Genomic DNA, 70,776 nt, shown 5'->3' on the forward strand with positions numbered 1-70,776 from the left:
ACTACACATATCTTAACAACCCAAACACCTTCAGGGCCAGTGCGCAGTCAAACACAGCGCATTAATGTGACTGACCGTTAAAGAGCTCTGTCAAAGACTGCTGCAACTGCATGGCTCCACGATGAACTCTTGTAATGGCTCCTGTGCCTGGCTGCTCAAACGTAGCAGACAGCTGCTCCACCTCCACTCTGGCAGCAACTTTTCCCTCTTTGCCTCACAGATATTACAAAGCAAGCAGCTATAACCATTGGGATATTTTTCTGACTGCAATCCAGTCTTGTGAGTAACCATCGCCAGCGACCCTTCAATCTACCAAAAGCACATTCAACTGTCATTCTGCACCTGCTGGGTTGGTTGTTGAATCTTTCTTTGGTGCTGTCGAGGTGGCCAGTGTGTGGCTTCATGAGCTAGGAGTCCCAGGATCACTATTGGCATTTCAGTGTCACCAGTGGTAATCCACCGGTCAGGACACAATGTCTCTGCTTGCAGCTTTTGGAACAGTCTTGTGTTCTTAAAGACATGAGCATAATGCACTTTCCCTAACCAGCCCATGCTCATGTCAGTGAAGTGTTCCCAGTCATCCACCAATGCTTGCGTAACCCTAGAAAAGCAGCCCTTTCTGTTGATATAGTCTGTAGCAAGGTGTGCTGGTGTCACCCCACTACATTCGGGAACCCCATTGCTGAAAATCCAGGCACTAAGTCCTGCACGTTGCCAACAGTCACAATTCGGCATAGCAGGAGACAATTAATGGCCCTACGTACTTGCATGGCCCCCACTGTGGATTTTCCAACTTCAGAATGATTCCCATGGACCGGTAGCAATTTAGCGTTGCCAGCTTGCAGAGAGCAATCGCCACTAGCCACTACTCATCCTGGTATCCCTCCACTGAAGGGCTGAACTCAGCACACAGATCCAGGAATGTCACCTTTTGCATCCAAAAGTTATATATCCACTGCTCATCGCCCAAAACCTGCATCGCGATGTGATCTTACCAGTCAGCGCTGGTTTCTTCAGCCCACAAGTCTCTCATCACCGTCTGCAGCTGCTGCATGAATGCCACCAATAACTGTGAATTGTTTTTCACAATGTCCCTCTCCATGAAGAAATCAACATGTCCTCCATTGTTGTGGTACTTCCTGTGGGTCTGCAAATAGCAGAAGATCGTGCATGCTGTATTAACAATGTTCATGAAAACAGTGCAGAACTCTGTGAGCTCCAGGCTTCAGTCTCATAGACTCATAGACTCATAGACTTTAAGGTCAGAAGGGACCATTATGATCATCTGGTCTGACCCCCTGCATGCTGCAGGCCATAAAACCGTCCCTACCCCTTCCCTGGACTCTGCTGTTGAAGTCCCCAATCCTGTTTTTAGTGACTTCAATCGGCAGAGACCCTCCTGCTAGTGATCCCTGCCCCATGCTGCGGAGGAAGGCGAAAAACCTCCAGAGGCTCAGCCAATCTGCCCTGGAGGAAAATTCCTTCCCGACCCCAAATGTGGCGATCAGTAAGACCCCGAGCATATAGGCAAGAGTCTCCAGCCCGACCCCGTTAGCCATTATACTATTCACCCACCATTGCTTGGCTTTCCTTGACTACTATGTTTTACCATTAAACCATTCCCTCCATAAACTTATCTAACTTTATCTTAAAACCAGACAGGTCCGTCGCCCCCACCGTTTCCCTCGGTAGGCCGTTCCAATATTTCACCCCTCTGACGGTCAGAAACCTTCGTCTAATTTCAAGTCTGAACTTCCCCACGGCCAGTTTGTATCCATTCGTTCTGGTATCCACGTTAGTACTAAGCTGGAATAATTCTTCTCCCTCCCTTGTATTAATCCCTCTAATATATTTAAAGATAGCAATCATATCCCCTCTCAGCCTTCGCTTTGTCAGACTAAACAACCCAAGCTCCTCTAGTCTCCTTTCGTACGACAGCTTTTCCATTCCTCTGATCATCCTAGTGGCCCTTCTCTGCACCCGTTCCAGTTTGAGTTCATCTTTTTTAAACATGGGAGACCAGAACTGCACACAGTACTCCAAATGAGGTCTCACCAGCGCCTTGTACAACGGAAGCAGGACCTCCTTATCCCTGCTAGATATACCTCGCCTAATGCATCCCAAGACAGCATTGGCTTTTTTCACCGCCACGTCACATTGTCGACTCATAGTCATCTACAAGAACCCCTAGGTCCTTCTCCTCTTCCGTAACTTCTAACCAATGCGTCCCCATCTTGTAACTAAAATTGTTATTAGTCATCCCCAAATGCATCACCTTACACTTTTCACTATTAAATTTCATCCTATTTCTGATACTCCAATTCACAAGCTCATTCAAGTCTCCCTGCAGGATATCCCTGTCCTCCTCCGAATTTACAACGCCTCCCACCTTCGTATCATCCGCAAATTTTATCAGCCCACTCCTGCAATCGGTTCCGAGGTCAGTTATAAATAGATTAAATAAAATGGGTCCCAAAACCGAACCTTGAGGCACTCCACTAGTAACCTCCCTCCAACCTGACAGTTCACCCTTTAATACAACCCGCTGCATTCTCCCCAGTAACCAATTCCTTATCCACTTCTGGATTTTCATATCGATCCCCATGTTTTTCAGTTTAACCAATAATTCCTCATGGGGTACAGTATCAAACGCTTTACTGAAATCCAGGTATATTAGGTCCACCGCATTTCCCTTATCTAATAAATCCGTTACTTTCTCAAAGAAGGAGATCAGATTCGTTTGGCACGATCTGCCCTTCGTAAAACCATGTTGTAATTTATCGCAATTGCCACTACCCTCCAGGTCCTCCACTAGTTTCTCTTTCAGAATTTTCTCCAGCACCTTGCACACTACAGATGTTAGACTAACAGGCCTGTAGTTACCAGGATCACTTTTTTTCCCTTTCTTGAAAATAGGAACCACATTAGCTATTCTCCAGTCTAACGGGACCACCCCCGAGTTTACAGATTCATTAAATATTATCGCTAACGGGCCTGCTATTTCCCGCGCCAATTCCTTCAATATTCTCGGATGTAGATCGTCCGGTCCTCCCGACTTAGCCCCATTAAGGCGTTCAAGTTTTGTTTCTACCTCGGATACGGTAATCCCCCATCCCGAGTGCCCCTCTACAGTGGTGCTAGTATCCCTAATACCTTCATTGGCCTCATTAAACACCGATGCAAAATATTCATTAAGATATTGCGCCATGCCTAGATTGTCTTTAATCTCCTCTCCGGCAATAGACTTCAGCGGTCCCACTTCTTCTTTCTTTGCTTTCTTCCTATTTATGTGGCTGTAAAACCTCTTACTATTGCTTTTAATTCCCCTCGCTAGGTCCAACTCTACACGGCCTTTGGCCTTTCTCACTCTGAGATAGCAGACAGCGAAAAGTGCCTAGTGGGTTTGCCCTGCGTGAAAATTATGGGATATGGATGGCATTATGGGATGGAGAAAATTCAACAATGGGAACTTGACCCCCTGACTCCTAGAGATCCCTGTGTGTCTCATTTCTACCTCACAACATATTGTGAACATTTCCCAAAAGGCATTGCACCAGTTGGTGGCACGTCACACTTGTGGTACACCTCACTTTGCACTGATGCAAGCACTCCAGGTAAGTAAGCGCCATGCCAGTGCAAGCAGCTAAGAATACATGTGCATGAGCAATATAATCTTTGGCAGCTGTACGCTGACATAACTTGAATCAACCAATGTTTGTAGTGTAGACGTGGCTAGAGATGGAAGAACCCTTCTGTCAGTATAGGCCAAGGGTAGGCAACCTCTGGCACTCGTGCCGAAGGCGGCACGCGAGCTGATTTTCAGTGGCACTCACACTGCCGGGTCCTGGCCACCGGTCCGGGGGGCTCTGCATTTTAATTTAATTTTAAATGAAGCTTCTTAAACATTTTAAAAACCTTATTTACTTTACATACAACAATAGTTTAGTTATATGTTATAGACTTATAGAAAGAGACCTTCTAAAAACGTTAAAATGTATTACCGGCACGCGAAATCTTAAATCAGAGTGAATAAATGAAGACTCGGCACACCACTTCTGAAAGATTGCCGACCCCTGGTGTAGGCTGTACCTATGCTATCAGGTTATGCTGGCATACCTACACTGACATTGCTATGCTGGTATAGTCCCCTAAGACAAAAAACAAGAGATGATACAGACAGATGGGTGAGCACAAAGTTTGTACCTCTCCTCCCCCTTTTCCTTTGCACTGTATGAACATGGCATGAAAGATTTTGAGGGTTTTTTTTAAAAGGTTCGGTCTGCTCTTTTTTTAAATTAGAAATCCAGGTTCTGTCTCACCTGGGAGGCTCTGTGGGTCTGCATACACTCCAGCTGGGAGGTGTGATTCCCAGCCCGGGTAGACAGATGCGCTAGTTAGCATGCTAAAAATTGCAGTTTGGACGTTGTGGCCTCGGTGCTGACTCCATGGGTGCTCTGGGATAGGAGCACCCATGGGGAAAAATGATGGGTGCTGAGCACCCACTAGCAGCCCCCCTATCAGCACCTCCCTCTCCCATCAGTGCCTCCTGCCCGCCAGCGGGCCTTGCCAATCAGCACCTCCTCCTCCCTCCCCCGCACCTCCCACCTACTGCAATCAGCTGTTTTGCGGCATGTAGGAGGCTGGGGGAGGGAGCGAGGATGCGGCATGCGCTTGAGGGCGGAACAGGGTGGGAAAAGGGGGGCGGGGGAATGGCCTTCAGGGAAGGGGTGGAGTGGGGGCAGGGCCTGGGGCAGAGCTGGGGCAGACCCTGCAGCTATTAAATCGCTTGTCTGTGTGCACACTTGGATCCTTATGTCGGCGGTGCATATTCTTGCCGGGAGCGCTTGTCTCAGTTGCATTGTCCATGTGGGGCATTGTGGGATGGCTCCTAAAATCCAGTAACGGTCGATATAAGTAACGCAGCGTCGACAGTGACGCTGCGTCAACCTCGTCATGTCGACCATGACTCTGCGCCGCTTAGGGAGACGGTGTTATTAAGTCAGCACAGAGAGACACTTATGCCAGCAGGATTCAAATTTAAGTGAAGACACTTCCGCAGCTCGGTGGACGCAGCGTAGACATACCCTGTGAGTATTCCAGGAGTGAAAGTGGAGCAATTTAGAGAGGAAGGAATTTTTAGTCAGCCTGTTTGAAACTTTGTCTTTTGTTTGTCTGACTCATATTTAGCTTTAGTAAGGGGAGAAAGGAAGCCTTTGATAACCATTCATCTTCCTCCCTCCTTCAGTTAAGGTGAGAGAACTAACAAGGAGCAGCCTGTGAGTCATCCACCGATCCTTCTGCCATAGCCGGGATAGCCAGTTCTTTCCAAGTTACAAGAACAAGCAGAGGAAACCACACCTCTTTCAGGCCCTCTTTGCACAATCCTAATGAAGCAAGAAAGATCACAAGCCCTAGTACAGCGGCTCTCAAAGGGTGGGTTGGGACCCCAAAGTGGGTCATGACCAATATTTCCTCTAATTTTTCCCATGCCTATGCGGAATGGATTTTGCTATGTGCACCAATATGGAGGTGATATGTGGCGGGGGTGGGGCCCAGAGGTTCGGAGTCTGGGAGGGGGCTCAGGGCTGGGGCAGAGGGTTGGGGGGTGAGGGCTCCGGCTGGGGATGCGGGCTCTGGGGTGGGGCCAGGGATGAGGGGTTTGGGGTGTGGGCTCCAGGGTGGGGTCGGGGATGAGGGGTTTGGGGTGTGGGCTCTGGGGTGGGGCCGGGTCTGGGACCAGGGCTGGGGGAGAGGCGCCTCTCCCAGTCACAGCAGCTGTGGGACTGGAGGAGTCCTCCTCTCTCCCCACCATAGCCCTGGAGCTGGGAGGGAGAGGCATCTCTCTCTGTCTCAGCCCCGGGGCTGGGGGAGTTAAGTTCGTGGCCTTGGAAGTTTGATCATCTGCTTCCAGGCCCTCTCAGAGGTCCAGAGAGGCCCAGGCCACTTCCAGCTTTTGAGATCCCCTAGCCATAATAAAAATAAAAAATGACGACACATAAAAACAAAATAAGGGACCAAAATAAGGCACTAAAATGTAACAATTCTCTACGTCTCAACACACACTTGATCCAGCACCAGCCACTAGTAGTGGTTTGTTTATATAATCAGCTGATCTGAGAGGACACGTTCATCAAGATCTAATCTTGTGCCATCAGAACCGATATATTTTTATTAATATTTATGAACATTTTTAACTCTTTAATATGACAAAATCTGTGTCTTTTACCAAAACACCTCTCTTATTTGCTTAAATTTGCAGCTCTAAGCTGAAAGAGTGAGTCACATTTTGGTCCGATAGGGATGCGCATAAAAACAAGTTGCAACACTTACCAAATGCCAAAAAATTAACAAGTGTCTAAATCTGAGACTCTTGTTGAGCTTGAGGCCCAGGCCAAATGGTCCTCCTGCCCCCCCTCTCATTGGCCCTGTCTGCTTCCTAATCCGTGTGGGGTAGTGGCGGGGTGGTCTTTAGAGGCTGCCGAGCCTCACAAAGAAGTGGGGGGATTGGAAAAGACTGAGAGGCAGTTGCAAATAAGAGGCAACAGCGGGGAGAGAAAGGTAGATAGGAGTTGTGAGACCCTGTTATAGCTGGAGGGAACTATCACGTTTTATTTCTTAGAGGGCTCCATGAAACCTAAGGCCAGCCCTATCTAGAGAATTTCTATAGCGTCCATCACTGAAGCTTGTGAGCCTTGCCCCAAAATGCTTCTCATGCAGGGAGGGGTCTTCCTTATTGACTTGACCCGTGCAGTTTGGTTCAGCATAGTGCTAGGTTTCGAGCAGAGGTGGGCCTGACTCAGTCAAATTCCCAGATCCAGCCTTCCAGCACCAGATCTAGGTTTCCAGGCTAAACCTCTCTCTATAGTCTCAGATCCAAACATGGAATGAACCAAAACACCTTCTCAGGTGGGGAAGTTCAGATTTGCATTTATAAAGCCCCCGGGTCAGGACTGTTTGTATCTGGGGTTTTAGTTCAGGCCCCAGCTCTAATTTTTTTTTTTTAAAGCAAAATAATATTGAGCTCATTTGCATTCCTCATTCAGTCACTCACAACTGGTCCTGTTCTAATGCAGCGCACGGATCCCTCTATACTGTTCCCCCAGTGCTACAAATGAGGCGTAGATTCCTGAGGTTCTTTATCGGAGTCACTCTGACAATCAACCATTGGCTTGAGTGGAGCTTCTGGGCATCAGAGGAGGATTGGGAGCTGGTCGCTCATTCAGAACTGCCCGCTACAGTTGCTGGTGATCATTTTGTGGGTAGCGACCTACGGGCTGGGACCCTCTGGTTTAGTACAACAGACAGAGCTGTGTATAAAGAGTGACATTCCCACTCGCCTCTACCTTCATTGTTACGTGCATAGGGAAAGAAACAAGTCCTCTACCCAAGGAGTGGGGAAAGACACACAATGAAAAGCAGAGGACTTAGTTTGTCTATCACGTCCCCTTCCCCAAAGATCCACTATCTATCTTGCTGACAGGAAATACCAACTGGCCACTGCTACCTCTCCCCACTTTCTCCATAAAGACAGGTTTCAGAGTAGCAGCCGTGCTAGTCTGTATCCACAAAAAGAACAAGAGTACTTGTGGCACCTTAGAGACTAACAAATTTATTAGAGCATATGCATGCGAAGAAGTGGGCTGTAGTCCACGAAAGCTTATGCTCTAATAAATTTGTTAGTCTCTAAGGTGCCACAAGTACTCCTGTTCTTTCTCCATAAAGCCATCCAATTGCCCTGTATTATTGTGATCCTGCAGGCCTCAGAATACACTTGAAATTTTGCCAGACTACAGTCTGAATTTGGCCCAAGTAAGACCTGTAGGTTTATTGGTGTGGGGGGTGGGGGATGAGGAGAGGTTGGGGGGGGATTGTTTTGTTTTTATCTATGCAGAGCAAGCCCCTCTGAAGTAAAGCTGGTAAATAAAACATCCAAGAATCTTCTCCAGCAAGGGTTGTGAGCAGGCAGTTTCATTTAGACCAGTGGTTCTCAAACTTTTGTACTGGTGACCCCTTTCACATAGCAAGCCTCTGAGTGCGACCTCCCTTATAAATTAAAAAACACTTTTTAATATATTTAACACCACGATAAATGCTGGAGGCAAGCAGGGTTTGGGGTGGAGGCTGACAGCTCGCGACCCCCCCATGTAATCACCTCGCAACCCCTCAGGGGTCCCAACCCCCAGTTGGAGAACTGTGCTGCGTGTTTACCACCTGTTTTCTGAGCATCTAGATCAGCTACAGGTTTATTGCAAAGGACGGAGTCCAGATGAGTTTCCTTCTTGAGGAATAGTTTATTCCTTCCTCCCCCAAGCAGCCTGCTTATCACATGCGCGGCGTGTGTCTAGCCAGCTATGCACAACATATTTTAAATGCATAAATACTTGTTTGTCAAGATTCCTTCTTGCCTCTGCTCCATGAGAAAGGCCAGCCCGTTCCATTACGTCTGCCTGGAACACACCTCACTTCGGGTTTGCTGTAAATAGTATTGTACTTGGATTGCCAATATGCTATTTTCTCCACTCCAAGGGCCACATACGTGTCCAATGCTATTTAACAGTTAAGACCTCCAGTTTTCAGTTTCTGGTTTTATTCATTTCTGGTGTCTGTTTCTGGCCGCCTGGTCACTTCCTTGGCAAATCGGCTTTTTAATTTGTTGTGAAAACATAGATTTCAGCAGAAATGGTTTGTTTCAGCAGCAGAGAAATAAGTTCAGGCCCCATTTAAAACAAAAAACTCGTAAGAGCTCTTTTTAAACAGTGTTCTTATCTGGGTTTTCATACTGCAAAAAATCACGCACCACTTCCTGGCACCACTCACCAAGAAGTGAGCCAAAGAGGACATGGATATGAGGTGACACAGGTTGCCTTTTACAGTGGCCTGCATCTGAATTCTGCTTAAAGGCCCTTTGCCGTTTTCTGTGGGTTTTTTTTCAGTACTTATTGTTTAAAAGTAGATTCTTGAAAAGTTTCAATCTGGGTTGGTTAACCAATTGTTTTCAGTTTGAAGCAAAACCCAGCATCTCTAACAACACAGTATGTAGTGTTTACTTAACACTTTCTAACCATTACCTTAGCACTCCTTACTAGGCATGAGATCAGAACTTGGCTACACTTGCGAGTTAGAGCGCATTAAAGCAGCCCAGTGCGCTCTAACTCACGACGCGTCCACACTGGCAAGGCACGGAGAGCGCTCTGACTCTGCGTCTAGAGCCCTCCTGGTACTCCACCTCGGCAAGTGGAATAACGTTTGATGCGCCCCCGCTGGAGCACCGCGGCGCCAGTGCGGACGCCCTGGTCTGTTAGTGCGCTCTGATCAGCCTCCAGAAGTGTCCCACAATGCCTATTCTAGCCCCTCTGGTCATCAGTTTGAACTCTACTGCCCTGCCCTCATGTGACCAACTGTCAGATCCGCCCTTTAAATTCTCTGGGAATTTTGAAAATCCCCTTCCTGTTTGCTCAGCCAGGCGTGGAGTGCTCTCAGCGAATCTTTCCAGGTGACCATGCCTCTATGCGCCAGGCGATCCCCAGTATGGAGCAATGGCGAGGTGTTGGACCTCATCAGTGTTTGTGGGGAGGAAGCTGTCCAGTCCCGGCTGCGCTCCAGCCATAGGAATTACGATACCTTCGGGCAGATATCAAGGGACATGATGGAAAGAGGCCATGTCCGGGACGCACTGCAGTGCAGGGTTAAAGTGAAGGAGCTGTGGAATGCCTACGGCAAAGCCCGCGAGGCAAACAGCCGCTCCAGTGTTGCCCCCACGACATGCTGTTTCTACAAAGAGCTGGATGCAATACTTGGGGGCGACCCCACCTCCACTCCGAGTACCACCATGGACACTTCAGAGCCCAGTTCAACAAGGTAGGAGGAAGAGGAGCAAAGCGCGAGCGATGGTGCTGAGAAGGAGGAAGACACCTGGAATCCCTAGATGCATGCAGCCAGGAGCTGTTCTCAAGCCAGGAGGAAGGCAGCCAGTCGCAGCGGCCGGTACTTGGGGAAGGACAAACACCAGAGGAGGTTCCCGGTAAGCAGCTTTTATTTTGGGAAGGAAGTTATTCAGTGCGGGCTCTTGGGGCGAGGGAGGTTAGGGCTGCATGCATGCCTAGATGCGGAATAGGGCATTGATGTGCTCTCTCACATCGCGGTAATCGGCCTCGGTGATCTCTTCAAAGGTCTCAGCCAGAACTTGGGCAATGTACTTGCGCAGGTTTCTTGGGAGAGCCACTGTGGTCCTTGTCCCGGTCAGGCTAACATGTCCGCACCACTGTGCCGTGAGGGGTGGGGGACCATTGCTGCACACAGGCAAGCTGCATATGGGCCAGGGCGGAAGCCGCATTGCTTCCCAGGTCACCCTCAGCAGCGAGATATCGTCCAGGATGAACTCCTGTGGAAAATGTGGAGACAGTGTTCAGTATAGGGGCCCCTTGCAGCCGTTGGCTCTCCCTAAGGCACAGAAACCCAGAGGACAGTGCAGCCGTGAAACAATCAGTCCCCCTTGACCCTGTGATTACTCACCATTTTGGGGCTCCCATGGGTTATGTGCGCTCGCTTTGGGACGGGCAAATTATGCTATTGTGTAGACTGTCCTTGCCCTCCTTAAGTACGGGGGAATCATTGCTCTGTCTGGTGTGAACAATGATGCTTCTGTTAAGTGTTGCATTTTGCCTTTACAGATGCAACCTTGAGATCTCAGCCGTCCGTGTTATCACCGGCCGAAAGACTGGAAAGACTCAGGAAGAGGCCACGTAGAAGCAAAGAAGACATGCTGCATGAAGTAATGCTGCAGTCACTTAACAAGAATCTAAAAGCTCAGGAGTGGAGAGAGAGTGAACCTTTCCGGGCCAGTCTGCGTTAATGTCAATGAAACGCCCACGGTGATCCACAAGCACCTGGAGAACCATAGAGAAATAGCCCTTCCGATTAACGTACTTGGAGGTTAGCTGGGCTGGTGCCAGAATTGGAATATGCATCCCATCTATCGCCCCTCTGCAGTTAGGGAAACCCATTTGTGCAAAGCCAGCCACAATGTCATGCACGTTACCCAGAGTCACGGTTCTTCTGAGCAGGATGCGATTAATGGCCCTGCAAACTTGCATCAACATGATTCCAACCAGGGCCGGCTCCAGGCACCAGCCAAGCAAGCTCATGCTTGGGTCGGCAGATTCTAAGGGGCGGCATTCCGTCCAATCCTAGGGCAGCACGGCTGCCCTATTTTGTTGTTGTTGTTTTTTGCTTTGCCTCTGGGTCTGGCCACCCTGCGCCCTGGGGTTTTTTTTTTGTTTGTTTTTTTGGCTTTGCCTCCGGGTCCGGCCGCCCTGCACCCAGGGGTTTTGGGTTTTTTTGCTTTGCCTCCGGGTCTGGCCGCCCTGGGCCCAGGGGTTTGGGGTTTTTTTGCTTTGCCTCCGGGTCCGGCTGCCCTGTGCCCAGGTTTTTTTGTTTGTTTTTTTGGCTTTGCCTCCGGGTCCGGCCGCCCTGCACCTTTTTTTTTTTTTTGCTTGGGGCGGCAAAAAAGTCAGAGCCAGCCCTGATTCCAATGGTCGACTTTCCCACTCCAAACTGGTTAGCGACCGATCGGTAGCTATCTGGAGTTGCCAGCTTCCCGATTGCAATAGCCACCCGCTTCTCCACCGTCAGAGCATCTCTCAGTCTCGTGTCCTTGCGCCGCAGGGTGGGGGCGAGGTCCTCACAGTCCCATGAAAGTGGCTTTTCTCATCTGAAAGTTCTGCAGACATGCTCGTCATCCCAGATTTGCATGACGATGTGATCCCACCACTCAGTGCTTGTTTCCCAAGCCCCAAAGCGGCGTTCCACGGTGGTGAGCATGTCCATGAATGCCACAAGCAATCTTGTGTCATACGCGTTACTCGAGTCGATGTCATCGTCGGAGTCCTCACTGTCAGTTTGGATCGTAAGGAGTAACTTGACTACCAAACGTGACATGCTGGTGAGACTCATCAGCATATTCCTCAGCAGTTCGGACTCCATTCCCGCAGACCGAAAGGGAAGACAGAGTGCGCAGCACAAAAAACATTGAAAGATGGCACCACATGTGGATGGAAGCAGAGGGATTCCTGGGATGCGAACTGATGCATCACGGGGTGTTGGGACAGGACCCAGAATGCCCCCCCCCTTCCCACAAGCCACAGTGCCAGAATGGGAAGAGATGCTCTGTGGGATAGCTGCCCATAATGCACCGCTCCCAATGCCGCTGCAAGTGCTGCAAATGTGGCCACGCCAGTGCACTTGCAGCTATCAGTGTGGACTGACTGCAGCACTTTCCCTACTGCGCTCTCCGAAGGCTGGTTTAATTCAAAGTGATCTACATCTGCAAGTGTAGCCAAGCCTTAAGAGGTGACTCAAATTCCTTCCATAACACAAGCCCCATCTACTGATGAGGCCACAATGAAATGCTGCCCATATTAGATTATTCAAATGTTAATACGCTTGTCCACTTCTTTCTTGTGAGCTTTGATCAGCAGTGAAAAGTTAACAAAGTTAACATTAAATTGCCATCATTAAGCTTCAGTGTTAATATCAAATTGAGGTAAATGAGAGCAATTCACGCTCCTCTCTGAGCTCATTCAGGCTGCCTGCAGACTCAGGCCGACAATGCCACACCAGTGTCTATTATGAAAGGCTAGAGCAGTGGTTCTCAACCTATTTATCATTGTGGGCCACATATGCATTATGTGGGCCACGTCCACACAATATATATACTACCTGTATGGCCCTGAGGATGTCACATGGGCCAAAGCTGTGTGTTGGTTTGGTCACAGGTGGCCTGTGGGCCATAGGTTGAGAACCACTGGGCTAGAGATTTTTTTTTTTAATGAAAGTTTCGACTGTGGCCCATAAGATGGAAGCCTCCAGCGAGAAATGCTTGTGCTTGAAGGACTCAATCCAAAGCTGCTCAGCACCTTGGAGGATCAAGTCCCCAGCTGCCATGAAGCAACCCAACCCGTCCACTGATTTTCAAATACCTCCATGAGCCAGGTACCGTAAGTAGGTAATATCCTCATTTTACTGCGGAGGCCCCCATTGGGTCGGACTAATGGTCCATCTCGCCCAGTTCCCTGTCTTTGGACCATTGGTCTGACCCATTTTGACGGATAATACTGATGTTTATTTTTAAGTTTTTCTTTTAAAAAAAGATTTTTATTTATTTAAATTTTCATAATTGTGGGAAATTATGGAAGGGCCAGAAAATGGAGGGGGTGGGGTTTTGACAATAACTATTTAATGACAGTAGATGTTGATGTCCCAAAAGTTAAAGTTTTATAACTGTTAAACCATAAACTGTGAATTTCACAGGTCAAAAATATACCAAGTAGAATCATAGAATATCAGGACTGGAAGGGACCTCAGGAGATCATCTAGTCCAACTTGCTGCTCAAAGCAGGACCAATCCCCAGATGGCCCCCCCTCAAGGATTGAACTCATAACCCTGAGTTTAGGAGGCCAATGCTCAAACCACTGAGCTATCCCTCCCTTAAATCAAACTCTAAGTTCTCAAACATAATTTTTCTTACTTTGCCTGTTTGTAAATTTTGATTATTATGGATAGAAATATTTGTGTTGGTCTGTGTGTGTACAGTGAAATCAATGTTTCCCGACATTTACCAGTAAAAATCTAGTCCTTCCGAGCCTACATATAGGGATACAAATTTTAAAGTAACTAAGCATCTGCTTGTAACTGTTACTGACCTAATCAGACTCAACCCAACACAGTGTTCATCTCTTCGTTTTACTCTGACTTCCTAATTTCATTTTTTAAAAACAGTTGCCACCTACAGTAGTGTCAGCAATTTGCATCCTCCAAATATATATATTTTTAAATAATACAGCGTTTCAGTGGGTAGCGTCCTGCCACCAAATCCATAACAGACAATCATACACATGGGCATAAAGCAAAAATTCCAAACATACTGTGCAACCCTACCCTCTGCAGATCCTTGAAGCACTGAAACTATTAGAATCTATTAATTTTGAGCTGGCAAGAGCAAACCAGGGGTTTCAGAGAAACAATAGAGTCTGCGCTGATGCTTTTTTCATATACATGGTAGAGTATGTGAGAGCTGCCACATGTCCATAGTAGAGCTGGTGGGGAATTTTCCGTTAGAATGATTGTCCGACAGAAGAAATCACTTTCTGCAAAGTTAAAATGTTTCCACGGGAGAATTGCCATTTTGGTGGAAAATTTGGATTTGTCCATTGGAAAATGGTTCCCAACTCTGCAGTTCCCCCACCTCTTGGTGGCCTACCAGCCAGCCTGCTGAGCAGTCAGGACTTCCAGGCCCACAGGGCAAGTTGCCAGGCTGCAGGAGCCGTCCGGCTTCCTGGCTCTGTGGCAGCCCTGCCAGGTGGGCAGCTGGGGAGTCAGCGACCCTGAGATGTATGTTTCATTTTGGAAACATTGCAATATTCCTGCTTCTGGGAATGTTTTAGTGTTTCCAAAACAAAAGATTGCAGGACTTCAATTCTGTGAAAAATGTTGAGGTTTTGGCTTCTCATCCTGACTCAGGATGAAAATGTTTCCAAAACTCAGTTTTTAGTCCTTTCTTTCCCAGCCAGCTCTACTCCACTGTCTGTCCACTCCATGTTTGTATCCTGCCATCATCACCACAGCAAGCGGCGCACCTTGCAAACTGTGCAACACGCACACAGGATCCCTGTTTCTCTTTGTCCATTCCCCAAAGGGAGGGGGTGTTTTGTTTTGAGTGGTCATTGGGGGAAGCTCGGAGGAAGCAATAGGTTTCACGTTTCTTTCTGAAAGGCTCCTCTTTTTCCTAGGGCCCTTGGGGGAAAGTTTCATCTTTTATCCTGCTGTGGATGGAAGGTGGAAACAGGTGCACCCCGACTTGCAATCTGAATTCAGACATAACACACAAACCAAGGGAATAAAAGCACAAAAGGTAAGGTGAGGTGAGGTGAGGTGATGGGTGTGTGTGTGTGGAAGAGCTAGGACAAAGTCTGCAAAAATATGGTAGTGCAGCCATGTGGAAAAACCCTGCACTGGTCCCTTCCCCCTACTTTAGTCAATTTCTTTCTTTCTTTCTTTGTGTCTTTCACTTGCTGTTCTAACTCCCTTACTCCTCCCTTGAATTTTCCAGTAATTTGGGGGTGGGGATCAGTCAGGGAAGAGGAAGAGTGTTATGGGTGGGGGATGGATTGTAACACAAGGACGACACAAAATAGCTGATAATAGTCTCTTTCTTTCACAAGCTCGGACCCAGACCCGGATCCGAATTACAAAAAGTTAATTAAGAACATGGTCACATGACAGGGATTAGGACCCACTCAGTCCAAGTGGCTGTTACATCTGAAAAGGAGCTTTGTTATTAAGGTGGCAGTGATTTGAGTGCCTATTACCTAGTGAGAAAGTTAGAGTTTAAAAAACTATCCTCCAAACATTAGCTACCCAGGAAAGGCAGAGTCCAGGTTGCACGTCTCAAACAGGGCACCGAGACTGCCTGAACCATAGCTCCATAGGGACACCAACCAACCACGGGCCTGATTTGCCACTGCCAGCCACGCAGTGTAGACATTCATACCAGTGCAAATTGAATAGCAAACAGGGAGATCTTCAAAGGTATTTAGCCATGTAACTCCCATTGGTTTCAGCGGAAATTAGGGCCTGGGGCTGTCTCTAACTCTGGGCCCGCAGCACCTTCCATGCTGGGACCCTGACTGCCGCTGGGGCTTCCAGCTGTCCCCCTAATACAAATCACTGATCATGACCGTAACTAAAAAGAACCCAGGAGTCCTGGCTTCCCGCTCTGTGCTGCAGGCGGGGCTGGGTGAGTGTTTTGGATTGGTTCCCAGCAGGGATCTGTGCCATGCCGCCACTGCAGGGTGCATTACTCCGGAAAGCAGCCGCAGGGAGGTTTGCAGCTCGGCCCCGGGCCGGCGTGGCCAGCTGGTCTCAGCGATAACAACACCGCATCCCGTGCAAAGCGCCTGGGCAGCGACACAAAACTACAAGTCCCAGAGGCCTTTGCGGCGGCTCTTTGGCCCTTCCCTCGGCTCTGACGCGGGCAGGCTGGGCAGAGAGGTCAGCGAAGCCCCCCAACGCAGGAGCCGCACGCGCGGTGGTCGGGGTCCGGGTCCGCGAGCGGGGGGGGGAATCAGCCCCTGCCCCTCAGTGAGCAGGGGCTGCTGGGACTTGTAGTTCGGGGCAGGGCCAGCCGCGGGCCATGGAAGGGTCGCTGGCCAGCGGCTCCAGGCTGGGGGAGATCGGTGAGTGAGTCCTGCTCCCAGTGAGGGGGGAGGTTTTTGGGGGGAGCTGTACTCCCAGTGGAGGGGAAAAGGGTGATTTGGGGGCAGGGGGCTTGTTCCCCAGGATAATGGGGGGAGCAATGGGGGGGCGCCTGTTTCCATTGGGGGGGTGGTCCCTGCTATCCAGGAGTGGGGGTGCCTGCTTCTGGGGAGGAAGGGGGGAGTGATTTGGGGAGGCCCTGCTCCCTGGGGAAGGAGGGAGAGGAGCCATTGGGGGCCGGGGCTCTGCTCCCTAGAGAGGGCCGGGGTGTCTAGGGAGGAATTTGTGGTGCCCCAAGTAGACGTGTGGGGGTAGGGGAGAGAGCTCCTTCCCCCATGACACGACCTCCTGCAAGACAGGGCTATTCGGAGCAGAATAAAGGACATTGTACGCCCAGGTGCTGCTGCATATGTCACACGCTGCAGGTGGATGGTATGCACCTGCTCCGGGGTGCAGTGGCAGGAGTCGTGGGACAGGTGCAGCTCTGCAGGGACTTGGGTGTGTAGGCAGCAGATCGGGTGCCGATGGAGTCAGATAGAGCGGCTGCATTGCACCATTCGGAGCGTCAGCGCTGCCGTGTAGTCGTGCACGTAAGACGACAGTGTGCAGGATTGGTTTTCCAGGAGCTGAACGGTCTGATCTGTGCCACAAGAATAATCGCCTTTAAACACAGGCAGCTTGTTTGTCTTCCTTGCTTCCCGAATGGCCCATCTCCCCGCTTTCTCACCTCCAGCCCTGCTGCTAGCAAGAGAGGGCTGCTCATTAGCAAACAGCCTGCCCTCTCCTGGGCCAGATTCCCTTCTCCCTTACAGTGATGTACATCGGGATTAATGCCATGAAACACAAAATATCTTTGCTCCAAGTGGGGGTGAGGAAATGGAGGTCCCAAAAGACTACAGCGTATAAGTGTGCTGTGAAAACACCAACCCTTAATAACAGAACAGAAGAACCAAGGACTGGGGCAATGATGCACACAAGGTGCAAATGCATCACTTTGCTCCTTTTTGCTGCAATGTTCAGGACTTTGCAGCTTTGCATTTAGCAGAGGTACTTCAATCCAGTAGCAGCTACAGCCGGAAATTTTTACAGGGAGGGGGTCCAGCCTTTTCCGTGACGTGGGCACCTCCACGGGCAACATGCAGACCAGACAACATCTGTGCGGCACGTCCTCACGTGTACGGGCTGTGCAAGGTCAGGCTGTGCGGTGGGTGCCGTTTTGTGGCCTGCAGAGGTGCCGTGCAACTGCATTTGCGGCCCATGTCCCTGAAAAGGTTGGAGCAGCCTGATACACATTCATTAGAACCCCCTGCGAGGCAGGCTTGCCACTTATCTCACCTTAAATCTCTTCCACCTGCCTGCCCACCCCTGGCACCATGGAGTGGTTGCTTCTCATGGGCTGTGTGGAAGGACATTCCAGCATGGGGCTGATAGAATGGCCTGTCTGTTGGTGCCCTGGTAGTGGCCTTTATGCACACAGCTCCATGCAGGTTATTTCTACCCTTAGCAGCCGTAATCTGTGGAGGGGCCATATGTGACCATCCTTGGAGATGAGCAAGACTTGCATGAAAACACAGCAGCAGCTGACTGAAGACAAAATTCAAATGAATGCTACTGGCTTGTTTTGCGAGGATTCGGGGGGGTGTCGTCCCTGTTTGCATGGAGGCAGAATGCGCCCTGTTAAAAGGCATCACATCTAGATTGAAAGAGCCCAAGGCTGTTCTGCGTTCGTCACTCACTCTATAGGCAAAATATACTTACGCGGAGACAGTGCCGCCTTTGTTTCATGCAGCAACTGTTTTCATAACAGCAATACTGTGTCGTCAGAGAGCACGTTCACACAAGGATTGCAACACGTTTGACAAATAGTAATGAAACCCCCCAGGATTCCAGCTTTTATACATGGGGTCCTGGTAGCACACAGAAGTGAAAGTGACTTGCCCAGGTCTACACACTGAGTCATTAGCAGAGGTGGGACCAGAACCCCAAACTCTTAGTTTCCTATTCAAGCCACTATCCCATGCTCGTGCCTCTCCCAGTAAAGTGCGTTGTCTCCAGCCCACAGACTCTCATTCACAGTCTCTCCTTTCTCCCCAGGCTTCTGGGCTGAGAGGACGCCTGTTCACGAAGCGGCCAGGAGGGGAGAGATCCTGCAGCTGCAGGAGCTGATAGCGAATGGTGCCTGCGTAAACCTGGTCACCTACGACTCTATCACCCCCTTGCATGAGGCGAGCCTGCGAGGGCAGACACAGTGTGTGAAGCTCTTACTTGCAGCAGGGGCCCAGGTTTGTGATAAATTCGAGTGTCCCCTCCCCCTTCCCCCTAGCCTTTTGCTCTTGATTACCCTTCTAATGGGGAAGTATATAGTGCTACAAATCCAATGAAATAAGTGACATTATGTGTCCCGAAGAGAATAATTTTTTAGCTGCACCGTCCTTGCTATGGGCCAATCCTTTGCTGAAATCAGTGGGACGTGAGGTGCTTATAGAGTCACGGGAGCGTCTTGCCCTTCTGGATCAGTGCACGTCAGCTGTGCTATCCAAAGTGATCACTCAGGCCTGGTCTACACTGGGGGGAGGAGGGGGGATCGATCTAAGATACGCAACTTCAGTTACGAGAATAGTGTAGCTGAAGTCGACGTATCTTAGATCGAATTAAAACCACTTACTTCGGGTCCTCACAGCGCTGGATCGACGGCCGCCGCTCCCCTGTCGACTTTGCTTCCGCCTCTCGCCGAACTGCAGTTCAGCAATCGACGGGAGGGCGATCGGGGATTGATTTATCATGTCTACACTACACGCGATAAATCGATCCCCGATAGATCGATCGCTACCCACCGACCCGGTGGGTAGTGTAGACGTACCCTAAGCGGTCTAGGGAGCAGCAGGAAAAGCAACTGGAGTGGATTCTTTGGCAGGTTTTGTATTTTATTGCTACGTTCCCTTAAATACTTCCCTTAGCTCTGTTCTGGGAACAAAAGACTTGGTTAACCTTAGAGCGACGGGACCATACTCAAGCTAGGTTGGTGACAATATCCACCGGCTGGTTCCTGCCTTCTGCAGGGTTAGAGAGTGTGTGTTAAAGACCTAGGTAAGAGAGCACTGGCATACAGCTGCCCCTGAGTCAATACTATCTTTCTGCCTTCTAGGTGGATGCCAGGAACATAGATGGCAGCACTCCGCTCTGTGACGCTTGTGCTTCGGGCAGTATTGAATGTGTGAGAGTGCTCCTGTCCCATGGAGCGAAGGTGAATCCTCCGCTCTACACCGCGTCCCCTCTCCATGAAGCCTGCATGAATGGTGAGCCCTCGAGATCCTACGTGTATATTCATCGGGCACTCACACCCATGGCAGATGCAAAGGGCCTGAAATAACCGTAAGAGTCTGTTGTTCATCAGACTGTAACAGCTGGAAAGCATCTCCTGTCGTCTCTTTTTGTTAAGATTAGTTGTGTGGTGTTAAGGCCCATTGTGTCAGCAGAGATCCCGCTGAAGTCCGAATGAAAAACTTTGCAGGACTGGGCAAATAAAGACATTGTAGGTGTGAGGCAGTTGGACACCGTGTGAACGACACAATAGAAAATCTTAGCTAGGTAGGACAACAACTTCCATTATTTGTTAATGTAGCCCGGGAGGAGTCCCTCCCTATGTTGGGCCCACCCCATGGCCTCTCTGTTTGTTACACTCCCATCAAAATCAGATTTGAGTCACGGGAAGGTTGATCTTCCGGTGAAGGTGCTGGACTGGAACTCAAGACCAGCAACCAGTTCCCAGATCTGGCATAGACTCCCTGGGTGACCTTGGCCAAGTCTCTTATTTCCTCTGTGCCTCACTTTCCCCCTCTGTACATTGGGTGTGATAACACTTCCTTCAACCACCCTTTGCCTGTCCTGTGAGATGGTCTGATGTTAGAGGCAGGGGTTGTCTCCCACTGTGAGGTCAGTGGGAGCTTTCAGGTGCTTAGGATTTTTGAAAGCCTGGTGGGTGCTTAAATAGATAATGTTAGGCTCCTAATTTTTGAAATCCTTGGCATGAGCACTCTTATGAAGATTCAGCCCGGTTAGATGATTCAGTCCATCCCCCTTGGAGCATATTCTGCCAAAGTTTAGTCCAGTCTAGCTTCAAAGGATTCAAGCAACGGGGCTTCCACCTCTTCCTATGGATGACCGTGCCACTGCCCAATAGATTTAGCCCAACGGGGGAAAAATACACCCAAGCCTTTGTACTTTGCACTTAATGGCCCAAGTGTTAATGACACTCTTAGGGTAGGTCTACGCAGCACGGGATAGCCTACCCGGGTGAGCTAGATCCAACCAGCGTGGATAACAGTACCAGTGAAGACAGCGTAACATGGGCTTCAGCCCAGGTAGTAAAAGCTTGGTGTAGACCCTGGGTACATCCTTGGGTCACAATCCAGCTCTGATGGTGCCTGCACTGCGGTGTCTTCAGTGCTATTGTTACTGTACTAGCTGGATTCAAGCTAGCTTCTGAGGCCAAGCTGATACAAAGCACGTGGAAGTTCCCCTCGAAGCCAGGCTGTTTCTCACTGATCGGTTCTCTTTTCAAAGGGAGTTCGGAGTGCGTGCAGCTCCTGATAGATGTCGGTGCGAACCTGGAGGCCCACGATTGCCACTTCGGAACCCCTCTGCACGTAGCCTGTGCCCGAGAGCATCTGGATTGTGTGAAGTTACTGCTCAATGCCGGTACGGCACCCGGAGGTGTTGGTTTCGGCGTACGCAGTACCTAGTGGCAGTGTTTGTGCAACGCTCACCTCTTGTATCTGTTCTTGGGCTCAGAAGAGAAGTGTTTAGAAGTTTATTAATTCACGGAGCCATTGAAATGGACATGATTATGGATATCTCTGTCCTCAGAGTGTCTGCCAGACAAGAATAAATATATACACAAGGGCTTTTCTTCTGGGCAAAGCAATGCACCTAGTTAGCCATTTTCGGAAGGCTTGCAGCGTAGGCAAATTAATATCCATGTCATAAACTCTCCTGTTTAGTTCAGTGGCATTTAGCTGTTCCTATTCTGTTAATAACCAAACCATTCCAGCCTCCTAGAATAATGTTTCAACTCACTCTTAATAATGATGTTGGATCAATATTGGTAGATTTTTTTTTTAAGGTTGGAGATAGAGGAGAGCTGGAAAGGGAGACATATTGGGGTTTGACGTACAACAAAACATGAGGTCCCTGCTGTGATTTGATTGGAGTTACACCAGAGATGGATTCGGCCAGGGGATATTCAAGTAACATTGTATGTTCCAAGTTTTACATCCAGGTTCCCCAGCCGTAGGAACCAGTGCTAATTCTGAACCAAATCACCAGACCAAACACCTCCGAACTTTGTTGATATTGGGATATGGATTCGGACTTTGTGTCTTGGGTCCATCCTTGTCAGGAAGTCATGTGACTCACAGTATCCACCTATCAGTTCAATGGAAAGGGTAATAGGAAGAGGTGGGGGAGTGAGGACACCCTCTGGCTTGAGTTTATCTATTCACACTTTCTTAGCAGAAATGAGAATGAACAAGACTTGGTACATGGTTGATGGATGCTGAAGGGCACCTAGATCTCCATATCTCAAAATCCCAGCATAACGAGATGTTTCTGTTAAAATGACCAGCACTTAAATAGCTAACAACGTTGACATCAGTAAGTTTAGGATTGAACAACCCACTGAGCAGAACTGGGCAGTTCCTAGCTTGTTTCAGACTGTGTAGATTCAGTGGGATGCATGGGTTACATTCAGAAGCTTATTTTCATAGCTATATCAGCTAAAAATCTCTCTGTAAGGAAAACATATGCCTGCAAAAATACATGGCGTGCTAGCTCTGACTACTGGCTCAAGCCCATTCTATACTTAAAACATAGGTCAAAATAGCTACAGTGCTCAGGGGTGTGAAAAATCCATGTCCCTGAGTGCCGTAGCACTCCCCCCCGTGTAGACTCAGCGAGGTTGACAGACCTACCATCACTTGGGGAGATGGAATTCCTATAGCGATGGAAAAATCCCTTCTGTCACCATAGGGTGCGTCTACACTGCAGGGTTATGCCAATGTAGCTTTGGCGCCAGAGCTGTGCCGCTATAGTGTAGACAATCCCTCGGTCTTTCAACTGATTGGTGGAACTTCATTTAGAGGCTTCACAGCAACCGAGTGGTTATTTTCTCAGGTAAGAGATGACTTAACCAGAGTAACGGCGGATACATCGGGACCTTCATAAACTCATTTTGTTTATGCTCCCAGGGGCAAATGTGAATGCAGCTAAACTTCACGAGACAGCCCTTCACCACGCAGCCAAAGTGAAAAATGCGGATCTGGTAGAGATGCTGGTTGAGTTTGGAGGAAACATTTATGCCCAGGACAACCGAGGGAAGAAACCATCCGACTACACGTGTAGGAGCAGCCAGACTGCTCAGTGCTTGGAGTACTATGAAAGTAAGTGGGTCTCGGTCCCATCTCCCGCAGCCATGCTAGAACTCATTTCCTCTTCAGCAGGCTGGGTCGGCATCATGGTCCTTTCCGGCCTGAAAATCTGTGCATCTTGTGGCTGCCATTTTCTCCCCATCTCATAATCTGTTTGTTCCTCATGGAACTGGAAAAAAATTATTGGAGATATCCCATCTCCTAGAACTGGAAGGGACCTTGAAAGGTCATCGAGTCCAGCCCCCTGCCTTCACTAGCAGGACCAAGTACTGATTTTGCCCCAGATCCCCCAAGTGGCCCCCTCAAGGATTGAACTCACAACCCTGGGTTTAGCAGGCCAATGCTCAAACCACTGAGCTATCCCTCCAAGGGCAACAAAAATGATTGGGGGTATGGGACAGTTTCCATATGAGGAGAGATTAATAAGACTGGGACTTTTCAGCTTGGAAAAGAGACGACTAAGGGGGGATATTATAGAGGCCTATAAAATCATGACTGGTGTGGAGAAAGTAAATAAGGAAGTGTCATTTACTCCTTCTCATAACACAAGAACTAGGAGTCACCCAATGAAATTAACAGGCAGCAGGCTTAAAACAAACAAAAGGAAGTATTTTTTCACACAACGCACAGTCAACCTGTGGAACTCCTTGCCAGAGGATGTTGTGAAGGCTAAGACTATAACAGGGTTAAAAAAAGAACTAAATAAGTTCATGGAGGATAGCTCCATCAATGGCTATTAGCCAGGATGAGCAGGGATGGTGTCCCTAGCCTCTGTTTGTCAGAAGCTGGGAATGAGTGACAGGGGATGGATCACTTGACGATTACCTGTTCTGGTCATTCCTTCTGGGGCACCTGGCATTGGCCACTGTCGGAAGACAGGATACTGGGCTAGATGGACCTTTGCTCTGACCCAGTATGTTCTTATGTTCTTATTCTGTTCTCCTGTGTAACAGTCTTTCCTCTAGCTGGGAGACAAGGTGGGTGAAGTAATATCTTTTATTGGTAATATCTTCCATCGGTGGAAGGGAGGCACTTTTGAGCTTTGCTTAACTCTTCCTCTGGCCTGTGAAGCTAATGCATTCCTTTGGTGCTCAGCTCACACTGAGGGGGGCAGCTCACGCCTCTTCATTGCTGTGTCCGTCACGTGTCAATTCCGTGACCCCTCTGGACCAGGAGTCTGGTGACCCGTCCCAAACGCTGAGTCTCTGCATGGGAACCCGGTGCTGTCCCACATCGAGCTTCCCATGAGAATAGGTTAAAGAGTGTAAGAGTGTGCACCACGAAGGGCGGAAGAAGAGGAAGTGTGTGTGTTTGTTTCAATCTGAAACACACCTGGATTGGGGCCTGGGAGGCACCTCCTGTAACATAAAAAAGTAGAAGAGGCCTAAATGGAAAGATTGTGATTTATTTAAAATCCAACATCTGATTCTTTGTTTGAATTCTCTCTCCAAGTGCAACTCTCCCATGCCCACCTTTAAAGGGAACAGATTAGCCTTTCTCTCATTAATATTATTCTCTCTCTCGCTTGCGACCCTAAACAAGAGGGAATCAGCATTTTGCCCATCCCTAACCTTCCCACAAGATTACAAAGAAGTGGTATGGCCTGCTAGGGAGAGAGCACTTCAAGGTTCTTTCCCTGGAATCCAGTCTCAAAGAACAGGGTAAAGGTTCCTCCCACTTCTCCCAGCTGAACTGTGCCTCTGAGAGCCAGCCCCATGCAGTACTGTCATGCACTCAACAAAGAGAAGAGCCACTGGTCCAGTACCCGCACTCTGAATGATCCTGGAATGGTGCAGTAGGGAATGATGTTGTATTTTTGTGGGTGTGGCGAGCAGGAACTGCTGGCTGGGAGTGTGGGCGTGGTGGTGAGTGAGATTTGAAATTGAGCCGTTACCACCGCTTTTCCTTGCAATGCAACACCCGCCTGGAATCCTGTGAACTTTGTGGATCGCGTCGAGGCCCGGTGTAAGCGGAAACAGCCTCGTGACTTTGATGGAGCTGTGCCGGCTGACCCCTAGACTGAGTTTGGCCTCCATCCACAGGCACCGACTTTTACTGTTCCCTGGGGATGCTGTGCCCTGAGGCCCCGCCCTCACCCCGCCCCTTTTCACAGGCCCCTCCCTCACTCCGCCTCCTCACCCAAGGCTCCACCCTCACTCCGCCTCTTCCCACCCGCTTTTCTCCCAGGCTCCCTCCAACCCACTGCTCACTGGTCTCCACTTTCCCCCAAGTCCCTCCCTGAGCTGCCCCTATCAGCTGATCGGCAGCACCACCAAACAGCTTTGGCTGGTGGGTGCTGAGTGCCTGCTATTTTTTTTCCATGGGTGCTCCAGCCCCAGAGAACCCACAGAATCGGCGTCTATGCCTCCGTCGGTCTGCGAAGCGTTCTGTGCTTGGTAGAATTAAGAGCCTTTCGCGGAACTGGCACAGTGATGCTGCTGATCTTTTTTTATCGTTTCAGAAACACCCCTGAGCTTGTCGCAGCTCTGCAGAGTTAGCCTGCGGAAAGCCACCGGCCAGCAAGGGCTGGCGAAGATTGCCAAGTTAAATATTCCTCTTCCATTAATGAAATACCTCTCATACAACTGACCGAAAGAAGGTGACATTGCAGGACAATCTCGTTAGACCCCACGAGATGAAGTATTTTGTCTCTTTCTCTCTCTCTCCCTCCCTCCCCCGTCCCATAAGAAGTCCCTTTAATTTAAGTTAATTGATGTAAATACCATTTCTGAGGCAGCATATCCCCCCCCCCATCCCATCGTGTGACTGAGAGTTTTGACAAAGACAATAATTTAGATCTTGTGTAGATCCAGGCTTTTCGCTAGTAATTAGGGCTGTCAAGCGATTAATTAAAAATTAATTGCAATTAATCACAATTAATTTGTTTAATCGTGCTGTTAAACAGTAATAGAATACTATTTATTTAAAATTTTTTAGATATTTTCTACCTTTTCAAATATATTGATTTCAATTACAACACAGAATACAAAGTGTACAGTGCTCACTTTATATTGATTTTTGATTACAAATATTTGCACTGTACAAACAAAAGAAATAGTATATTTCAATTCACCTCATACAAGTACTGTAGTGCAATCTCTTTATCATGAAAGTCAAACTTATAAATGTAGAGTTATGTACAAAAAATAACTGCATTAAAAAATAAAACATCAAACTTTAGAGCCTACAAGTCCATTCTGTCCTACTTCAGCCAATCGCTCAGATAAACAAATTTGGTTACAATTTGCAGGATATAATGCTGCCCTCTTCTTGTTTACAATATCACCTGAAAGTGAGAACAGGTGTTCGCATGGCACTGTTATAGCCGGCGTTGCAAGATATTTATGTGCCAGATGTGCTAAAAATTCATATGTCCCTTCATGCTTCAACCACCATTCCAGTCCATGCTGATGACGGGTTCTGCTCGATAACAATCCAAAGAAGAGTGGGCCGACCCATGTTCATTTTCATCATCAGAGTCAGATGCCACCAGCAGAAGGTTGATTTTCTTTTTTGGTGGTTTGGGTTTTGTAGTTTCTGCATTGGAGTGTTGCTCTTTTAAGACTTCTGAAAGCATGCGCCACACCTCATCCCTTCAGATTTTGGATGGTACTTCAGATTCTTAAACCTTATGTCGAGTGCTGTAGCTATTTTTAGAAATCTCACATTGGTACCTTCTTCGCGTTTTGTCAAATCTGCTGTGAAAGTGTTCTTAAAACGAACAACATGTGCTGGGTCACCATCCAAGACTGCTATAACATGAAATATATGGCAGAGTGCGGGTAAAACAGAGCAGGAGACATACAATTCTCCCCCAAGGTGTTCAGTCACACATTTAATTAAAGCATTATTTTTTTAACGAGCGTCATCAGCATGGAAGCATGTCCTCTGGAATGGTGGCCGAAGCATGAAGGGGCATCCGAATGTTTAGCATATCTGGCACGTAAATACCTTGCAACGCTGGCTACAAAAGTGCCATGTGAACGCCTGTTCTCCCTTTCAGGTGACATTGTAAATAAGAAGCAGGCAGCAGGATCTCCCGTAAATGTAAACAAACTTATTTTTCTTAGCAATTGGCTGAACAAGAAGTAGGACTGAGTGGACTTGTTAGTCTGTAAAGTTTTACACTGTTTCGTTTTTTGAGTGCAGTTATGTAACAAAAAAATTCTACATTTGTAAATTACACTTTCCTGATAGAGATTGCACTACAGTACTTGTATGAGGTGAATTGAAAAATACTATTTCTTTTTTATAGTGCAAATATTTGTAATAAAAAATAAATATAAAGTGAGCACTGTACACTTCGTATTCTGTGTTGTAACTGAAATCAATATATTTGAAAATGTAGAAAAACATCCAAAATATTTAGTACATTTCAATTGGTATTCTGTTGTTTAACAGTGCAATTAATTACAATGAGTTTTTTTAATCGCGATTAATTTTTTTGAGTTAATCATGTGAGTTAACTCTGGTTAATCGACAGCCCTACTAGTAATCTTTTTACACTAGAGATCCTGCCAGACCGCTACCCCCATTGGCGTCTACTCTACAATGCCTTGTGTTCCTGAAGGGGTAATGGGTAATCACAAAGACAGAAGGGGATAATTATCTGGGTGCCCTAATTAGACACAAATTTCACTTTTAGGCCAGAGGCTGTCAGCAGGCCCCCCAAGTCATGCAATGCAACCCTCCGCAGGCCTCATCCAAAGCCCATCAAAATCCCTGGGTGTCTTTCCAGTGACTTCACTGGATCAGCCCTCATGATTTTGGAGGTGCGGCCTACTGAGAGAACAACCAATCCCAGCATGCAGTGCTCCATCTTGATCTGAGCAACCAGTCTGATGGCAGCTGCAGCCATCTCAATTTGATGTAAACGTAGTTGCAGCCCACCGGTTCTGGCAGGTGACCAGTGCAGCAGCGGTGTTGGGCAATATCTGGGCACCCCATCTGCAGGCCAGATTTTATCCTCAGAGGAGCACTTTGCACGAACACTGTACAGTCTGATAACAAATCCATTCGTGCACCAGTGACCAGAGGCGCCGACTTTGAGAGGTCCTGGGGCGGGTGCTTGACCCCCAACCCCCACCCCCACTCCAACCCTTCCCCCAAGTCCCCACCCCCACCCTGCCTTTTCCCACCCTGTTCCCCCCTTCCCCCCCCCAGCGCCTCCTGCACGCCGCCGAACAGCTGATCACTGGCGGGCAGGAGGTGCAGGGGGAGGAGTTGATCAGTGGGGCCCGCCAGGGGGCAGGAGCTTCTGAGGGGGGGAGGAGGAGGAGCTGGCTGCCACTGGGTGATGAACACCCACTTTTTCTTTTTTCCGTGGGTGCTCCAGTTGGTGCCTATGCAGAGACACGGATGCACCGATGAGCTCTGAATAGGCTTTTCAGATTTTTCACTCTGAGGTGGCCTTTTGTTTCAGCTGCTCCTTTAGAGGTTTGCACTGTCACAGCTACGGGATCTGGTTCCCTGCCTTAGAGCTGCATATTGTCAGTGTTGAATTCCTCTGTTCTTTACAAACTGTCACAGCGTCCTTTTGATATTGAATCCTTCTGGGTGAGGTTAGATTAGAAGCAGAGCTTAGTCTCCCTTAACATGTGAGATTTCACTGACCTGAAGGCAGCGGGCCACTTTAGTGGGTACCGGGAATCTAGTCTCCTTGATGCGTGTGTGGTAAGTCTTAGCACATTGAGATGAGAATAAAACCCGTCCTCTTCATGGTACTGGGGTCGTGGAACCTTCTAAGGGTGTCTAACATGGCCTAAAACTAGATCAGTGGTTCTCAAACGCTGTCACGTGGTGGACTGCCACTTAAAATCTTATAGCTTACTGCCCCCGCCCCCCACCCGGCCATCAACCTTAATCTTACACTTTCCCTGTTGCAACTGTAGTGCTATGCTACATGGGGGAAAATAGCATTAGGGCAGTGTTAAGGAGATGAGATGAAAATATTTTCAGTGTAAAGGCGACTTACAAATGATTTTTTTAAACTTTGGGTTCATGCCCCCCACTTTTTTTTTTCCTGCTGCATGGTATATAAAGAGAGCCTGAAGGGTTTTTCTATAATTCTGCTTGGATTTTTACATTGGAAATATCAAGTTTGCCAGGTTTTGCTGGAGGCTTTGGGAGGTCTTAGAGAGGTGTTTTGTGGGCTCTTTCGCCTTCATTGGAGGGACAAGGGGATTGAGTCTTTAACAAAAGCTTCCTGTATCCGAACTGTGAATTAGTCATTGAAGTTCGACAGGTGTCAAGAACACTAAACGAAAACCACTGTTTTCATCAGTCTGGCTCAAAATCCCTCCCCATCTCAGCAGCTCAGTTTTCACTCTCTTGTCCCATTTCACTAGTTCTCCAGTCACCATGGGTCTTCCAGCTCCGACAGGACCGGAATTTCCAATATAAAAAAAATCAAGCAGAAACAAACAAATCCCTTTCACGTCCTCTTTATTTTCCCCTTTGCAGGTCACCTCCAGTGGGGTTGGTTATGTGTCTCTTCTATTTTATCTGCGCTTTTCATTTCCTCTCCCGGGCCTTCTGGGAACTTGGCCTCGGCCTCTCTCATCCTATTTGATCATAGTCGAGTGTACACCAAAAAGGGAGCCAATAAAGACTTATCAATAGACCCAAGCTCCTTTGCAGAGCCCAGCTGGGCACAGGGCTCCAAAGGAGATCTGTCAGGGATACCCAGATGTGCACAAAACACACTTCTTAGGGGAAGGCGGGACTGCTGCTTGTTCCAGCTTGCATGCTGCACCACTGTGATGCAAAGCAGCTCCCTGGGCCGCCTGGAAGTGCTTTGAGAACCACTAAACTCGGAGACAATCTGTAGTTGTTGACCTGTTTGTAATGGTGCTGAGTCAGGAACTCTTGGAGATGGGCTCAGGGTGATAACCATTGGTGACCTAGCTGTTTGAGATAGCATTGACCTGAAGAGGAAAGGGCTTGTACTCAGGAATCACTAGGCGAAATTCTCTGGCCTGGGTTATGCAGAGGTCAGACTAGAGATGATCATAATAATGGTTCCTTCTGGGCTTGGAATCTATGAATCTACCTGCAGTTAGCAAGTGGCAGTAGGGCAAGCTAATTGAACCAATCCCAGGTAAACAAGAAGCTGCAGAAGATGTCTTTTTATTCCCCCAGCTCAGGACGGCCCCAAAACCAGGGGAAGTGAGATGGACTCAGAACTCCATCGTCCGTCACAGTCCGGTCCCTTTGCTAACTATCCGCTAGCGAGAGCGCCTGAGCAACGACGGCACCAGGCGTAAAGAACAAGATAGAGACTGCCCGGCAGATGTCTGAGCTGGTCACCCTGACCTTGGGAGCTCTCGCTCATTGCCTGATACCTAGCCTGGCTGGCTGCATGTGATGGCAGCCAGCAATAATAATACCTAGCTTTTTATAGAGGGCTTTTCAGCAGTAGATCTCAAAGTGCTTTAGCATTATCCCCATTTTACAGATGGGGGAACTGAGGCACAGAGGGGTGAAGGGACTTGCCCGAAATCACCCTGCAGCCTAGTGGCAGGGCCGGGAACACAACCTAAATCTTCTGCGTATTCTACTGCCATTTCAACAATGGCTGAAGTGACTCCTGATTTGTAAAGAGCTTTGGGGCGAAAGATGCAAGCAAAATGTCCACTATGAATCTTTTCCAAGTCTCCTTGGCTGGGTCTGTTTAGGTTACACCCGTATCTTTAAAAACAACAAGGAGTCCAGTGGCACCTTAAAGACCAATGGGGGAGGGCTAGTTCAGTGGTTTGAGCATTGCCCTGTTAAACCCAGGGTTGGGAGTTCAATCCTTGAGGGGGCCACTTGGGGATCTGGGGCAAAGTCAGTACTTGGTCCTGCTAGTGAAGGCAGGGAGCTGGACTCAATGACCTTTCAGGGTCTCTTCCAGTTCTAGGAGATGGGATATCTCCATTAATTATTATTTATTTGGGCATAAGTTTTTGTGGGTAAAACACCTCCCTTCCTCAGATCTGAAGAAGTGGGTTTTTTACCCACGAAAGCTTGTGCCCAAATAAATCTGTTAGTCTTTAAGGTGCCACCGGACTCCTTGTTGTTTTTGTGGACACAGACTAACACGGCCACCCCCTGATGCTTGACCCGGAGCTTTGTTTTCATGCAGGGTTTGATCATTTAACTTCCTTTGCTTTTGTTGGTGATTAGGCATGTGCAATCAAAGCACGCGTCCAGTGCAAATAAAATCAACCCCTCAAACCAGCTCTTGCTCTGTCCGTCCCTTTCAACCCGTGCCAGGGAAGGAAGAGATGAATTTGCAAACGCAGCTCAGCTTTCCACTCCTCCTCCCCACTTCGGTGCCCCACTCCCTGCTCCACCCTACCCTGCCTTGCAGAGCCGTCTTTACAGGGAGAGGCCCGAAGAAAACCCCTCCAATCCAAACACCACTTGTGCTTCGGGAAAGTCCAGCTCCAGATATGGCTCAGCTCTGTCTCTCTTTTACAATTAGCACCTCTTGAGAATCCTCCGGATTGTGTTGCTGGCTGCTGCTCGCTGGGTGTATTAGCATTGGCTTGCAGTGCAGGCATTTGATCACAGCAGCTTCCCTCTAACTATGTCAAGTTGCTCCAATGAAAACAAGGTGTTGCCTGGATTTTGTGCCTGTAAAAACCTTGCAGGACTGAGGAATTAACTGTTTGTAGCACAGCCCTGTTCTTTTTCCAGTCTTGAGGGCTTGCACAGGAAGGAGAATCGACCGCTGAATCTCATTGCTAGTTGTATTAAGACATTGAGAGCTCAGGTGGGAGAGGAGGTGTCAAATGCAAACAAGAATAATTGACGCCTTAGAATTCAGGTAAATGTGTACAAGCAGCCTCAACCAGCAAGTCCCCTTGCAGGCTTTGGGTGGTCATTGGATCGTGAAATCTGCCCTTGTCTAGAAATGCAAGACAAAGATGGAGGAACCTTTCTGAGGGAGGGGCGGTTGCTCGTGGGAGCATGACAGGGGATGGTGTTGGGGGGGGTGAACCGAGGGGAGAGACTCATGACCAGGGAAGTGTGGTTTGCACGTTCCTTCTCTATTGTAAAGAGCCAAGGTGTGTGTAGGGTGTAATATCTTCTATTGAACCAACTTCTGCGGGTGAGAGAGAGAGTCGCGTTCGAGCTACACGCAGCTCTTCTTCCGGTCTCTGCTGGAGTGAATAGGACCAGGCTCTTAAATAAGCCTAGGGCGAATTTCTGCCCTGAAGGGACTCTGCAGTCAGTGCTAACCACTGCAGGACCAGGTGGCTGCCGGAGGACGGGGATTGGAGCGTACTTTGCTCTTAGCGGCACAGGGAGCACGAGGGCTTGGCCTGATGCACCAAACCGAGCGACTCACCGTGCTGCAGAGGCGTGTGATTGCTGCCCTCAGCACCTGCTCTGCTGGAATACTGCTCAGCGTTCAGCGAGGGGGGTGTGTATTGACAGAGACAAGCCAGGGCCCGATCAAAGCCGGCTGAAGTCGATGGGAATGTTGCTGGCGCTTCCAGCGGGCTTTGGAAAAACACGTGGCACATACAGCAGGGGAGACCCAGGCAAAATGGAACCTTCCCCTCTCACGGGCTGCTCCGGTAGCCCACAGCTTCTCAAAGTCTCTTCCCTCGGTTCCCCCCCAACACCATCCCCCATCATGCTCCCACGAGCAACCTGCCCCTCCCTCAGAAAGGTTCCTCCATCTTTGTCTTGCATTTCTAGACAAGGGCAGATTTCACGATCCAGTGACCACCCAAAGCCTTCAAGGGGACTTGCTGGTTGAGGCCGCTTGTACACATTTACCTGAATTCACTTTCTAAGGTTTCAATTATTCTTGTTTGCATTTGACACCTCCTCTCCCACCTGAGCTCTCAATGTCTTACTACAACTAGCAATGAGATTCAGCGGTCAAGTCTCCTTCCTGTGCAAGCCCCAAGACTGGAAAAATAACAGGGATCGCTCAGTGGTTTGAGCATTGGCCTGCTAAACCCAGGGTTGGGAGTTCAATCCTTGAGGGGGCCACTTAGGGATCTGGGGCAAAATTAGTACTTGGCCCTGCTAGAGAAGGTCGGGGACTGGATTCAATGACCTTGCAGGGTCCCTTCCAGCTCTATGAGATAGGTATATCTCCATTAAAAGAAAAAAAGCATGAATGGATTCAGTCCTTGTGACCCCCTCTGGGAAGTATTTTCCCCATTTTAGCTGGGGAGTTGAGGCCCAATGAGATTAAGGCTCCTCAGAGGCATTTCAGCTCCTGCCTCAGTGTCAATGGGAGTTAGGTGCCTGGGCACCTTTGAGGCACAGGGCCCATGTGACGTGCCCAATGTCACAGAGTGGCTGAGGCAGGAATCGAACCCGAGCCCCAGTCTAGCGGCCTACCCGCTAGGCCGCCCTTCCTGCCTCCCAGCCCTCTAGGATGCCGAGCCTCCCAGGGGCTCGGTATTCGGGGGATCGAGGGTGCTCGTCCTGTTGCAGAATTGAGCTCACAGCCTCTTACGTGAGGGTTTCACTATAGCCTGAATTGTCTTGAAACAAGGCGGGACGCCTCCCCCCATGCCCGCCCCTATCGGTGGAGTTTGACTGTGTCTCTGCCAACGGGCTGGGCTGTAGGCTGAGCTCCCACCGGGATTTGTGGCAAATGCTCCCAGGGGAAACACGTGACCTGTCCTGTCTGTCAGGTGCCGCTTCAATGGCCCGGTTCTGGAGCTTACACCCAATGTCCCAGTCAGACCGGGCTCCGAAGCAGTAACGAGTCTGCCCCACAGCCAGACCTACTGGGCGAAGCTGATTCCCAGCGGGTGCCGGCTTTGGATCAGACGTGTGCTGAGTCGTGACCAGACATGTGCGTGCCCTTGTGTTCTTAACCCTCTGCATGCCACGGCAGGAACCAAGGCAGCATAATGCTCCCACGACAACGCCGCCTTTCCTCTGGCAGAGCTTGCTCGGCTCTGCAGCGCTGCTACCTTTCCCCGGCCTCTCCTCCTTTCCCCCATCGCCTCTTTCACCTCCTCGCCCCCGGCGCCTCCAGACGCTCTGAAAGCTCCTCTGCTGTATAGGGCAGGAACGCTGCCAAGACTCCCCTTGCTGCCCCTCCTCCCGCCAGCCTGTCCAAAACACTCCCGCCCCCCTTCCCAAATTTCCTGTGCCCCCGGTCTGGGCCTCATGGGCCTTGTGCTCAGTAGGCCCCTGCCAGGCACACAAGCAATGAGTGTTTGCTGGGTCTGTGGCAGCACCTCCTCGGTGGGATTTGGGGCAGGGGGTTGTAACTTCCAGCCCAGCAGTTTGCCGATGGCCGCGGTCTCTCTGGCAAGGGGTCTCCGTCTAGCCCCCAGCCTGGGTTCAGTAAGTCGTGTGTGGCACATCTCAGGCTCTGCGTTATTATTTTGTTGCCTTGGTCTGTGGGGAATCTCCCATCCCTCACTGCCCCATGTCACCGAGTGATAATCAAACAGAATCAACCCACGTTAACCAAAGCTAGCTCTCCGGACCAACTCAGCAGCCATTTCCAAAGCCTCGGCTAATTGGTTCCAGGGCGCCGTCTGTCCTGTGGATTGTCCCCTTGCTCAAGGAGCTTTTATTTTTCCGGCGTTCACTCTTAACTCAATCCAGCTGGCAAAGCTTTTCTTTCTGAGTGTGTCCTGACATTTGCTGCTTTATCCCTTAAGCCAGTCTTCCAGTGAAAGAAGTGTAGCTGTACCCTGACTGGGCTGGGTTATACGCCTCATACGAGCTGCTGGGACCTGCTTTATAGCGGTGATGCATGCTCCTGAAATGTCCTGGCTGTTCATAGGTGAGCAATTTGTGCAGTATCCCATCGCACTCTTCCAACTTGTCCAAAGTTTCCCTTCTGTTTGGGGTGCTCATGTACACAGAGTGGCCATTGCGTCTGAAACATGTTGCTACAACTCTGGCGCTGTATCCTGTAGGAGAGGAAATCTTTACCTTTGCCCCTGGCTTGCTGGGCGAGCTTGGGCTGGTTATTTCACTGCTCAGTGCCTCAGTTTCCCCAGCTGAGAAAGGATGTTATGATGCCTTGTTACTGCAGTGGCACTGACTTTCTTTGTAAAGGGCTTTGAGATCTATGCAGAAAAGCACTGTGTAAGAGCTAGGTATTATCATGCAAAGTCAAGAAAGCTGGAGAATGGAGACTGATGGTATCTAGCCAACATGAGGGTGAGGCACCTGGGTGTACCAGGCCTCTCCCTCGCTGGGTTAAAATCAGTAACACTTCCATGGATGCTTTTAACTGTTTGCGTTTTGGACCTGATTTGTTTCAGTCAAATACACAAAATAATGAAGAAAAAGGGCCACCTGGACAAACGTTGCTAGCTCCAGGCTGAGCAATCTCCGTTGAAGAAAGCCTTTCAAGTTTTCCAGATATGTATGTAATAAAACATCCTCTGATGTCAGTGCCGAAGAAGAAGGTGTGATGTGTTTTTCAGTAGAAAAGCAAGAACTGAATTCATGAGCTGCACGTTCAGGCGATGCGTGCATGGAGAGACATACGTTAGTCTGGGCAAGCTGCCGGAGGAAAATATATAGCAAAGCTACTCCCAGCTGGCTAGACATGTAGCTTTAGATGTATCTTGCTGTAATAGAACGGGGTCTAAACTAAACAACTGGACCCAAACACTCCCAAAAACTTCGGGGAAGTTTGGACACAGTTCTCTAGGCTAGGAGCAACCTCTACTCACAGCGAATAGGGCTTGCTACACGTGAGTCCCGTTGAGGTCGATGCATGAGAGTCAGTTTTTCTCAGTATGAGGTGGGATGGTTGAATATGATCCTGAGGTTGGACCTAGTTTTTGTATTAAATAAACATCTGGAAAGGTGGTTTTTTTAAAAGCTGCTGCCAGGTTTTGTAGACATCAGAGTGGGAAAAACGTGTGGTTCTCCAAGGCCCCGGTGTCCTGTTTCCAAGGTCCTTACGGGTGCTTTATTATAGGAACAAAGAGAGTCTGCAGCCTGTGGCGCGAGGTTATGACGGGGGAGAGCTGGAACAGTTCCTGGACCGCTCCCCTAAGTGCTGCTGCGTTCTACAGCTGCCTGCCCTCTTAGTGCCAAGGCCACCCCTCTAGCAACATGGAGACAGACCCAGACACGGCTACTGAAACAATAGATTGGGGGGCTTGGGCTCTGCAGTTTTAACTCTTAGCAGAAAAGCCTGTGTGTGTGTGCACGTGTGTGCGCGCGTGTATGTGTGTACATGCCCGTGTGTTTGTGTGTGTGTGTGCAGCACATGTGCCTGCGTGTGTGTGGGTGCATTCATGTGTGCATGTATATGCGTGTGTGCATGAATGTGTGCATGTGTGTGTGTGAGTGTGTGCATGTAAGTGTGTGCATGGGTATGAGTGTGTGCATGCACATGTGTGTGCGCATGTATATGCATGTGCGCATGAGTGTGTGCGTGCATTCATATGCATGAGTGTGTGCATGGATATGTGTACATGAGTGTGTGCATGGGTGTGTTTGTGCATATGAGTGAGTGAATGCATGTGCATGTGAGTGTGTGCATGGGTCTGTGTGTGTGCGTATGAGTGAATGTGTGTGTGTGTACAAGTGTGTGCATGTGCGTCTGTGAGTGTGTCTGCGTGCATAGGCTTGTGTGTGTGTGTGTGTGTTGAGGGATCAGGAGGAAAATTCAGCCTGGGCTGGCTGGTCTCTATCGCCATTCCCCTGCAGCTCTTCCTCCTCTCTCTCTCCCCTCAGGACCCTCCATCTCCTAGTTCCTAAGTCTTCCTCCCCTTACGGGCAGGCTCTGGCCCCTGGCCTACAATCCTGCCCGCACTCACTCCTGCCCCACACCCCTCCGGAACAGGAGATAGAAGCCCCAGAGGGAATGAACAGATCAGGTAATGATCAAGTGGTCCATCCCCTGTTGTCCATTCCCAGCTTCTGGCAAACAGAGGCTAGGGACACCATCCCTGCCCATCCTGGCTAATAACCGTTGATGGAGCTATCTTCCATGAATTTATCTAGTTCTTTTTTGAACCCTGTTGTAGTCTTGGCCTTCACAACATCCTCTGGCAAGGAGTTCCACAGGTTGACTGTGTGTTGTGTGAAAAAAATACTTCCTTTAGTTTGTTTTAAACCTGCTGCCTATTAATTTCATTGGGTGACTCCTAGTTCTTGTGTTATGGTTCAGGGCTCAGCAGCCCTGGGGGTGGCTTCTGATTCAGAATCACAGTAATGTCGGGCTGGAAGGGACCTTGAGAAGTCATCAAGTCCATCCCCCTGCGCTGCGGCAGATCCAAATAACCCTAGCCACCCCTGACAGGTGCTTGTCCAGCCTGTTCTTAAAAATCTCCCGTGATGGGGATTCCACAATCTCCCTTGGAAGCCTGTTCCAGAGCTTAACTACCCTTATAGTTAGGAAGTTTTCCCTAATATCTAACCTAAATTGCCCTTGCTGCAGATTAAGCCCATTACAGCTTGCCCTTATGTCTTATGTTCCTAAAATCTCATGCTTCAGGGCTTCAGCCAGACACCTGTAGAGGTCAGGAAGGGAACTTTCTTCTCACAATGTGGTCCGGCTTTTGCGAGGAGAACATTTTCTCCTCATAGTGTATTCGGGCTTTTATTGTTCTTCTTCTGAACCAACAGAGATGGCCATGGCTGGAGAGGAGACCCTAGACATGGTGGGCCGGCGCTCTGAGTTAGTACCAAGCATTCTCTTTCTCAGGTGTCTGGCTGATGGGTCCTGCTCATGTGCTCATGGTCTAACCGATCATCGTATTCAGGGTCAGGAAAGAATTTTCCCCCAAGTCAGATTGGCTGGGACCTTGGGGGGAGAGGGGGGAGTTCACTTTCCTCTGCAGCATGGGCTGCGGGTCACTTGTGTATCTCATTTAATCAATTCCCTGCCATTGCAGGGTCCTCTGGCGTCGGTGCACCTTGGTGCTGCCTGTTCGCTGCCTGTGGCACAGAATAGCTCTGTCCTTAGAGGCAGGGGCAGAAGAATTGCAGGGATGGGGAAGCGGTCCATATTGAAATCCAAGCACCGCAGCACCAGATGGAGATACGGAGCCTGTATGCCTCTGGAGCCCCAGCACTTTCTACCCACGACATATTCTGCACCAAACGGCGCATTCCTCAGACCTGCGCCCCCTGTTCATTGCTGCCACACTGAGGGTGACAGACTGTGTCGAGGAAGCCATAATCAGTGCAGCCTTGTGAACTTGTGAAGGGCCGGGGTGTGGCGAGACTGAAAGAGCAACATTTGCTGCTTCTGGTTTATTAAAAAACATGTGAGACAGGAAAGAAGCAGCTGTTTCTCCTTCTTGTCTTTGCATGGGGCGCAGGGGGTGTCCGGGCAGCGGGGAGTGGAGGGGTCAGGGTGTCAGGGATAGGAAGGGGAGGGGTGGATGCTCTGCATGAGGAGTAGGGGGAGATTGGGGTGTTAGGGATAGGAGACAGGGGGTGGGTGCTTTGCTTGGGGAGTGGGGGAGTTGGGGTGTCAGGGATGGAGGGCTAGGGGTAGGTGCACTGCCTGGGGCACTATAGACACTTGGCTGGGGCAGACAGGGGCAGCTGGCTCCAGGCTGGGAAGGGGGGGTCTCGGCGGTTCATGTCTCTGTCGCTGAGGGTAGCTGCTCCTGGCCCCAACCTGATCCCCTGCTTCCCCCCCCCCCAAGTTTCTGCCTGCTCGTGGGTCAAGAGTGGCCACTCTAGCCCCAGCCTGTCCTGTTGTCATCCAAGAACGAAGCATCGGAGTGAAAACATGGATCAGTTCCCGCACTATTTCCCTTATGGGGAGGCCGAGCCCCATCCCCTGTCCCGGTCCTGCGACCGCTGCTCTGAGGGCTGTAATGCTTTGGTCCAATCAGGCTTGTCTGAGCTCTGCATTAGTCCCATTTCGAACAGTCCTACATTAAGGTGAACGAGGACCGGCATGGTCCATGCGGGCCAGTGAACATGTGACGCCCTTGTGCATGCTAGAATTGACACTCCCTAGTGCAGCCTAATGCACAGTGTAGACGAGCCCTAATTCTGGTTGTTGGGGTGGGTGAGAGGTGTTGCGTAGTGGTGGTGGCTGGTGAGATACAGAAGGTCAGATTAGCTGATCTAATGGTCCCTTCTTGCCTTAGACTCCATGCCCAGGGAGCCCAGCCTGTCCAGGAGAATGAGCCCATGAGGTGTCTGCTCTACGGCTCCCATGTGGTACCACCGCAGCATTTCTGAATCAAAATATTTCAGGATTTAATTTTTTGGGGGGGTGAAAAGTCAAAAATTTCTATTGGAAAAAATGATGGCCCATATTCCAATTAGCTTCAACCGCCAGCAGCCCTGAGGAGGCCAAATGCAGCTGCCCCCAACTTTTTAACAAAAGAAACATAAGCGCAGCATTCATGTCCCTCACAGATTTTTTTTCTCCCTGCAGAATAATAGATTCTGCTGGGAAGGCACTGCAATTACACCTTTTGCCCACCAGGGGCTTCTGTGGTGCCAGAAGAGTGGGCACTGGCTCACCACTGGAGCAGCCAGCCATGGAGAGGGAGGGGGCACTTTGGCCTTGTCCCCCCCACTTCTACAATGATTCCGGGGCCCTTGATCTGAGGGCCAATGTCCTTGATAGTGGAGGATGTTATAAGGGAGGCAAGTTCTGCAGTGTAGTTTTCTCTTCCTACCAGCAACACCTCTGCGTTGCCTGGGATCCCCTTAAGGGGCTTCTCTTCAGCCACATGCTGATCTCCGCCGAGCACTGGGCAACCAGGGAAACTAAACTTTGTACAGGGTTTTCTTGGGTTGTAAAAATTCTTTGTGCTGTTTTTGAACTGTGTCTGCTCCAGGGTAACACACTGCATGCTTCAAAATAAAGCAAGAGCCACCATAAAGATATGGAGACTGGCCCAAGAATTTTACACAGCTTGTTTATTTCCTAAGTGGATGATTTAACATACCTAAGATGCTGTGTTTCTTCCACTCCATAAAAAAAACAAAAGGCATGCACAGTGCAGGGTCATTTGAGTCAACTTTTATAGCCAATGTTAGCCAGAATTCACGGAGTGGTTTTGATGATCATAAGTTAAATAAATGCACCACAAAAATCTTTAGCTAACAGTTGCTGCAATGACTAGTAGATAGAACCACTATACAAATTGCCTCTGGTATTAACAGAAGACATCAATTTACAACAGTTGAGGCTCTGGCCCAATATATATGAGAAGAACAATTTAAAAAAACCCTAAGCATGACAAAGACAAGGACTGGCCGTGTTAGAGAGCTTGTGTAACTGTTCCCGCCCATTATATCTTCCAGTAATGACAATACCCACGTGCAAATTTATGTTACAAACTGGAACGAAGATGCAGGTTAGCAAGGAGGGTAATTAACCAGTGGAACAATTTACCAAGGGCTCTGGTGGATTCACATCACTTAAAGATTTGAACTCAAGTCTTTCTAATAGATGCACACTAATTCAACCACAAGTGGTAGAGCTTGATGCAGAAATCACTGGGTAAAAATCTACAGCCTGTTACACAGGAGGTCAGACTAGATGATCAAAAGAGTCCCTTCTGGGCTCAGACTCTATGAATCTTACATGTTCTGACAGAAACCCTGGTGTGTAACATAATGTGACCTGAACGCTGATCATAACCTTCTCTTGAACGGTGTTTGGGCCACCATCACAAAAGAATTAAGCCTGGATGCAACTTTCCTTAGAAATTCCAGCTTAGAGAGCTCAAAGCCGACAGCGTTAGCCAGGGGCCACGTGAGCTCCTACATGGTGGTGGCATGGACAGCGGGTATAATAGGTAAGGGAAGGCATTGCCTCCCCTACCACAGCCGTTCCTGCCACCTGACACCTGGGCTGTAGTGCCCCTCACCCAGGGCCGGCTCCAGGCACCAGCTTACCAAGCAGGTACTTGGGGCGGCCACTTCGGAGAGGGGCGGCACGTCCAGCTGTTCGGCGGCAATTCTGCGGACGGTCCCTCACTCCTGCTCGGAGCGAAAGACCTCCCGCCAAATTGCCGCCGCAGATCGCGATCGCGGCTTTTGTTGTTGTTGTTGTTGTTGTTTGGCTGCTTGGGGCGGCCAAAACCCTGGAGCCGACCCTGCCCTCACCCCGCCACTTCCCCTCCCTGCTCTGACCCTTCCCCAAGGCTCCCACGGGTTGCTGCTGCTGCCTGGAGTCTTCCTCCTCTCCTCTCCTCTCCTCCCTCCTTCCCCTTCCCCCCTTGGAGGTGTCTCTCCTCAACCCCCTCTCGCGGAGTGCGGGGCGGTGTGTGTGTGAGAATGCAAGTGGGGTGTCAGTGGCAGATGGGGGGAGTGAGGAGGTGAGCGAAGGGGATCCCTCAGTAACTTTACACAGTGAAAAAGCTTTCCAGAGATCTAGTAGCAAAGAGCACTGACACTGTTAAAGAGCCATTAAAGTGGTAATGAAGCCATGTAACAAGCATTTGCCAATCCCCAAGAAGCCTTTGGCCACATTCATCTGGCTTTTATATTGTAGGAAAACGTGTTACTGGGGTTAAAAACAGTATCCAAATGACCCATCAGTTATTCTCTGTACCCAGCAGAAGTAACTGTTGCCCTGGTTCAAGGAGGAGCTGACATAGCCAGTGAGTTTATTTCTTGATCTAGTCGTTTTATTCAAACCCAGTTTAAGTAAATGAGCCTGGCAGGGAACTCTGTGTAAGGAAGGTGATCAAACTACTGCCTGAACGCAGGCTGTCACTGACAAGCACTTTTTCAAAAGGAGAGATCCGGCTTCAGATTGGCGCACGTAGCCTGGCTTTTCGTCTCTCTCTGTACAGCGTATCCCAAGCTCCCCGCCACGCAGAAGAGAATCTATCTGGCAATCGAGCTATGCCTGTTGCCTGTTCAGTTCCCTTGGGGAATGTTATTAGTGCTTTAAGGTGAAAAGGGAGAGGGTGTCACGGGGGGGAGGGAGGGGACAGTAGCAGGGTGAGGAGGTGAGCGGCAAACTAGCTGCACAGCAGGTGGTGGTGGTGGTTTTGTGGCAGGCGGGGAAAGGGTCTGGCAGGGCAGGGTGAGGAGGTGAGCAGCAGGTGGGCAAGTGGTAAGCGGGCAGGGGAGGACATGATCGGAAGGGGGGATCTCGGGGGGCGTGAAGAGGCGAGTGGCGAGTCAGTGGTGGGTGGGGGCGGGGCCTGGGGCAGAGCAGGGGTGGAGTGTGGGCAGGGCTGTGAGCGGAAGAGGCAGGACAAAGAACTTGCCTCCCCCAGGGGAAGTTTCACCCACCGCCCATGGGTGGTGGCCATTTTGTTTTTTCCCACAGTTCCATTAGCAAGCGCCAAAGGCCTCTGTTGGACTCCTAGTGAAGGCAGAGTGGGAAATGCCAGCCGACAAAAAGGAAAACACAGATTTTAGCAGGCCGCTCACGCTGGCCTGGCTGGAGAGAACGGACCGGGCGCTAGGTGCCTCAGACGCACCCCTTCTGTTGTGTATTTGGTTGCCGTGGTAATAGAACTTTGTGTTGCTATGGCAACTGAGTTAGATTATTGGGCGATATCCCAGCCAATTTCGGCTGGCTGTTGGTTAGTTCTGAGTGTGGAAATAAATGGCTGCTACAAGGTTTACAGCTCTCTGTGTCTCCAGTGATATCGTCCTAAAACTGTTGCCCCCAAGGATATAACACCTTCCCAGCCCGACTTCTTGTCCGTTAGGGAGCGAGGGAGCGTTCTTCAGACTTACCTACCACTTTCCATGCGGGGGACAACACCTAGCGCTGACCTTACCTGCACCCACAGGTAGCCTCTCCTCACACCTGTGCTGGAGCACAGCACCCTTGCCAGGTCCAGGGAAATAGAGTAACTATAGTGCGAGCAGGACTGCTCATGCCGGAGTAGGGGATGGATCACTTGATGATTACCTGTTCTGTTCATTCCCTCTGGGGCACCTGGCATTGGCCACTGTCAGTAGACAGGATACTGGGCTAGATGAACTTTTGTTCTGACCCAGTAGGGCCATTCTTATGTTCTTAGGATTTAAGGATAGCCGGTGTGCCACCTCTAAGTGTCTGGGATGGGACTGTACTTGGGGCAGCTAGCCCCTTCCGCTGCTGTCGCTACACTTCTGTTTTCTGATCCGGTCTCCTCGAGCTGGAAATTACACCTTCTAGCTCCAGTGTAGACATCCCCTAAGCATCACAGGCTGTGTCTCCTCAGCCTGGGAGCTAGAAAGCCAGGGAGAACCAGAGGGTCCATCCATGTCCAGCGGCCCCGGTAGAGAATTGCCTTTATGTTCATCAGACCAGAATCCGTCTCTGCTGAGAGACACGCAGCAATATTTAGCGGACTTCAAGGCGAAGTTAATTGTGAGTCTGAAGTTTGCTGCTTCTTGCTTACAAGGAACTAACAGGTTAGGCCGGCTCTGTGGTGATATGTCATTTATTGCATGACATTAGTCTTCTTGGTCCTGAGCCAATGGGGGGTGTGTGTTCATGGCAGAGTTAGCCCAGGCTTTTACCCAGGTGTTCCTACAGCCCTCCACCTTCCATCCACATACACAACCCACTCACCAGAGTTTAGTGGTGCTGTCAACCTGGGCCATTGGGAATAGAGGTTGGAGCTTAGATGCTGCTTGCACTTTAGACTGGTAATCCACCCCTTTGGATGCAGGCTAAATCACTATAATGCTGGTAGGCCTGCAATGCCTTCCCACAATTCCCCTGGGTGCCCAGAAGGACACACAAGTTCTCCCACTGGGAAAGAATCACAGAGCAGCTCGGCTAACTGCAGCACAAAGGACTATGGGATATGCCCCCAGAAGCCCTAGCAACACACACAGGTGAGTGCAGCCCTAGAGGGGACCCAGGAACCCTCGTAGGGCTTTGCAGTGTGGCTGCTGCTATCTAGACTAGGCTAACCTGCGTGCTGATCACTGGGGCTAATTTCAGTGAAGGCATACCCATGGAGGAAGACACAGGTGCTGCCCGGAGAGAGCTGCCAGACAACATAGCTCAGATGCAGATCCCTTCTCTTCCCAAAGTATTGAAATGTTGCCTCAGAGCTGACCTAAGGTAATGTAACATGACTAGGGTCAGAACCCAGCACATTTAGCTAAACAGTGCAGACTCTACCACTTGAGCTAAAAGAGTAACTCCATTAGCAAGCAGCAGTAGTAGGCTGTTGCACTCTAGTGGACCTGCTTCTAGTGGGGAGACAAGACCCATACATAAAGAGCAACAAAGAGTCCTGTGGCACCTTATAGACTAACAGACGTAGACGAATACACATACGGGGGGGAGGGATAGCTCAGTGGTTTGAGCATTGCCCTGCTAAACCCAGGGTTGTGAGTTCAATCCTTGAGGGGGCCACTTGGGAATCTGGGGAAAAATCAGTACTTGGTCCTGCTAGTGAAGGCAGGGGGCTGGACTTGATGACCTTTCAAGGTCCCTTCCAGTTCTAGGAGATGGGATATCTCCATCTGTTAGTCTATAAGGTGCCACAGGACTCTTTGTTGCTTTTTACAGATCCAGACTAACACGGCTACCCCTCTGATACAAGACACATACGGTGAATTATCTAAACAATGAAAAGCGTGGGACAGCTTTTGCTTTTAAGTATAAATGACATCCTTGAAAATTCCTTCAGAGAAGGGTCCTTAAAAATGATTCTCCTTCATCAAACAGGTGCTGTCACATTCAAGTCGATCTACAGATGCTTTTCAGTAGAGACCTTAGAATGAGCCGTATGCTTATGTACCTAGGTGGGGAACTTCAATCTAGCAGACAAAGATATAACCAGATCTAGTGGTTGGAAGCTGAAGCTAGAAAGATTCAGACCAGACTGGAAATAAGTGATAATAGTTAATCATTGGAACCATTTACCAAGGCTCATGATGGATTCTCATCACTGGCCAGTTTAAAATCAAGACTGGATTTTTTAAAAAAAAAGGTATCCCCTAATTCAGAAGGAATTATCGTGGTGCAGTTCTCTGGCCTGCGCTATACAGGAGGTCAGACTAGATGATCACAGTGGTTCCTCCTGGCTGTAGAATTTATGAATCTATGAATAAAAAGATCCCTTCCAAAACTACCGTAACAGGGAAGCCATTAAAAAGGGATTTAAGGATTTTGGCCACTAGGGGGCAGAGGTGCACCAAGCTGCCTGCAAAGCTGAGACTCAAGCCCTGGCATATCCAGTAGGGTGGCTGACTCAGGTCTGAGTTGGCCGGGAGGATTAGCTCAGGCAGGTTTGTTTCCAGCTGCCGGGCCTCACTCCCCCAGCCCTGTCTCAGGCTCAACCCACACTGAGCTAGTTATTGGGACATCCCTTGGCAACCGCAGAATTTAAGCCTGTGGAGGTGAGGAGCTTTGCAGACTGGATGGGCCAGACCGGACGTCCTGCGTAGCGTGGAATTTATACCTTGATTCATTGATTTCTGAGAGGCCCTTTCCACCTGGTAACTGACTCTATGCAGAGATTTTCCCAGCTCATTTGCTTGGATGACAAATTCCCAGGAGGAAATCACTGTCCAGAAAACAGTTTGCATTGTGCAGCCCCAGGCACCTGCCTGGTCTGCCTCTCCTGTGACTTCATCTGTGCACGCGTCTCTTGCTTGTGAGTGGTCACTGATTCCCGACCTGCCTCAGGTCGCTGACTCTGCTCAGGATAGCCAGTGGGGAGCAGCAGATCCCCCACAGGTGTTACCAAGTTAACCTCAACTGGTCTGTTGTAATACCCAATTTTCAGGATCCACCCTGGTTTTTAGTTTCTGGCCCTGGGCTGTTTGTTCCAAGCAGGAAGGCACAAAGCCAGCACAGAATGATTGTAAACTGCTGTTTATTCCAAACCACGCAGAATGAGGGGTACAATTCTTCACTCACCCATCCCAGGTTACACTGGGAAAATGCCACTGACTTCAGTGAGATTACGCCTGACTTATTCATAATAATCATACTTACATCAGTATATTGCAGTAGCACTGTGCCGCCTAAGGCAAAGTGGGTTTGGGCCACACTGTGAGAAGACCCAGGAAAGGCTGCCTGCCCCAATGATCCTGGGCTTTGTTTAGCTGAATTCCTCCTGCTTTCTTTGCCTCATGCCCCCATTAAGAACGACCAGACTGGGTCAGACCAAAGGTCCATCCGGCCCAGTATCCTGTCTACCGACAGTGGCCAATGCCAGGTACCCCAGAGGAGTGAACCTAACGGGTAATGATCAAGTGATCTCTCTCCTGCCGTCCATCTCCACCCTCTGACAAACAGAGGCTAGGGACACCATTCCTTACCCATCCTGGCTAACCGCTATTAATGGACTTAACCTCCATGAATTTATCCAGTTCTCTTTTAAACCCCGTTATAGTCCCTGCCTTCACAACCTCCTCAGGCAAGGAGTTCCACAGGTTGACTGTATGCTGTGTGAAGAAGAACTTCCGTTTATTTGTTTTAAAGCTGCTGCCCATTAATTTCATTTGGTGAACCGCAGTTCTTGTATTATGGGAACAGGTAAATAACTTTTCCTTATCTACTTTCTCCACATCACTCATGATTTTATACACCTCTATCATATCCCCCCTTAGTCTCCTCTTTTCCAAGCTGAAAAGTCCTAGTCTCTTTAATCTCTCCTCATATGGGACCCGTTCCAACCCCCTAATCATTTAGTTGCCCTTCATTTCCAATGAAACAATGAATGCTGTTGAGATCAGTGGGCTCAGGCCAGGGCACAAATGGAGCAGCGTGGTGGTGCTCCATACAGTTGACATGCATTAGGCCAGTGGGTTGGGTGCTCAGGGCATACAGGCTCTGCCCCAGACCCCGTGTGTGACTTTGGGCCAGTCACTACTGCTCTCTGTGCCTCGGTTCCCCATCTGATACATGGGGACAGCGCTTCCTTGCACCCACCCTTTGTCTTGGTGATATAGACTAGGAGCTCTTCAAGGCAGGGCGCGGTCTCTCACTATGTGTTTGTACAGCACTATGGGGTCTCGGTCTCATTTGGGCTGTCTGGGCACAACTGTCACAAACAATAAGGAAGAAGAAGATGGCGCCAGAGAGAGGCGCAGGCTCTTGGACTCACAGAGGTGACGTTGTGGGGCAGGACAGAGGGAAGTCAGGTGGCAGAGAAATGAGAAGAGCTGGAGAGGGCAGTAGAAAGGCCAGATTCTGATCTCCCTTACACTAGTCCAACTCCATTAACAAGAAGGAAGTCACTTCTGACTGCCCTTGCCTCCAGGAGGTCTGACACAGGCTCAACATCTATGAGATGATTATGATGTGTTTGTTAAGTGACATGCGCTCGGCGCTGTACAAAATACAAGCAGAGCCCAGTCCTTCCATGAGCTCTACACAGGCGGATCCCAGCGCCTGCATGGAGCCCCGCTGATGTCGGCTGGGCTCCCTGCAGGCCTCATTGCACTATATGGCCCAGCATGGAAATAAAGAGCAAATTTTTAATAGCGAGGGTGATTAACCATTGGAACAGCTTGCTGAGGGATTCTCTATCGTGTGGAGTCTTTTAGCAGGAGGGCTCCACTCTTGATTTAAAGAGACTCTAGCTCAACTAGAAGTGATGGACTCAGTGCAGGGACCACACAGGGAAGTTCTCTGGCCTGGGGTATGCCAGTCAGACTAGATGATCACAGTGGACCCTTCTGGCCTTAAAAATCTGCGAGTGTGGTAGACTCCGCCTCTACAGCACCCTCTTGTGGCCCACCTTGGTACTGTTTGCCCTGCCTTGGTTTCCCTCCATGTCTTCAGTAGTCTGCAGGCAGCAATATGGTCTGGTGCTGTAGCCCTCTGCCAGGGTATCAAGGTTCCAAAACAAATATCCCAAATTCAAAGAGGGCGGGGGCGGCATTCATCCATTCCAACCCTGGGCTGGGCCCAGCCCTTCCACTCAGGCACTTCCCTGGGCTCCCTCTCCTCCCTCCAGCTCCTTGAGGCCCTGACTGGCAGCAGTCCTGCGCCGCACCACCAAGCAAGGCCCTGGCACAGAACTCAAATCTTCCCGGCAGGAGGCTCTATCGGCCAGCAGTCCCGCTCCCTGGAGCTCCCTGGTCTTCTCTCACTGAGGGAGCACCAGGGGTTTGCTCTGCTTCCCCATGAGCCTCCAACTGGGCTGGGTCCGCTCCTGCCTCCAGGCCTATGGCCGGTATAGCAGGGTGGGGCTGTTTGGGCCCACAGGCTCCTGTTATCCCCTTCTTAGCTAGTGTAGGGTCTGTACACCCTTCCCCCCATGCTCTGTGAAACATCTCCGAGTTGTTCATTAGCCACCCTGGTTCCCATTCATATAGCAGCGTTCCATTCGAGGCTATGGTGACCAGACAGCAAATGTGAAAAATCGGGACAGGAGGTGGAGGGTATTAGGAGCCTATATAAGAAAAAAGACCCAAAAATCGGGACTGTCCCTATAAAATCAGGACATCTGGTCTCCCTATTCGAGGCACTGCGCTCCGCCTTTCGGCACTGGCACCACGGTTACTGCTTTTACCCTGTTGATTCGGGGGCATGTCAGTTCTTTCCACTGGCCCCCCCTGGCAGCGTGCGGGCCATGGAGCTCTGCCCGTCTACACCAGCTCACGCTCTGGTGCTGTATCAGCCAGGCCTTGCTTCTGCACCCGATTGCCAGGGATGCTGTGCTAATTAGCCAGCACAGAACTCGGGCCCGGATCCCCAAAGCTATTTCAGTGGGAGTTAGGTGTCTAAATACCCTTCAGGATTGGGGCCGTGGCGCTCCCAGTGCCCAGTGGGGAAAGGCTGGTGTGTAGGCCCCACAAGGAACATGCCTGAATATCTATTAAGGGAGAGGAGGGAGGTATAGCTTCGTGGTTTGTGCATTGGCCTGCTAAACCCAGGGTTATGAGTTCAATCCTTGAGAGGGCCATTTAGGGTTCTGGGGCAAAAATCTGCTTGGGAATTGGTCCTGCTTTGAGCAGGGGGTTGGACTAGATGACCTCCTGAGGTCCCTTCCAACCCTGATATTCTCTGCTTCTTGAGAAGTAGATCAGCTATTTATAGTGATGGCCAAGTTTTATTTGCTCTTCCTCTCTCTTGTCCCACCCTGGCTCGCTGCCTGCCACTTGACCCCAGCGTTTCTCACGCAGCTGCCATGGGAACACTTTGAAACATTGCCAGATTTCCATTGATTTGCCCTCTGGCCTTTTAATACACGTCAGTTTCTTCCCAAGGGGTCCAGATGAATGTCGGTGGCATATGAACCGCATGTACCTGCCAGCGATTGAAAACCAGGGGGAAACTTTTATTGAAAGCCCTGTCATGACCTATGAAATGGTTTGAAAGTTTTGAAGCTTCCTTGTCCCGTAGGGCTGGAGGGTGGCGGATGGCTCCTTGTGGATGGCTGTTGGAGATGTTTGGCTGAGAAGCTGCCATAGGGATGGATGAAACTGGCATCGATAGTAGAGCGGAGGTGGGGATGGCGACACAGTATCAGGCTACAGCAGACAAGTAAGGACAGGAGGGCCTTGATGGGGAATAAAAGATGCGTGAGCTTGATGGGGGTGAAATGGGGGTAGCCAGTGGGAAGCGTGAAAATGGAGGGGTGCTGTGGTTAGAGCGATGGATGTTGGCAGCTGTGTTCTGTGTGGAGCAGAGGGGCGTGATGTGGGAGCTAGGGAGTGAAAGAGGAGGAGGTTACAATCTTGTCCAAATTCCACTGTCTACCTGCATGCTCTCTGCAATTTCAGTTCAATACATTAACCCTGTCGGGTAGTATATTGTTAAACAGCTATCGCCTGCCACCCCAGAACTGGCTGCATTTCTGTGCTGGGTGAAGAGCTTCCTGTGTGCAGTCTGTAGAGCACTCTTGGATCCTTCTGGGTGAGAGGTGCTACATACAGTAACTAAGTCACTGCTGCCATTCTCCTCTCTCTGTGTTCTTTGTACTCAGCTATGGGAGATGGAATCACAGTCTGTCTTGAACAGGAGGCATTTATTAAAGAAAACTGCAGGTAGAGCCACACAACCAGGCTTCCACACAGCTCGAGTTCCAGCTTTGTCTCCCGTGTTTACCAGTGACCACCCGATGCCTGGAACTCTGCACAACTCACAGAGCTATCTAGTGGCTATATCATGTAACTGCAAGCGTACGGGTCAAGTGAGATCTGCTCAGTTCCCCCAAGCAATGACATACCTGCAGGCCTTTATCCTGAGGTGACAACGGAACTAACACGGATCACAAAGAATTACTGTGGCTCTCAGACTTTTACTACGGAAATCATTTAATGATGTGTCAAAGCCTGACCCTTAGAGGGGGTAACTAATGCCCACAATGAATGCCGGGGCTCAGAGAGAAGGTGAAGTGAGAGTGTGCTAAGCACTTATTATTCGTGTATATATCACAATACATGTACACAGCGCTGTACAAAGGGACAGCAGTGCCAGAGAAGGCGCTTAAATGCAACAGCAGGATGCACATCAGCTGTGGAAGGAGGAAGAAACCTTTGCTAGGCCAGAATGTCATTGGAATATGAACCAGACAATCTTATTTGGAAGGCCGGAGAGATGAATGCTTAACAAAGTTGCGCGCTGGGCAGCCACTTCGGGGCTCTGTTTCCAGACCCCACTGCAGCAATTACTTCTCCTTCTGCTCTTCATACACTGCTCATCTGATCGGTTTGATGGTGGCTTCCTTCCAGACATGTTCATGCTCCTCTGAGCGGAGTGCTGCCAATGTCGAAGCTCTTGAAGGAGCGGGAGTGCTGGCTTATTTTAATAGTTGGTAGCTGACATCTGGGAGGTATGCACGCTCTGCAACAGCTCTGCCCCTTTGTTACCCCATCCCCGCACAGAGCCTGTTTAGAGTGAGAATAAGCGCCTCGTTTGTCACTGGTCTCCTTATGCCTTGTGTTGTGGGTTGCCCTCCCAAGAAGATGGGGGTGGGCTAGTGATGTTAGTACAGGGGCTTGGAGACGGGGTCTGTGGGTTCTGCTCCTGGCTTGACTTCTGATTTGTTGCCTCTCTGTGCCTCAGTTTCCCCATATGTAAAATGGGGATAACAATATTCACCTTTCTAAAGCTTTTGGATGGAAGGCAGTCTAAGTGAGAACGCTGGTGCAGACCCAGCGCCCCTAGAATGAGCTACGTCGGGGAGCTACAGCTAAAAGAATGGGGCTTACCAGGGAAAAATTTTCTGCGGGTTTTTGTTTCGTTTCTTTTTTTCTTTATTAGGTGATCTCTGGGGAGCAACGGCCCTGTCTGTTCAACTGGGACCTTTTCCTCACTAGGGGATTCAGCCATAGGTGCAGCTGCCCCAGAGCAAACCCCTAGTGTAGATGGGTTAAACTGCTATAAGCGGCAATTGGCACTGGTGCAGTTTAGCGCTGCTTGAATTAGCCTGTGGAACTCACTGCTACTGGAAGTCATAAACCAAGAATTTAGCAAGATGCAAAGAGGGACTGGACATTTATATGACTATCAAGAATATCCAGAATTGACATAATGAGGAGAAAAATGTTGGTAGGGATATTAAACCTCATGCTTCGGGGTTTAAGCCAAACTCTAATTATTAGAAACCAGGATGAGATTGAATGTGGGTGGCAGATTATTCCACATGCTATAAGGTTCTTATACCTTCCTCTGAAGCGTCTCGTATGGGCCTCTGTCGGAGACAGCAGATTAGCCAGTCTGGCAATACCTGTGCTGACACCAGGGTAAATTGCAGCTTGTCCTGTCTACCCAGGAACTAGTCACTAGTGGCTGTCACCATTGCAAATTCCCAGAGTGCCCAAGGCCTGGGCCTGTCATGGAAACCCACAGCCAGCTAGCAGGCTCCTCCGACGAGGTGCCAGGAAATCCAGTTTGGGGGGCGAGACCCCCCTCAGCATGTTGACAACAATGACCATAGAAAAATGAAATGATGTCAGCCAGCCAGGCAGTGCCAGAGCGCCGACGATACAGGTGGCACGGTTTGCTTGCTGGTGGTGGAATTGCTTGCCTCAGTGTGTCTAATGTCTAAGCCTGGCTCCCTGGGCAATGCCTCCTGCTCTGGTGTCATCTCCACCAGGTGCTGGACGCTCCCTCTGAAGACATCTGGGTTTGCCTTTCCCCCGCTGCTTGCTGTTTACATCAGAGAGCCCGGGGGAGTGATTGTCCCCCTCTCCCGCTTGGATTGGAAGCTCCTTGGGGCAGGGACTGGGTCTTTGTACGGGGCAGGACAAGGCATTTCAGGGCCGGCCTGGGAATGGGAAGGGGCAGGCGGGAGGAGCTAGATGGGACGTTCTCTGCTCAGGCTGCTTGGACCAGGGCCGAGAGGCAGTGCTGTGATCTACACCTAGAACCAAGGTGTAGAACTGGTCTCCAGTCTCCTGGCCTTTTTAAATAGCTCCCTCCTGCATTGGGCTCAGTACCCGCACAGGGCTGAACTGGGGCCTCTTGGTTTCACTGTCTGTAAAACGGGACAATGATTCCGACTTTTTTTTTGCCATGAGCAAAAGCCAAAAATGAACCGTATTTAACATGCTGCATTCTTACTTCCTGGCCTTTTCTGTGGCGTTCCAGTGTGCTGGTAAAACCGTCGCCGCATTTCACCCCAGGACCAGCTGCCTTTCGGTGGCAGATCCCTGTGTACGTTTGGCTCAGTTTGTCACATGCCTTGGGCTCCTTCGAGCTGGACGGCATTATAGAAATGTAAGAGGAGAGCGATGGCTTGGTGACGGCCTGATGACATAGGGCCAAATCCCCAGCTGGACTCCATTGACACCAATGGGCCAGATCCCCTCATGGTGTAAATCAGAATAGTTCCTTGACACCAATGGGCCAGATCCCCCAGATGGTGTAAGTCACTGTACTGCCATTGAGGTCTTAGGGCCAGATCCGCAGCCGGTATAAATCAGGACAGATCCAGTGCAGGCCTTGGGCCAGATCCCCGGGTGGGATACACTTGCATAGATCAATTGATGCCAAAAAAGCTACCCCAGCTGACTGTCTGGCCCCAGTTTTTTCACAAGGCCCAGCGTAGCTATAAACCCTTGGAGTGCAGAAGGTGTTGACAGGAGGCACATCTGGTATGTGCTTTCTGTAGCTCCATGTCCTGATGCATTTGGCAGGAACCCCTCAGTTCCAGACAGCCGGGGCTTGTCAGAGGAGTTCTCATGAATTTGCGATTCCCCCTAGAACCGTATGTTCCATTCGAACACTCGCCTCTTTTATCCTCGCTCAGGTTATAAATCCTGCTCAGATTAAGCATGAAGCTCGGGAAAAAATGCTCCTCGGCCATAAAACCTTCTGGTAGCTGCTTTTACTCACAGCAGTGTTCAGTTCCTTTGAATTGAAAAATAAAAATTGCCCAGATGCCGGCGGCATAGTTATTTGGCTTCCTCGTGTCAAAGGCATAAAGGCTACGCAAATGTCAGGTTAGAAAGGAGATAGTTATGGGAGTGACGTATGTAACCTTTCCTTTCTCCCTTCACAGGGCCGGCTCTAGGCACCAGCAAAACAAGCTGGTGCTTGGGGCGGCATGGCCGGCGCCAGAATGCCGCCCCTAAAAATGTGCCCCGGCCGCCCTAGCTCACCTTCGCTGCTGCTGTCCCCGGCGCGCGAAACAGCTGATTCGCGCACCGCTTCTCCCCCTCCCTCCCAGGCTCTCAAACCTGGGAGGGAGGGGGAGATCCCGAGCGGCCGTTTCGCGTGCCGCTGCTCCCCCTCCCTCCCAGGCTTGGGCTCTCAAACCTGGGAGGGAGCGGGAGACTCTTGAGTGGCCGCGGCGCGGGCGCCGCTTCTCCCTCTCTCCCTCCTAGGCTTGAGAGCCTGCGGGGAGGAGGCAGGGCTGGGGATTTGGGGAAGGGGCGGAGTTGAGGCGGGGCCAGGGGTGGGGTAATTAAATAAGTGGGGGGGGGCGGCCAAAATTGTTTTTGCTTTGGGCGGCAAAAATCCTAGAGCCGGCCCTGTCCCTTCAGCCCTAATATTTACCTGGCTTTGTTGAACCCGTCTCTCTGGTGAAATGGGGCTTTCAGTGGAACGGTAGCAGCAATGCATTGGGACATCCCATGGGGGAAAACAGAATTTAGCACTATCAGTGCAGGGTGGGTCGGATATCCTGAGGGTACAAACTCTCCGGCCTGCTCCGCAGACCCACATGCAGGAATTTCCTCTCCTCTGCATGACTGCCTGAAAAACCTTCCCCTGCTCCCAAGCTAGGAAACGTTTCAGCGCCTCGATGATAGCGACGCTCCTACCAACAAATCGGGTTTCCGGACAAGTGACCGGCGCTCTCGAAGCTGACACATCAGCTCATTGAAAAGAACAGCCCCAGCCCATATGGGGTGGGATCCGATTGTTCTGGAGGAGGATTGATTGTATGGGTTGTAAACAGCGCGCAGGGCTGGCGAGTCTCTGTAAAGTCACGGGTCAGAGGGGTTGGTCTGAATGCAACAGGGGGAGACTCTGAGGCGTTCTGGCTGACGGGCCTAGAATTCCCCCAAGCACCACTGGAACGGGAGCTCAGCACCTTTTTACATGGAGCAGTCCATTCTCTGGTGGCTGGCGCAGAAGTGGAGTCATAATCTCACCCTGGCCCCAGCCCCACTGAAGAATCTCATGCTAGCACTAGGTTAGAACAGTCCCTTGTCCTCCCTGATGGGACAGTGGCCAGACCCTGCTTGGGGTGTAAGGGGAAGAAAGGTGTTTGGCACCCATTTCTGACACAGATCAGTGTGTGCCAATGCAGGCCACACGCGTTCCAAAGGGATTGTAGCAAATGTGTAGAATTCTGTAATGACCTGGATAGTGCATACCGCTGCCTTCTGCTGGAGGGAATCGGAACTGCACAACTGTGCTTGCCAGAGACTCTATACTGCTAGCAGCTAAGACGTGATTCTTCATTAGCTCAAGAGTAGCTTCATTGCTGCTTTCAAAGTATGCGCATCTGCGGTCTAGCCCTGCTGTTGCTCTGATGAGCTGTAGCGCACTCAGAGAAGTTTCTAGGCAGAGGTGGGCTTCTTAAAATGCTCTACGGTCAAGCCCAGAGTGCTTTGCAAAACTTGGCGCGCGCCTGCTCTTTAGTGGTATGAAAAGAACCGTTACAAGAAACAAAGCCCAGTTGTCGTAACCTTTTCAAACAGACTGTTGTTTGTGGCCCTGAGCACTGGTAAATTTACTGCCGCGACAGAAAGAAAAATGGAACTGATGTTTGCTTTCATATCAGGGTGATCCAGCCGGAGAGCTTTTCCAGACCCGGGAAATTAAAAACGATTCCAAGTGAAATGCTTTCATCACTCCAGCAGCCGACACTGTGCAGCCTCAAAATGCTGTAATGCCTTTGGAGGTGTGATATATGCACTGCTAATTCTGAACTGGCTATTCATAGAAACTGGAGGGGCTGGGTACCCCTGGTCTTTAAACCGAGTTACAAAATGTATTTAATGAACTCTGCTTTCAAACCGGTTCTGGCTCAAGTAGTTTCTTGCAGAATCTGGTGCAGTCAAAGGCCCAACTGTTCATTACCACTGACCAAAGTTTTCAAAAGCGGCCAATGACATGGGCAGCGGGTATCACAGGCCGGAGAGGCTAAACCTCCCCAAGCAGCCAGGTGTGGCCCCACACATGCTTTGCCCCGAGGCCCCCTCCTGCTTCCCGCTCTTCCCTCATGGCCCCAGCCCAAGCTGCTCCTCTTCCCTGAAGCAGGCGGGGGCAGGTGCTGGTGCTCGGGCTGGCCTGCACTGAGGCCGCCGGTACTCAACCCTATCCCCCCCCACAGGGGCTTTATCTGACTAGCTGCGATAACTAAAAACCACCGGGGTTTGTCTCAGCGGGGATCTTACGCTGAGATCACTGTCTCTCTGTGCAACACGCTTTTTGAAGGCGTAGCCATGATGTGGGCCCTTGTGCGATGGAGCCGCGGGCTGCAGAAAATGGACGTGCTCACCAGCTGAACGTTTCACTCGCGTGCTGGTGCTTGGGGAAGTGAGAGTAGAACCCTGGGCTGTCTGCTCCAAAACTGCAGACCTGGCTCACTTGCTCTTAAGGACATTACCGCTGCATGCTGTAGTAGTATGTGGGGGGGATGGACAGAAGCTCTCTGCAAATGGGGTCAGGAGTGGGGCAGTGAGGGAATGCAACTGAAACTCGGGGTAGCCACCTCCAGGCTGGGAAGGAAGGTTCTAAGAGTTCCTAGCTGCTCCCCAGCTCAATCCTGAACCCTGCAGCAGCCCCTCCAGAACTCGCTCTCACCTCTGCCCCCCTGGGTATATGTGAGCCCCCATAATATTTCCATTGTGGGGTGCTAGCCATCCCCATGGTTCTACCGTCCCTGTAGTCCGAAGGCCCCACCCACTCTGGTGGCAATGTGACACAAAGACAGCACGCTGTGTCGTTGGCTCTGAACCCATTCTTGTGGCAGGAGTGCAGTCCCACGGCGGCCACTCTTTCTCCCGACACAACTAATCAGGTCACCGTCTTGCAGTGCATTTTGGGTGGAGCTGGGTTTTTAACCACAATCCTGAGCTGTGCTAAAGGCCAGCGTCACAGCGTGGTTTGAGAAGAGGGTCGAGGCCGGGCGTGATCCGTTCTTGCCTCTTTCCAAACAAACTGTTTGGAGACCTTCTCCAGGTAAAACACATCAGTGATTTCTTTCCAAAGTTCATGCCCACCAGATTGTGCCGCCACTTTAACAGACTCAGTATGGGGAGAGCCCTTTGGCCTGGGCTCGACCCGCCTAGAGTTCTTTCACGTTCTCTTCCCCCTTTCACACTTCCTTTCTGTGCCTTTGTATCTTCTAAGTGAATGAGACAATTAGCTTTGACCTCTCTCCAGCCTATCCTCAATCTCTCAATTTGGCGCAGTTCCCATATTCACGCACGTGGGGGGCCAACTAACGGCAGTTTCAGTGATCGGCATGCTGGATCAGCTGCTGTTGCCCAGATCTCTGTCCATGTTGATTTGGCCTCCGCTGGAGTATTGTGTCCAGTCCAGGTGTCACATTTCAGGAAAGATGTGGACAAATTGGAGAAAGTCCAGAGAAGAGCAACAAAAATGATTAAAGGTCTAGAAAACATGACTTATGAGGGAAGATTGAAAAATTTGGGTTTGTTTAGTCTGGAGAAGAGAAGACCGAGGGGGGATACAATAACAGTTTTCAAGTCCATAAAAGGTTGTTACAAGGAGGAGGGAGAAAAATGGTTCTCGTTAACCTCTGCGGATAGAACAGGAAGCAATGGGCTTAAATTGCAGCAAGGGCAGTTTAGGTTGGACATCAGGAAAAACTTCCTAACCCTCAGAGTGGTTAAGCACTGGGATAAATTGCCTAGGGAGGTTGTGGAATCTCCATCATTGGAGATTTTTAAAAGCAGGTTAGAGAAACTTCTGTCAGGGATGGTCTAGATAATACTTAGTCCTGCCATGAGTGCAGGGGACTGGACTAGATGACCTCTCGAGGTCCCTTCCAGGCCTCCGATTCTCTGATTTAGGCCGTTGGAACAGGTTTACAAACTGTTGCCATGTAAATATCAGAGACAAAACCCATAATCATTCCAGCAGTGAGCTTTTGTTTGGAGAAATATTATACTGTAATGTCATCAGCTCTCTCTGTTTAGCCATGTTACCATATTGCAGAGAGAGCCTCCTCGCGCTGCCCAGGACGTGTCGTTTCTGGTGATTTTATTGAATGGAATGAAACGGCTGGAGACAGAGTTAAGCCCAGTCCCTTAATTCAGCTTGATGCCCCGTGCAGTTGGGGTTTAGCACTTGAGATGCTCGAGCAATGCACAGAAGAGGAGTTCACTTTTCATTCCTAGCCGGCTCTCTCTGTGCAAAGGGCACGCGACCATGTGTTTCTAATCACCTCCGCTGTTCCTGTGCAACGCCTCAAAGCCAGCGGCGCTTCGCCCGGAGACCACTGGAGAAATCTGTGGAGGCAGCATGAGTGATAGCAATGCTCCTCTGAGCCTCACCTACGGGAGCTGACACTCTATCAGGGCTGGCAGAGAACAACTGCGATCCAGCGGGATTTGGAGACGAGCCCCCTCACCTCTACTCTGGGCGGGCTGAAGCCTGACACCCACTGAAGTCAGTGCAGGGATCAGGGACAGATTATGGGTGAGGGGTGGAGCTCCCCTCCGACCCCACCCCATCCAGCTGAGGCCCCGCCCCGTCCGCAGCCAGAGCCCTGAACCCCCCCACACCTGGAGGAACCATAAGTCATCCCCCCTCCTGCGGCTGGAGGAGCTCAGGGCAAACCGGAGCCCTGAAGCCCCCTCACAGCCGGGGAAGCCCTGGGCCAGCCAGAGCCAGCCCAGCTGCCTTGCGCCACCCCTCCTGAAACCCCAAGCCACCCAGCGGGAAAAGCTCTTGTCTCTTCCCGAAGAACCTGAGCTTTTTATATGCGTTATTCGGGTTCCTGGGCGTCTGAGGCGGCAGTATGTGTTATTCAGCTTCCTGGGTTCATCAGTAATCTCCCTGGAGTCCATGTAGCACATACTGCCTCCTCAGCTGCCCCGGAACCTGCATGAGGCATAATAATAATCAAAAACTTCCCCCGAGCAAACCGCCAAAACCCGCAAGTAGGCGTCCACTGGCAGCGGCTGCACTGGGGGCTTAGTCTCCCCTGGCCTATTATACCCTCCGCCTATAGCTTGGAGGAAGAGTGGGGCGGCTCTATTATACCTCCAGGTAGTATTAAGCATATCCTTCGGAGCAGCCTGCATGTGTTTTGTGAGCCACGTACCTTTGTTTTTCTGTATTCGCCACACTTGCTGCTGCAAACCACCCTGCATGTCGTACTCTCGTCCTTCGTTTCTGGGACACTCCTTTCTCTCTCCAGCTGACTCGGGCTCGCGGGGCTCGGGCTAAGGGGCTGTTCAACTGTGGTGTAGACATAACTTGCAGGCTCCTATGGCCTGGGCCCGAATGTCTACCCCCCAAACCCCACGAGCCCAAGTTGAATTCTTTAACCAGGTGCTCGATTGTGCAATACAGTCAGTTGAAGAACGTTTCATGCAGCTCAAGGAACACAGCAGTATATTTGGGATGTTGTATGATGTTCCAAAACTCCTCACTATACCTGAAGAAGACCTACACCAGCAGTGCAGGGCACTAGAGACAGTGTTGACACATGATGACATGCGTGATATTGATGCGGGTGATTTAGGTGATGAACTGAAAGCCCTTTCAAGATACATTTCAGCAGGATCAACTCCAAAGGCTGTTCTGGAATATATGTGCACAAATAAGATGACCGCCCTCTTTCCAAATGCTTTTGTTGCTCTGAGCATACTTCTAACACTTCCTGTAGCAGTTGCTAGTGGAGAACGCAGCTTCTCCAAGCTGGAGTTAATAAAAACAGATCTACGCTCCACAATGACACAGGAGAGGTTGGTCGGCCTTGCAACCATCTCAATAGAGCATGAGCTGGCCCAGACTGTGGACCTTCAGGAAGCAGTTCAAATCTTTGCAACCAAGAAGCAGGGCCACCCGGGGGGGCAAGTGGGGCAATTTGCCCCAGGCCCCCATGAGAATATAGTATTCTATAATATTGCAACTTTTTTTGATGGAAGGGGCCCCAAAATTGCTTTGCCCCAGGCCCCCTAAATCCTCTGGGTGGCCCTGCCAAGAAGGCACGGAAAGCACCACTTTGATTATTCAAACAGATAAAAATGCCAGTATTTACTGTGCAGACAAGAAAAGTTACATTTGCTGTTCAGGTGTTTGAAAATGAAGTGTTACTTAAAATTTTTGAACAAGGCATTTTAAGTTGTTAGTTCTCCTTTATTGGGGTAGGTAGCAGAGCAGAACCATGAGAGGAGTAGAACAGGAAGAAGGCAGAATTGAGACCTTTCGAAGTTTTGGCCCAAGCGAGGGGACATGGGGCGTCATTTGAGCTCCCCGCCTCAGGTGCCAAAATGTTGTGGGCCGGCCCTGCCGTCTCTCTACATTAGCTACAAGTTGAAAGCCTCAGCAATCCCTTTGATGTGTGGCCTGGAGCAGGCCGGCGGTCGACACGTCTGCCTGGCTTTCACGAAGATATTGAAAGGTTGAGGGGCTGAGTGCGCAGCAGCCTCTATCGTGATGTTTCTGCAGAGGGCTATTCTTTTGTCCCACTTTTCTGTGCACTCCTGTCTTGCGAGGGACGTAACCTGGACTGGCAGACAGCCGAGGGTCGTGGAAGACATCAGTTCAAGGCTGCAGGGTGTGCATCACTTCAGCGCTGGGTGAAAACAACATCAAAGCTGTGATGTGTCATTCAGTGGCAGAGCCTTTGCTCAGCGCCAAGAATCAGTCAATCTGCGCAAACTTGGTCATAGCTTTGTGGCTGAACACCCCTGCCTGTGGGAAGGGTTGGAAGCACACTTCCGGGTCCAAACTCACCTCTGTGCATTGGGTCTGCATCATTATTATTTGCACGACCCACCTGGATGCACCTAGAAGCATCAAGCCACGGTTAGAGCCCTCTTGTGTCAGGTGCTGTACACACAAGAGTTTCCAGTCAAAACAGACGAAGGCTGTGAGAGAGAATGTGTCAATAGCCCCATCTGCAAGAAGGAGACCTGAGGCACAGGGAGATGGAGTCCAGGTCTACACTACAGACCTATATTGGTGGTATAATTATGTTGCTCAGGGTTGTGAAAAATCCACACCCCTGTGTATCTCAAAAAAGAGAGATTGGAATTGGAAAAGGTTCAGAAAATGGCAACAAAAATGATTAGGGGTCTGGAACGACTCCAGTCTGAGGCGAGATAAATAAGACTGGAATTTTCAGCTTGGAAAAGAGACGACTAAGGGGTGATATGAGGTCTATAAAATCATGACTGGTGTGGAGAAAGTAAATAAAGAAGTGTTGTTTACTCCTTCTCATAACACAAGAACTAAGTGTCATCCAATGAAATTAACAGGCAGCAGGTTTAAAACAAACAAGAGGAAGCATTTCTTCACACAACGCCCAGTCAATCTGTGGAATTCTTTGCCAGGGGATGTTGTGACGGCCAAGTCTATAACAGGGTTCAAAAAAGAACTAGATAAGTTCATGGCGGTTAGGTCCATCAATGGCTATTAGCCAGGATGGTCAGGGATGGTGTCCCTAGCCTCTGCTGGCCAGAAGCTGGGAATGAGGGACAGGGGATGGATCACTTGATGAAGACCTGTTCTGTTCATTCCCTCTGGGGCACCTGGCACTGGCCACTGTCGGAAGACAGGATACTGGGCTGGATGCATAGGCGCCAACTTTCCCCGGGGCCAGTGGGTGCTTGCGCCCCCCCCCCGGCCCCGCCCTGACTCCACCCTTTCCCCGCCCCTGCCCGCCCCCATTCTACCCCTTTCCCCAAAGTCCCCACCCCAACTCCGCCCCCTCCCTGCCCCTATTGGACCCCTTCCGCAAATCCCCGCCCTGGCCCCGCCTCCCTGCTCCCCCCTCCCTCCTAGCTGCACAAAACAGCTGCTTTGCGGCGAGAAGCACTGGGAGCTAGAGGGAAAAAGCGGGCATGAGGCGCGCTCAGGGGAGGAGGCAGAGGTGGAGTGGAGGCGGAGGTGAGCTGGGCGGGGGGCAGGGAGCTGCCGGTGGGTGCTGAGCACCCACCAATTTTTCCCCATGGGTGCTCCAGCCCCGGAGCATCCACGGAGTTGGCGCCTATGGCTAGATGGACCTTTGTTCTGACCCAGTATGGCCGTTTTTATGTTCTGATGCTGATGGGAGAGCTTCTCCCGTTGACATTGCTACCATCTCTCGGGGAGATGGATTAACTTCGCTGACAGGAGAAGCTCTCCGTTGAGACGAAGGGGTGCCGTGACGCAGCATGAGCTCCATTTGGCCTATTGCAGGATAATTCATCCACCCTCGTTCCAGACCAGCTCATGTCAGTTCAATGGAAAAACGGAGCAAGCATTTGGTTACATGGAACTGTAGCATTCTGGGCTAGGGAGAGCTCTTGGAAATAGAGTCCTGGCTTGATATTAGTGTGACTATCAGTGTTGTTGATGGCAACTGCACTGCATGGGTGTTGGTACTGTCACAAGTGCTTCCAAAGTCCTGTTGCATCGGGGGTCCATCTTGGGATGGGTCTGGTGGGATTTGGATCTTGCAGGACAGGATGTGGCTGGTGGCTGTGGATGAACCCAGGGGCTGTAGTTGCCTCTCATCCCCCAAGTTGGTGATTAAATCCCACAGACTGCCCTCTGCTGGTATTGTTACTGTTAGGCTACGTCTACACTACGGGGGGGACCGATTTCAGATACACAAATTCAGCTACGGGAATAGCGTAGCTGAATTCGAAGTATCTGATCTGACTTACCCCGCTGTGAGAACGGCGGCAAATCGACCGCCGCGGCTCCCCCGTCGACGGCGCTTACTCCTACCTGGGCTGGTGGAGTACACGCGTCAATTCGGGGATCGATTATCGCGTCCCGACGAGACGCGATAAATCGATCCCCGAGAGATCGATTTCTACCCGCCGATCTGGGCGGGTAGTGAAGACAAGCCCTTAGTTTAGTGCCTTCATGACGACCATCAAAAACCCAGGGGGAAATCCTGACCCCATTGAAGTCAATGGACAGCTACCACTGATATCAGCATCTCACCCAATGCCCCAGTACTCTTTCTACTCAGGAACATAGAACTAAATCAGACCAGGGATCCATCTGGCAATAATTCCTAGCTTTTACATCGTGCTCTCCACCAGTAGATCTCAAAGCGCTCTACAGAGGCGGTCAGTATCGTTATTCCCATTTTTCAGATGGGGAAAGTGAGGCACAAATTGGGGATGTGTCAGAAATCAGGGCCTGCAGCAGAGCCAGTCTCTGGGAAAACGAACAAGCACAGCTGGCCTGTAAGAGGCTGCCTGATTGGCTGGAAGAGTGACCGGACCGGCTCTTAAGCCCAGCAGCAGCAGTTCAGCGACTGCTCAAAGCATTTGCCAAGGGCTGCATTAGCTCCTGTGCCTGTTTGTTCCCAGCCCTGCTCCCGCCTTGTTCCAGCCCTGCTCCCACCTTGTTCCAACCCTGCTCCTGCCTTGTTCCAGCCCTGCTCCCGCCTTGTTCCAGCCCTGCTCCCGCCTTGTTCCAGCCCTGCTCCCGCCTTGTTCCACCCCTGCTCCCGCCTTGTTCCAACCCTGCTCCTGCCTTGTTCCAGCCCTGCTCCCGCCTTGTTCCAACCCTGCTCCCGCCTTGTTCCAGCCCTGCTCCCGCCTTGTTCCAGCCCTGCTCCTGCCTTGTTCCAGCCCTGCTCCCGCCTTGTTCCAACCCTGCTCCTGCCTTGTTCCAGCCCTGCTCCCGCCTTGTTCCAGCCCTGCTCCTGCCTTGTTCCACCCCTGCTCCTGCCTTGTTCCAACCCTGCTCCTGCCTTGTTCCAACCCTGCTCCCGCCTTGTTCCAGCCCTGCTCCTGCCTTGTTCCAACCCTGCTCCCGCCTTGTTCCAGCCCTGCTCCTGCCTTGTAACCTGGTTCTGACCCTGGCCTCTGATTCCTCATTTCTGATTGGGGCTCTGACCCCGATTCTGACCCTGGGCTCCTATTCTTGGCTACCGACTCCTGCTCCAACCACTAGGCACAACCACCCACAAGCTGGTCTCTGACAGGAACTGTGACTTGCCCCAGGTCACTGTCACGGAGTGTGGGGGAGTCAGGGCCCTGCACCCCTCACTTCCTGCGATTCACCGTGACTCTCAGCCAGCCAATAAAACCGAAGGTTTATTAGACGACAGGAACACAGTCCTAAGCAGGGCTTGTAGGTACAACCAGGACCCCTCAGCCAGGTCCCTCTGGGGGGCAAGGAGCTTAGACCCCAGACTTGGGGTTCCCTGCCTCTTACCAGCCAGCCCAAAACTGACCCAGAAACCCCTCCAGCTGGCTCTCTCCTCCTCCTTCTCTCCCCCCCCCCCCTTTGTCCAGTTTCCTGGGCAAAGGTGTCGACTCGCCCCACACCGCTTCCTGGCTCAGGTTACAGGCTCTCCGGTACCCTCCCTCACCTAAAGTTATCCCCTGCTCTCCCATCCCCCATGCAGACAGTCCAGTAAAACTAAACGACATTCCCAGGTCAATCCACCCCGCTCCCTACTGCGTCACAGTCACTTGACAGGCCAGTGGTGGAGCTAGGAATAAAACCATATCTCCTGAGTCTACACACTGCTCTGCCCACTAGCCCACAGAGCCTCTCCTAGCAGCTAAGTCAATATGCCAATATGCTTTCTCCGACACTGGCCTCTCCAAGCTGCCTTAGAAGAAGGTGCAAGAAATGCTACAGTGGGCAGTTTGGGGATAGCCTGTTTCCTGAAAGAGTTTCTTCTTTGGAGCTGGAGAGTGGTTTATGCCCTGGAGCATGCGGGTTTATATCCCTTCCGAAGCTCTTGTTTTTCTCCTCAATTCTTACTATTGTAGTTCTACATATTCATGTTAGTCATGTAGATATCCATGCCTTTTTTGAATCCTCCTAAACTCTTGGTCCAGCAATGTCTTGTGGCCATGAGTTCCACAGGCTAACTGCACCCTCCATGAAAAAGCGTTTCCTCATACCTCTTTGCTCCCCTCCCAAAGCTACAATGGGTTGCTAGTCTGCAGTGTCAATATTTCTAGAGACCAGAGCCAGTGTCACCCTGGCAGCGGCATGGCCCTCAGTGGGTGTGACACCTTGGGTGAGCATTGCAAGTCACTGTATCAACAGAGGCATTATCAGGAATGACAATGCTCCATTGCAGTGGAAACATACTCTGTGCTGCTCTTACATCAGTGACACACACAGCTTCACTGTAATGTAAACAGTGTCCAAGTTGAGATGGAATGAACAAATATTAGACATGGCTGGGCCCTGATCCAGCTGTACCAGGATAAGGTTCACATTTTGGTTGTTCCATCTGTTTACACCAGATCTGGATTTGACCTAGATTTTAAATTTGGTTTTAAAGTTGAAAGAAACTCTGGCTGCTGGGATGCATGAAAAGCCAGACCAGATCAAATCCATAGCCCAGTAACTTGTCGTTGACAGTAGCCAGTTCCAGTTACTTCAGAGGAAAGTGCAAAAACTCTTACAATAGGCAGATATGGAATAATCTGTCCATGGAGATAGTTACTTCCTAGTCCCCAGCAGACAGAGATCAGTTTATGCCCTGAAGCAAGAGGGCTTATATCCCTTCCAAACTTTAGAACGACTTATTGATGTAACTCAGAATGTTCTCCTCATTCAAACCTTTTCTGAATCCTGCTAAGTGGTTGGCCTTAATCTTGTGGTAATGAGTTCCGCAGGCTGTTTGTGAACTGCAAACGCTCTACCTTGCACAGTTAACCCAGGTGACTGGCACTTGTCAGTGACGGGAATGTGGGCAATTGTGCCAAGTGGCTAGAGCAGGAGTCGGTCATCAGGAATTGGAGCCCAGGTCACGTGCCAGAGTCAAGGGTCAGAGTTGAATTCAGAAGTCAGGAATCGGCTCTGGCATTTGGTCTCTGACTCTGGTTCACGTGATTTTCCAATCTGACTTAAAGTGGAGCCCGGGCTTAACTCATCTCCAAACAGAGGTTTTTCTTAGAAGTTCAAACAACGCAGTTCCCATAAAGTACCCAGCCTCAGGCCTCCACCCAGACACACCTGTCAGATATGATGATAATTACTGAAAATCTTATCTCATCGTATAAAAGAAAAGGTTCTTCCAATCCCAAAGGATCAGCCACATACCCAGGTTCAATTACAACTTAGATCTTATCCAAAATACACGCTAATAGCCAATTCTTATTAACTAAGCTAAGATTTATTAAAAAAGAAAAAAAGAGAAGAGTGTTGGTTAAAAGATCAATATATAGACAGACTTGAATACAATTCTTGAGGTTCAGATATATAGCAGAGGTGAGCTTGTAGTTGCCAAAAGTCCTTTTAGATATAGTCCATAGGTTATAGTCCAATGTCCATATTCAGGGTGGCTGCAGTCAATGACTGGGATCTCAATCCTTGTGGCTTAAGGGTTCCCCCTCTTGAAACCCAAAGCAGATCTGAGATGAAGTAGGATTCTGTCCCAGGGTTCTTATACATTTTCAGCAGCCTTTCTGCCTGAGAAAACAATAGGCCTAACTCTCCTTCTTCCAAACATCCTGGCAATTAGCATAGGGTAATTTATTCATTAAACAGTTCAGATACAGGTTATCACAACCTTCAAAGAGACATATAGACAATAATACTATTTCACTCAAGTGAAATGTTAATATTCCTTCTTTGATCTTTAAATTAAAGCTATAGCAATAGACAAGACTTGTTTGCTTATATTACAAGACCTGAGCAAACATCTACCCTTGAGCTCTCTAACAATGCAGACTTGCATTTCAAAGCTCTATTTATTTACATATCTTCCTAACCAGTCCTTAAGGTTCACCCATGGGTTAGGTCAGTCTGTGAGTTAATTAACTCTTTCTGGCCCTGTCACCTTTCAATCAGATATTATATTATACTCATAACATCACACGTGTTGACACCATTTCTTCCTCCTCTGTGCCTGTCCCACCCTACAGTTTTCCCAGATCCTGTCAGAGGGAACAACATTGCGGCTGAAAGGCGCTAGTGGTGTCTTGGAAGCAAAGACAATCCCAGGCCTCATTACAGTGACTGACTCACTGATTTCTCAACCAAAGGGAAACCACCCAGCCAGGCCCAGAATTTTGGCTTCTGCTCCACCAAAGAGGTATAGGGACCTCCCGGGTACTGGCCCCAGATCTGACACTGATGCCTCTTGAGGCCTGCCAGTTTCCCTAGCTGTGAAACCGGGAGGATAAACCTTACAGTACATAACTATCTCCCGGGGGTGCTTTGAGGACCCCCGTTAATGTGTGTATCACACTCAGGGGCAAGTTCAGACCTGGTGGAACACTACCGGAACCAAGGGTGATGCATTGAGAACGATTTGGCTTGTAAAGCACCGTGTAAGTGTTATTATTTAGCTCAGGCCTGCAAATCACGGTGAAGATAATGGCTAAGTATTATGATTTGGCTGCTGTGGAGCAAGGCTCAACTCGCTGTGGAGCTATAGAACCATAGAATCATAGAATATCAGGGTTGGAAAGGACCTCAGGAGGTCATCTAGTCCAATCCCCTGCTCAAAGCAGGACCAATCCCCAACTAAATCATCCCAGCCAGGGCTTTGTCAAGCCGGGCCTTAAAAACCTTAAGGATGGAGATTCCACCACCTCCCTAGGTAACCCATTCCAGTGCTTCACCACCCTCCTAGTGAAGTAGTGTTTCCTAATATCCAACCTAAACCTCCCCCACTGCCACTTGAGACCATTGCTTCTTGTTCTGTCATCTGTCATAACTATAACGCCTCTTTATTATTTGTATTAAGGTACAAAGAGGCCCTGATCAGAGTGCCTGTGTGCTGGGGGCTGTCCATACAGAATAAAGACAGTACCTACCCCAAAGGGCTTGCAGTCTGTACACGTGATGAGACAATCGCAGAGGGGTGAACCAGATAAATGGGGTAAGGCTAACGGAGGAACAACCCTAGTTAGCTTAATAAGGAGTAGGGACAATATTGCCACTGTTTCTTAACACACCTTGGGAGCTATTACTAGATCAGATCCTCCAAAATGAAACCTAAACCTCGTGACCAGACTAATGTGCCTTGCTTTTCTCCAGCCTGGGCTAAATCTTAGATGACAGGAGAGTTATTGCCACCTGGAAATAAGCCACACCAAGCACCCTGAAATGAAAAACACACTCCAACAGGAAAGAATGAGATGTGATAGGGCCCGATCCTGCATCCCTAGCACCCTCAAAGCCAAAGTCACTGGGAAGTCTGGGGACATAAAGAATACAGAGCTGGATCCATGAGACCCAGCCAGTGGAAAAAGAACTGAAACTCTGTTCTATTTTTCCCATGGTCAAAAATATGTGACCTTTGCTCCTCCTTTCTATTCTTGGGGTGTATTTTAGGAATAACTTTATTCCCGTCAGTGTATCATTAAAGTCAGTAAGGGTCTGATCGTACGAAACATTGAGAGCCCCTTGATTCTCTCTTACATCATCAGGAGCTGAGAACACTCCGGAACTCATTGAAGGAATTAAGTATCATGAAGGATCAAAGTCTGTAAATGCGGTTTCAGATTCTCAGATGAAATTCTCAAGCAAGAGGACAGCGCAATCACCCAGCGTACTTTCTGAAGGCACGTCAGAGCTGGCTAGTTCTGAGGTTTTCCTGGGCCACCTCACTGCTGGGTTCCTTTACTAGCATCTGATCATTTCTGGGAACTGCTCCTGTAACCCCGGCATTTCTTGTATGCAAAGGCCTCCTTAGCTGTCTCCTTTTGCAGTAATGCACACCCCTGGGGCGTTGTGGTCTAAGGCTGGAGCTTTCCCGGGAAAGGACATGAAGGCACCAATCAGATTATCTTCCACTTGAATCAGCACAGGACAATGCAAGCAGAAGGACGAGCTCCGTTAAAGTAAACAGTGACCTTTTGAAAACAACAAAACAATCCAGATTCCAACCTCCCCCCCCTTCACCTACCCGGGGAGGCCAGGAATGCAGGAAGTGTGTTCAGAAAATCCTTGCCACTGACATCATAGCTTTGGCCTTTGCTATTCTAGGGACTTGCCGACCCGTAGGCCTAATGCTGCCATTTTTAGCTGTCTTGGTTTGTTGTGTGGCACAGGGGGGCGATGCTCGGAGCAAAGGGATGACATTAACAAAAGGGAAAATATCGGTTTAATTAGGGTTACCATATTCTGTACCTCCAAATGGAGGACACTCCACGGCCCACGGCCCCGCCCCCAGCCCCGCCCATACCCCCTCCCCAACCCCGCCCCCTCCCCAAAGTCTCCGCCCCCTCCCCTGCTTCCCGCGAACATTTGATTCGCGGGAAGCCTGAAGCAGGTAAGGGGGGTGTGGGGGGGAGGAGGCGCAGCCCAGGCTAGCCCCCCCGGCGGCTCCAGCCTGGGTCGGCTCGGGCCCTGGGGTGCCGGCCCCGGCCCACCACCCCCGGCCCGCCCAGCACTGCCGGCCCCCGGCGGCCCGGCACACCCCCGGCCCGGCTCCCCGGCTCCCCGCCGGCCCGGCTCCCCGCCGGCCCGGCCGACCCGGCTCCCCGCGGGCCCGGCTCCCCGCGGGCCCGGCCGACCCGGCTCCCCGCCGGCCCGGCTCCCCGCGGGCCCGGCTCCCCGCGGGCCCGGCCGACCCGGCTCCCCGCCGGCCCGGCTCCCCGCCGGCCCGGCCGACCCGGCTCCCCGCCGGCCCGGCTCCCCGCGGGCCCGGCCGACCCGGCTCCCCGCTGGCCCGGCTCCCCGCGGGCCCGGCCGACCCGGCTCCCCGCCGGCCCGGCTCCCCGCGGGCCCGGCCGACCCGGCTCCCAGCCCGGACCCCGGCCCGGCACCGCGCCCCCAGCTCCCCGTCCGGCCCCGCGCCCGGCCCTGCACTGCGCCCCTGGTTCCCAGCCCGGCACCATGCCCCCGGCCCCCGCACCGCCGGCCCCGGCCGAGCACCACCCAGCCCTCCCGATTTTCCCGGACATGCCCGGCTTTTGGGGATTTCCCCCCGGACGGGGATTTGAGCCCCCAAAAGCCGGACATGTCCGGGAAAATCCGGACGTATGGTAACCCTAGTTTAATGCCAGGAACCACTTCCTGACGGCGAGATGTAGGAGGCTGGGGAATCGTGTCCAACCAGCGAGTGGTGGACCACCCTCCGTTGCTTTGGGACATTCAAAGCTAGACTGGTCAAAGCTTTAGAAAGGGAGGGCACAACCCTGCCCCGGCCAGCAAGGGATGGGCTGGATGATCTAATAGGTTTCTTCCATCACTCACTGCTTTGATTGACAAGAATTCACAGCAGGACAAGGACGTGGCATTTCCTGATCGGTGGCTGGGGATTGCAACGAAAGGGCAAATAAATGCCAGGTGCCGTCGGCTTATTAAATGTTCTAAGGAGGAAGAACATCTCCTCTGCTGATGGCCTGAAGAGGGCTGGTGAGAGCAGACCAGCCGGGATATAATCGTAGATAACACAAGGCCCCCACCAAGCTGTGGCTGTATGGCTGGTTACCCAAGCACGCTCCTCCTTTGCAGCATACCTCCGTGCTGTGCAGTGCTGCCTGCTACAGCACTAGCACCCTGAGGGGGTCAGCCAGAGATCTGGGCACTGGACAGACAGCGTGAGCTGAAGCTGCCTGGTGCTCAGGGCTGGCTTTAGGCCGATTCCCCTGATTCCGCGGAATCGGGCCCTGCGGGTAAGAGGGCCCCACGCCTTAGGCTCACCCGGCGGCGGTCTGCTCCGGCGGCATTTCGGCGCCGGGGGGAGGTGTGTCCGCTCCGGGGTGTTCGGTGGCATTTTGGCAGCGGGGGGGGGGGGGGCGCTCCAGGGTCTTTGGTGGCGGGAGGGGGGCCGCTCTGGGGTCTTCAGTGGCATTTCAGAGCCGGGGGTGTGTGTGTTTCCGCTCCGGGGTGTTCGGTGGCATTTCGGCAGTGGGGGGGGGCGCTCCAGGGTCTTTGGTGGCGGGAGGGGGGCCGCTCTGGGGTCTTCAGTGGCATTTCGGAGACGGGGGGGGCACTCCGGGGTCTTCGGCGGCATTTCAGCAATGGGGGGGGAGCGCTTCGGGGTCTTCGGCAGCATTTCGGCGGCGGGGGTTCCTTCAGTGCTGAAGAAGACGTGGAGCAGACCCCCCCACCGCCGAAGTGCTGCCGAAGACCCAGACCGCGGAATCAGGCCCCGCAGGTCCTAAAGCCGGCCCTGCTGGTGCTGCTTGCACCTGCCCACTGATGTACAATGAACTTCTATGGCAGGGAGGGGACCATACAGGGCAGGTTGGTTCGCCCTGGCCCCTCCTGTATGGCTCGCTTCCTTCCAGCTACACCTACCGGCACGGACGAGCAGAGCCCGGCCTGCCTCTGGAAGAAATGCTTGCACTTGTCCCACCGAACACGGATAGAAAAATGCTTGGGTGGCACAGTCACCCTGGGTCTACGGGGGAGCCTTGGTGGCCACTCTCTCACTCTCTCAGTCCAGATAACGCTATTCACATCCGTCCACATACCCTCCTGAGTCACAGCCAGCGAGCCCAGGGTCATCGTCCCACCGTCTCAGACAGGTTCAGCTGAAGTGTAGGGCCAGCAGCCGAGTGGCACCGGCATAGTGAAGAGAACCCACCTCTCCTGGTGGCCGTGCATGGAGATTGAACGGGGGGAGGAGACAGAATGGGATCCTACAGCACTTGCATGAGAGAGCCTTTCCTGCTGTGATCGCCAGCTAGGTTGTCTCTGCCAAAAAGGAGCAAAGCCACTGCAAGACAGCCCCATCTACTTCCCCCAGGGACAGCTCCCAT

At 50.6% G+C, this 70,776-nt stretch overlaps 1 protein-coding gene across 7 annotated transcripts; it reads left to right on the top strand.

Annotated features, from left to right (window-relative positions):
* The first annotated feature begins 16,058 nt into the window (after nt 1-16,058).
* ASB13 (ankyrin repeat and SOCS box containing 13) lies at nt 16,059-41,366 on the top strand. Of its 7 annotated transcripts, none has more exons than XR_008443517.1 (7): nt 16,059-16,233; nt 18,347-18,534; nt 19,398-19,548; nt 20,816-20,950; nt 22,498-22,689; nt 25,139-25,317; nt 29,818-30,897. XR_008443517.1 is itself a non-coding variant. In XM_054015553.1 (7 exons), exons 1-6 carry the CDS (start codon nt 16,191-16,193, stop codon nt 25,264-25,266), a joined length of 837 nt encoding a protein of 278 aa, XP_053871528.1. In that variant the 5' UTR covers nt 16,059-16,190; the 3' UTR covers nt 25,267-25,276; nt 41,348-41,366. The 7 variants fall into 7 exon arrangements, 5 of the variants coding, with proteins under 5 accessions (XP_053871528.1, XP_053871512.1, XP_053871503.1 ...); XR_008443518.1 differs by having other exon boundaries at nt 29,823-30,897; XM_054015553.1 differs by lacking the exon at nt 29,818-30,897 and adding an exon at nt 41,348-41,366 and having other exon boundaries at nt 25,139-25,276.
* Nucleotides 41,367-70,776: the final 29,410 nt, after the last annotated feature.

This window comes from Malaclemys terrapin, chromosome 1, assembly GCF_027887155.1.
Source record: "Malaclemys terrapin pileata isolate rMalTer1 chromosome 1, rMalTer1.hap1, whole genome shotgun sequence".
NCBI lineage: Eukaryota > Metazoa > Chordata > Testudines > Emydidae > Malaclemys > Malaclemys terrapin.

Coding starts and splice junctions, on each gene's coding strand:
- ASB13 (XM_054015553.1), top strand. CDS start 16,191: ATGGAAGGGTCGCTGGCCAGCGGCTCCAGGCTGGGGGAGATCG. Junction 16,234..18,346: donor CTCCAGGCTGGGGGAGATCG/GTGAGTGAGTCC, acceptor CTTTCTCCCCAG/GCTTCTGGGCTGAGAGGACG. Junction 18,535..19,397: donor TACTTGCAGCAGGGGCCCAG/GTTTGTGATAAA, acceptor TCTGCCTTCTAG/GTGGATGCCAGGAACATAGA.